The sequence below is a fragment of the Gasterosteus aculeatus genome, chromosome 10 (genome assembly GCF_964276395.1).
Source record: "Gasterosteus aculeatus chromosome 10, fGasAcu3.hap1.1, whole genome shotgun sequence".
In the NCBI taxonomy this organism is placed as follows: Eukaryota; Metazoa; Chordata; class Actinopteri; order Perciformes; family Gasterosteidae; genus Gasterosteus; species Gasterosteus aculeatus.
Window position 1 is genome coordinate 4,569,850 of NC_135697.1, and position 50,697 is coordinate 4,620,546.

Here is a 50,697-nt window from a genome sequence, read left to right on the forward strand (position 1 = left end):
TTTCCGGCAATCACTCCGTGGAAGAAGCGGAATGTACGCAGGTTGTGTTTTTCTCCCTGATCGACATCCTCAGCCTCCTCATTGGACATCCAGTGAACGCCAAACTGCTGTGGATCAGCGTCACATCCAAGAAGACCCTGGATATCCTAAATTTCAATTTAGCACTCTTCAACGACTCGCAGTACTTCATCACTTTGCTGCATCTCATCTACCTGTTATCGGCGGCGCAAAACCACCAACAAATCGCCAACTTTCTCTTGGTGTACGTGCAAATCGGGGGGCCAATGAGTCTGTCTTTTATCTGCATGGAGAGATACGTCGCGGTGATCCACCCCACATCTTACCCCCTGCTGAAGAAGTACAGAATCCGGGAGCTCTGTGCTCTGACGGTGTGGCTCTTTGCGATGCCTTCTGCTCTGCTCGTTGTCTTTGCTCGGGACGTTTTCTCCCAGGCCCACTTGAGTGGGGCGCTTGCAATTCTGCCCGCATCTCTGATGTTGGTCATGGGAGCAGTGATGGCGGCGTGCAGCTCCAGGATCGCGATGGCGCTGAAGACGTCCAGCCCGGGGAGAGACAAGCTGCACCCTGTCAAGAGGAGAGCCTTCAGGGTCGTCTGTGCCACCTCAGCGGTCGCCATATCCTGCTACCTTCCGGTTAATGCGCTGCAAGGCTTGAGGGTTTGGGTTCCTGGCACATTAGAATGTGCGATCACCGCGGCGTGTTTGCTCTTGCTGTGTATTGCCAGTTTTGTGCATTCTGTGCTTTACCTCTCCACCCATTTGAAGCTGTTGATCTACTTGAAGTCTCTATGCAATGTGAAGCGTTCTTAGATTAGCAAAGCAAAAGATCATTTAATTCAATGAGAAAGTGTGTCCAGACCTTTGACTTGTGCTGTAGTTCCTATGTGAGTATGTAATGAACAATTATCAATATAGATAAATCATTATAATTATATGACAGTACTAAAGCTAATGACCGTGACAGCAACAACATGAACGATTAGAATAATAATTAGTACAAGTAACAATAGTATAATAATCATATAATAATGCTAATAATAATGACAACAATAACTATATTATTAAAAATGAATTGTATTCAAGCCTTTAATACAAGAAGTGCAGCACAATATGTTTTAATAAAGGACAATAAAGGAGTATAGAAAGGATGAATATTGTTGGAAAAACCTGATCAATGTTTTCTTTAGTCGACGCTGCTCGCTCTCAGACATATATCGTGTTGTGTGTGAACTGAGAGTCGAGAGGATTTGTTTTCAGTGTCCAACTAATCTCTAGGTTTTATGTTCTTAGTGCAAAACAAAGTGACCCTCACTCACACATGATTAACTCTCTGCTGTTTGAAGATCTTGTCCAGACCTCCCTGTTTCAGTGTGTGTTATCTCCACTGCACATCATTCGGACACTGGGAGGAAGACCTTTGATTTGTGTGCGTGTGTCATTCTGTCACCTGCTTGCAACTATCATTAATAAACGTCCTGTTTAACGATTTTACAGTGTCGGGTAACATTCTTCTCAATATTTTTCTCAGACATATATGAAGAAATATTTCCTTGCATCACCATCATGAGGGCGTTAGAGCTTATAGCAGCAGAAGGGAAGCCCCCCCCCCCCCCCCCCCCCCTCTACGCCCCCTCAGCATCGTTGCTGTTGTCTGCATCTTTAGCTGCTAGCCGTTGCCATGTTGACAACCCTGTGGAGGCAATAGATTTGCACTTTTATATTGAGAAAAGAAAGCCGGGTGACTTTTCTTTTAATCATCTTCTGCTAGTATGAATAACAAATGGGGCAACGCCTAACAACATATCCATCTTTAACTGTGACAGAAGCTACATTGACCTGTATGCAAAGTCTGTCTTCACCATCATTCAGTTCAATCTGTTAAAATGCAAAATGGACATTCAGCCATAACAATCGTATTTTGAATAGTGAATGATGAGGCCTAATGTCAAAATGAAAATCAGAGAATGAATAATGGAGAATGGAAATTTCATCTGAAAATATTATGCAAATTGAGAGGACTGCCGATTTGACTGAATATTTGTATCTTGTGGGCTGTTTTTTATAAAATGTGAAGGTAAAACATTTTTTGAATGTGAGTGGTGTATTTTCACAATGTGCAAATACCAGCATGAAGAGTGTTCATCCTGTCTGAAGCACCACTCCTTATAGATCTAAATAGATCTGCTGTCAACAAATGGCACGCTCAGAGTAAAGGAAAACAAAAACAAATCATGGTGGAAAGAGCTTATCATTCAACCGTCTCTGTCTCGGAGTCGAACGGCGCGTGTCGAGTCCTCACTGACATCTGGTGTTGCACGGGTCCCCGGAGGAGAAGAAGCTGTACACGCTGACCACGGGGAACATGGTCACGGCTCCCAGCAGGGAGCCCAGCTGCACCACCGCGCCGCACCACACGAGGGCGCCGTGGCCCTCGTCGCGCAGGATCAGCCCGATGATCACCTTCACGTAGGACAGAGCGAGAACAAACAGCACCCATGCCAGCACCTGGTGGTGTGGGGGGGGGGGGGGGGGGGGGGGACGAGGGACACGCACGTGAGGCTCACACCTATAAATACAGGTTATTTGGAGGCTGAACGAAGCAGAAGAGGGTCCCACTCACGATGACGGCGGCGCCGGAGGTCTGATGCACGAGCAGCGGACAGGGACTCAGCGCGGCCATGCTCATTATGTAGGCGCCCGCCGCGCTGCCCAGCAGCGTGAGGGCCCCCATCAGCACCAGGGACCTGCGGGGGACACGCACACCGTGAGGCGGTTACCTGTCCTACTCCGTCCCCCGGAGAATCAAAGTCACTGCCGAGATTCTCAAGAACAGAAAGAATTAGTAGATTAGTTAACTGTCATTTATAATATATAATCGAATGTCTTGTCACAAACAAGTGATTTAGATGTGTCCCCTGAAACTCCGTAAAACATTTAAAGGCGTTGCAGCTGTCTGCTCAGGGAATAGTGCAATTTAATTTTGATGAGCACATTTTCATTCTAATAAATGAATTAGTTGTTGAGATTGACACCATGATATACACAATGTATTCACATATATTGGATTGGATTTATTCTCCAAACAGGAGCGGATGCAATGTGGTTTCCAATAGAAATCAACTGTGAACATTTTTCTTGTGTATCTTTAAATAAAATACATTAAAATGAATTATAACCTGTGAATTATACACTTCAACCCAGAAGAAAAAACGCCTAAGAAAAGTAACAATTTAGAAACATAAATGTTTTAAAGCCAAAGTTAATATATTTTATTTTGTTCATTCTGTGTTTTCCGTCCATGTGCGTTCCAATTGTTGTGGACTCAATATCTCAGGAAAACCTTTAGGAGTTTCTTCAAATTTAATACGGATGTCGAACTGGACTCAAAGATGAATCAATTTGATTGTCAAAAGTAGCTTTTATCATCATGACGTTGATTTTGAGGCCTGTCGCAAAGAAGCATTGAGATCAGCGTTCGGTTGTCGCCATCTTGGCATTTTTGCAACCTTTCAATGGAAGTTTCCATATTTTGAATAATAGTAAGTCCGCCCTAAAGAATACTCACCTTTATTTGACTCAAAATTGACTTTTATTTACTAAATGAACATCATGCTGTATTGAAGAAGATATGAAGCTTGGGACCATAAACGTTAACGTTAAATGTTTACTGAGGGAATAAATCAAGGTCATTTACGACCACTATATAATCTGACTTTTGTATCCAGAGGAGAAATGCCAGTTTTAGGAAACTGAACCAGATGTTGCTTCCAATTGTGACAATTTCAAGCAAATGTCATTGATTCAAACTACAACTTCCATGACGGAGGGGGTCACGCAGGTTGAGCAGATTGTGGTTAATCATCTTTAAAAGTTATTCAAGGCGAATTAGTGATTTTAAAGCTGTTAAACCACACACTGACCTTATGGGGAAGAACATGGCGATGAAGCAGGCGAGAGGGTTCGCCACAGCAGCCATGGTGGCTGATAAGTGATAGGCGCTGTTCCCGTACGGCAGGCACGAGTAGGACTGCACCGAGGGAAGCACCACGTTGGTCAGAGCGTTGGTCCAGGCCAGGACCACAAAGATGTAGAACACCTGTGTCCAGCTGTACGAGCCGGTTCCGAAGCTGCTCCTGGGCCTCCGGCTCGCAGGTCTGTACGGATCCATCATGGGCTTCTGCTCCGCCCGTTTCCTCTCCCTCGCGCACTTCTGCTTCACCCCGTTGGCGGAGCGACCGCTGGGCCGCTGCCGGGCCACGGACGGGTGGTAGTTCAGCAACAGAAAGGCCACCAGGCACACCAGCATCATGGCGCTCAGGAAGAAGAAAAACACCTCGACGGAGAAGTTGGCCGGCTGATACTCGGCCCGCAGGTCAAAGGTCGCGGAGCTCTCGGAGGAGTTACGGGTGTGGTTCAAAGAGCCGGTGCTGTTGACGCAGTGGACCACTCCGGCTCCCTGGACCAGAGCCACCAGGGCGGGCAGCAGGCCGCTCAAGCCCTCGCCGATGTAGTACGTGGTCAGGTACTGAGGCTTGAGGCGCATCATGAAGGGGAGGAAGGTGACGGAGGACGTGCAGTCGACGGTGGCCAGGAAGAAAGTCAGGACCAGCAGGGCCACGCTGCGCGGCGCGCCCGCCACCACCGCGGTCTCCCTCCAGAAGAACGCCAGCAGGAAGCTGGCGGCGGTGCCCAGGCCGACGATCGCGTATATGACGGCCGCTTCGTTCAGGGCGCCGGGCCGGAAGCGGTGCATCAGGGTGACGAAGAGGGGCCCGACGTTGGCCATCTGGATGAGGACGGAGAGGTACGAGGGCAGGAACCAGGCCTCGGGGATCTGGGGGACGACGAGGGGCAGCTCCACCCACAGGCCGTTGATGGAGACCCAGGAGCCCATCCCGAAGAGACAGGCCAACAGGTGGGTGAGGAGGGACATGGTGGAGGTGTGTTCCTGGTGCTAGGAAACAGATGGACATCTATTATTCATGGTTGGTTCCATCCCAACTTCAAATCAAATCAAATCAACTCAACCGCTGTGTTGATTGCCATGAACTCATGTGTCGTCCTGCTCCCCAGATGATACATCCTATTGCCTCTGGTGATCACTTGCAGGGAACGTTTGGCGTCTTTAAACGTTCAATCAGCTTGTATAGTAAATTGAAGCAGAAAATTCCCCAGTGTGCTCCATTGGCAGATTAAGCAGAAGTGTGGCCTACATGTACCAGTGCATGCTGGTACATTGGTCGAAATCAATAACACTGATTGGACAAAAGGGGCAACATTTTACTTTTATTTACCAACATAATCGGGTTATAATTTCATTTTAAAACCAATGTGAAAATCACAAGTTGTCCAATAATTTGAATATCAGCAAATTAAGAAGGCGATTTTGAAAAATATTTTACCTGCCATGACACACGCGTGTGCTGTAGAGTAGGGTTATCACTAACAACTATCGTTATTATCGATTATTCCGACCGTTACTATTTGCTTAATCAATCAGGGATTTTTTTTTTCAATGGTTGAGAACTAATTGGTTATTCGATATATTGTAGAGTTTAAGTGTTTAGTACCTGTGGGGGGACAGTTCATCCCAGAACACAAGTAATAGTAATAGTTATCTATCCGTACAAATGGTTTTTCAGTGAAATGTGTTGCGGTCTAGACTGTTAATCCAGCTCAATGGAGCTCAATGTCCTAATTTGTGGACGTTAAATTGACAAAACTGTAACCACACATTCACCTGAATGTCTGCAGATCCATGTTATTTTCTGGAAATTCTGGACAGGGTGAATTGGGGTCTGGATGCTTATACTTGATGCAATGCAATGTGACAATTATCAATGAAAGTCTGTTTGTTTCTGAGCGAAAACAAAGATAAATGAAGAGTGAACATCACAGATTAATGTGTTACCGAGGAAGCATCCCTCTGCCAGCATTGTTAAAGTACGTGAGTCTTTTCCTACGTTTGGTTAATGTTTACTGTCGCCCTGCTTTTCTTGTGCTTCCAGCTGGGAAATGAGCGTGTTAGTTTTCATCAGGTGTATCACAAATTTGTGGATCACAAATATGTGATTTGATCAACGTCTGGTTGTTGCCTGCTGATCGCTGGCAGGACGGGCGGCTCAAACCGCTTAAAAAACCAAGCACACGGCAAAGTAAAACATGACCCCCGCTGCTCCGCGAACTCTTACATAACCTGAGAAAACATTTTTTTATTGGAAAAACAGTCTTTGATCAGTGAAAGGAGTGTTTAACAAAACAACCAATGGAATTATCGAAGCACAGTCGGGATCTCTCGTATTTAGCATAGAGACAATTTTGAATATTATTTTAGCATCAAATCAGACTTTTTATAACAACTTCAGCTTCCCATTGATATTTTAGAAAAATAGTTTCCCTGTTGCACGTTTTTACACCAATCGAATGGATGAAAGGCAGATACTCACATGCTGCTCCGTGGACAGTTTGGAGATTTCTGCAGAGAGAAGGAAGCCAAAGTCCTTTGCTCTAAATTCTGTGTGCGTGTGTGTGTGTGTGTGTGTGTGTGTGTGTGTGTGTGTGTGTGTGTGTGTGTGTGTGTGTATTAAACCCTCCTCAGGGGCGAGTGGGTGTGAGAACATGTAGCCAACCATGACACATGTCTGATTAACCACTCATTGTCTCAACCTCCAGAACCTTCACTGTCGGGACTTTGAGGAACATCAGTAAACATCACATGCTGTGTTTTATAACCACATCATGCAGTTGTTTGCAGGGGGGGGAGGGGGAGGGGGGCTTGCATTGCTTTGGGCCATTTTTTTATGAGTGAGACGCATTCAAGAATTTGTTAATTCTGCTTAAGGGGATCATGGGAGCAAAAGGTTAAAATGGGTGTTCACACAGATCATTCCATTTGTGGGGGCAAGTTGTTTACAAAAAAATGCACAAAATAATATAAGCGTATGTTTGTTTTACTGTGTTCATCATGTGAGGCCTCATTCGTCCAACGTTGGGAAAAGGAAAGCTCTACATTGTAGGAAATTTTGCTTTTATTGCCAACGGTTATTGGGAAATATCATTATTATAAAAAAATAATAAAATAATGCAACAGCCGGTCAGCTTAGCATAGCATAAAGACACAAAACGCGAGGACAGGGTCCACCTTACCAAGAAATAAGTCTGTTAAGTACACATCGTGAAACCTCAACTGGGTTTAGTCTCACGTTTGTTGAATATATACATTTTTGTTCTTCATTCTCCAAATGAATCAACACATAATTGTCCAACATCCTTCCGATCAGCAGCTTTATTGTGTACCAGTCGTTTCAGAGACTTCATAATACACTTCAGCAATATGACAGTCAATAAGAAAAAATTAACTCCACACAAAATGGCTAGTAGACATTGAACGCAGGCAACCGTATAAGGTACAAGTACATGAGATATACTTTATTATTTCAAAGACTGAGATGGCACGATCCCTTTGGATTCCAAAACTGTTAACCATTACCGTGCCAGGTCGGCTGTGCTTCCAGATGAAATAACATTACTGTATTTGGAATAAATATAAATGCAAAATGACTAGAAAATAAACTACTTTTTCAAAGTATGTACAATTCTGAAGTAAACTGAAGCGTCATGTTTTGTAAAGTTCAACATTTTTCAAGCACAGAAATAATTTGGGTCACTTCATCGATGAACTGTATGGTTTAAGTAGCAATTTTACCCTTTTGATACTTGCTGACTGAATTGTATACTTGACTGTAAAACGAAAAAAATAGTGTAATATGCTTTAAGTTGAATCGAGGTAAAGAGGTAGACAACAAAAACTCACTCTAGGAAATCTGTATCACTCATAAGCAGGTTTTCCCTCCCGTTACAAAACGTCGGCTTTGCAGACATTGTACCTTTGTGTAGATCCACTTTATATTTGTCGTCTAAATTTCACTTAAAAAAAAAAAAAAAGGTGTACTATTGTTATGCTTTGACATTAAGTTGACTTAAAATAACATACTTTAATTTCATTAAATCACATTTATTTCTAAGACAGAATTTGTCGTTAATATAAATCAGTTACTGTGAAAGGCCGGTCATGAGTTTGCAACTTATACTGCGAGTAATTATTAATTCAAATGAGCAACAATGATCGAGTCCCTGAGTTTATATGTTCTTGTGGTCTTTTTTTCCAAAATACCGCACAAAGCACTTGTGGTATTACTACGTCATATGCATTTTACATCCCCTCGGCCAATGTGCAGCCAAACAATGCTTCCATTATCCAGGAATGTTTCCACAGGGCTCTGAATGAGGGCAGAACAGACCTGCTTCTTCACTGCGGCGACCCAAAAACTGGGTTGAAGTCTCTTCCCATTTTGACTGAATAGGAACCGTGTCAATATAAAAAAAAAGTTAAAACATAATCCAGAATAACATTACATGTCTAACTCCCGCTGGTGCAGTTATTCACACAATCGTGAGAACGCTGGAACACAGAATAGACGTTGACCAAGGGGAACATGGTGAGGGCCCCGATTAGCGAGCCGGCCTGGATAGAGATGCCGCACCACAGCAGGGCGGCGTGACCCGCCTCGTGCAGCAGAGTCCCAATCACCACCTTCAGATAGGAGTAGAGTCCGGTGAAAGCAATTCCCGAGATGACCTGTAGGGGGCACAAGCAGGTTGCTGAAATCAGTGGTGAACAGGATTTATGGATCTGATACGACGGATTACAATTGTGTGTTCTAATACCTGCACTAGCATACTATGAAGTGTGACAGAAGGAGCGGTGTCCCAATACGTAGTATGATCAAAGGCAGAATGCAAAAAATACATCAGTGTCTAGTGAATCTTGCAGCATGCAAGCCGGTATGCTTTTCTGACCCACAATCCTTTGTGCAGCACATGCGTGCCATGTTTTCAGGGAATTGACAAAATGCACGAGGAAGATTGTGCTTTGCAAGAGCCACAGCAGTTTGTACTGTAAGTCAAAAGAACCAGTACCCGATTTGGAACTGAGCTCAAAGCTCATTTTTTGGGGAGTTTTTCCTGTGCCGATGGTGGGTTTCGGGACAGAGGATGTTGTATGTGTACAGACTGTAAAGCCCTCGGAGGCAAATTTGTAATTTGCGCTCTTGGGCTATACAAAATAAAATGAATTGAATTGAAAGCGTCCCAGCCGTGTTCAACACTTACTGTGTTTCTCAAAACCCATCTGACCTCTCCCACCCAGCAGGAAGAGCGGTGTTCATTTATGATTCCACTCATTGACTGATTAGATTTTCACCTTTTAATACCATTTATTTGCAATGCAGACTAAATGTGTCAAAGAGTAAGAAACAGTATTGATGGTCATATTCTCTTATCATAAAGTTATAGATTAAAATACGTCCTTGAAGCTGCTTTGATTTTATTACCTTGGTATTGAGACTAAAGGTTTACGTAGCTTTAATGGAATACGTGGAACCACTCACCACTAAGGCCATGCCGACAGAGGTTCCCAGAAGTGGAGGGCAGGGGCTGAGTGCAGCCAACGCCAAGAGATATGCAGCAAATACACCTCCTGCTACAGACAAGAGGCCCAGACCAGAAGACGACCTGCAGGACAAGAATCATTTACATAAAAAGTCAACAAACACACAACTGTCATAGACCTCAACTGCTCATATTTTCTCACCTCAGGACAACAAACATAGCTAGGAAGCAGCCCAGAGGATTGGCAATGTTGCCGAGGACCACGGCGAGGTGATAGGTCATGAGTCCGTAGGGCAAGCAGGAGAAACTCTGCACGGACGGCAGGACCCCGTTGGTAAGGGCGTTGGAGACGGCGAGCAGCGACAGCAGGTACACGTTCCGCCGTGTCCAAAAGGTCTGCGGCCGTTCCTCCACCTGCACCTGATCCTCGGACACCGGCGTCCCCCCATTGTGCAGCGGGTGGGTTTCCTCTCCATTTTTTGCCTCCGCCGCTGGATCTGCGACCTCCTGTTGCGGTGCATTTTCCTGCGTCTTTGTCCGTCTCTGCATCAACGCCTGGAAGCTCACGGCCGAGATCGACAGCATGACGCACAAGAACCAGAAGAAGTTTTGAGCCGGAAAGTTTTCCTTCAAACGCTCCGCCTTAACCGTGCCATTCACGGTTTTGCACTCCAGCTTGCCAACGCCTTGCCCTAAAGCCACGATGCAAGGGAACAAGGCGCTGAGGCCCTGACCGATGAAGAAAGTGCGAATATACTGGGGGGGGTAACTGAACATGAAGGGCAGGAAGGTGACGTTGGAGGTGCAGCAGACCAAAGACAACACAAAGGTGAGGAGCAGGAACGGCAGTGACCTATCGCCTCCGGCTACTGTGACAGTGTGTGACCAGAAGACGGCGAGAAGGGCGGACGCCACGACCGCCAGCGCCTGGATGCAGTGGATGACCAGGCGCTCGTTTAAACGTCCCGGAGCACAGTGGTGTGTGATGGTCACGGCGATCGGGCCCACGTTCCCAAACGCTATCAGCAAGGTGATGTAGGCCGGCAGTTTCCACCCTAAAACACGGGGGAAAAACATTAATCCATAACGTTTTTAGATCTTTGATATAATAAACTTTTTAAAAATAATAAATAAAACGTGTAACAAGTAAAGCTACCAAATGAATGTAGTAAGTTTAGTTTTTCCCCATGAAATGAACTGAAACATCACAAAGTAAGGCGATCATAAAAGTGCTCTTTCAAACTGCCCGAATAGAGTAACATTCACAGGTTTGTGTTCCATCACTGGAAGGAGGAAGAATAAATGGTTCTGGTTTGTATTTTTTATTGCTTTTCTATAAATCCGTAGCGGTCTATCTTTGGGGTTAGTAGTGGATATGAGAAATCACCACAGTAGTAACGTCACACCTGCAGGAGTCAAATGTAAATCTACAGCTAACGTCAGCTAGCATTAGCATGACGTTGTCTGGTGGCGTTACAAGCTTAACGTGGACTTCGGCTGACGTTAATGTCCCAATGAGGCGACAACCAAACACTGACCTTTCACCCTAATTCATTAAACGAACGGACTAAGAGTATAACAAAACATTTGAACAGTTGGGGATAAACGACGTCTCGACGCGGACCACTGACCTTCGGGCAGCACATTGACTATCACCGGGAGCTCTACCCACAGGCTGTTGACGGATATCCAGGAGCCCGTCGCGAACAGAGCCACCAGCCCGTGGGTCACCGCCGCGCTGCTCCACCAGCTACCGGCCATCGTGCCGCTTGCTCGGGACAATATAACCAACACGATGCTGATAACAAGTTTGAGTACGTTCCTCCCATCCACGATGCCCCGACGTGAGGAATGGTGGACACTTACGCAAAGTTCCCGCCCCTTCTGGTGCCTTTGTAATTCCTCGTAAACTCCTATGTCATAGTTGAAATGGTCTGACCATTCACGCTTACACACGTAAATTGTGCTCAAATGTTCTTCTCCGTAGATCGACTTGTATTTAATGGATAATTGATTTCTGTGTGATGGTTTTTGTGCACAAAACCAGCCCCTAAATTTAACTGTTAATGGTCTGTGTGCGGCTCTATGAAGCTCGGTCCACTAAATCAATTTTCCGAGGATCATGAAGGCACCATCGTTACAGAAACGCTTCATGGCGACTGTGACAAGAACATGTGGGCGGAGTCTCAGATACAACTCACTAAAAAGATTATTTTAACATAAAAATACTTTTATTTGACAGTTGGTTACTGCATATAATTAGTGCACCGAGTTGCTATAAATGTATTCACATTGTATTTTGCTCGAGGACAACTTTATAAGCAATTCCAATTTTAAATCAAATGACAGTTCATATTAAAGCGTAGAGACTGTGGGGTTAAAGTGATTTTTTCTTTGACAGTTTCTTTAATAAACATTAATCAAGGCCCAAGCATTTGGCACGGAATGAATAAGCCAGTCTTTCTTTAGAGCCTCCCCATATCCTTGAGCTGACGCGTCTATGAGCATGAACTCATTGACATCGCTAACGCATGTGATGCAGAGACAAGAACCCTTTAAATCTGAGAAAAACAAGTTATTGTGTGACTACATGTGAAAACCATGACAGATTCCGGAAAAGAAACATGAGTCACTTTGTAAACCATGAACTAATCTCACTAGCTAAGCATTTTCTTATCATACATTGACAACAAAATATGGACAAAGATGTTTATTATATCATTGGTTTAAACATCTTTTAAGAGGCAGGGGTTATTAATTCACATTGAGTACTTTAAAAAGCATTTTTTTTTTTTTTACCATTCAGGACCAAATTATACAGCATAAAAAAAATCTCATAAATTTCCATTATTGGCATAAACAATGTATTCAACACATATTAGAGCAGCATCAGGTATCTAGATAATATCACATGATAGTTGTGTGGAAAGGGTATTGTCTTTCCTTTTTTTTTTTTGCGTTAAAATGTCATGTGGCGCCGTTTTCACTCCGATCGGCTGCAAGTTGGCGCACAGGCTTTGTTTTCGTCTTTTTGGGCGCCAGGACGAGAGAGTACCCAGGTTTGACCCGTGGAAGAGCCAGCTTCAGCTTGATCACCATTTGAGTGGCGTTGCTGAAGGTCTCGTACAAGTTCCGGTCCGTGTTGTTCAGGACAATCTTCTGGTACATGATCTCACAACGCACCGCTTCCCGTTTTGCAGCTCTGGATTTACCTTCAAAGCGCAGCATCATTTTGTCCACATCTTGCTGCGACTTGCACGGCCCCCCGTTTCTGCCCACCATGGCGATGATGTAGTCCCTATCCATGATCTCCTCGCGCGCTTCACGTACCTTTGGTGTCTTTTCCAGTTTAACATTTTTCTTCATCTGCGGACTCAGCGCTTCCTTATGGACAACTCGGGTAATCCTTTTCCTCGGCCAAAGGGAGGAGTCATCGGAGCTGCTGCCGGAGGAACCGGAGCTGCCGTCGTCTTCCAGGGAGGCTTCCGAGCGCTTGCTCGGGGGGCGCTTGCGGGGTTTTTTCTTTTTTAGAGTCTGGTTGAAGGGATACTCCGCCATCAAGACGGAGAACGTGCAACTCGCCAGTTGCGCGCTCACATCTGGGGATGGAACGTTAGAAAACGGGCCCCCCGGCAGGAAATCCTTGAGGTGTTCCTCGGTGACTGCAGCGATCGCCTTCACCGTCCTCTTCAGGCAAGCCCTGATCAGTTCCCTGTTGGTGCGCCACTGGCTGCAGAAGAGAAACACTCCTTCGAAGGTTTTCTCCTCCAACGGGAACTGCAGAAAAACGTTTGTGGCCTCTTCAGGTCCCAGCAGTGTCGAGGGGTCTTTGGACCAATCGAGAAACCTCTGGTAGAGACAGAGCATGTACTGGCTGAAGAGCGAGTACTCGGCGCCGCTTCTCAGGAGCTGCCAGTACGGGCCGAGTATTTTGCAGTAAACGAGGGCCAGGACGCACACCAGGCTCTGTATCACGGAGTCATTGGCGTCAGCAGCCACACACTCCAGAATTATGTTCTCGTCGTTGTTCATCGACAGCAAATCGGAGAAGAAGAGCGCCATCTCTTTGTGATGGTGGATGAGACCCGCCGCGGCTCTGAAGTAGTTGGTGAGTTGGTTGGACCGATTCACTGAAAGCCTGGAGGGATTCCTCTTCTCCTCACAGAAGGCGACCCAGTGCTTCTTGTAGTTCTGCTTGCCGGGGACGCTGGGGCTCAGGACGTCGCAGGCCATGTGGACGTAGCGCGACGTGGCACTTTCAGGCAAATTCACAAAGCTGGTGAATTTCGGAAGCCTGTCTCGGCCGAGTTTTTCTCCCGTCGACAGGATGATCTCCTTCTCGAAGCCCATGATCTGCTGCTCCACGGCGTTGTGCATTTCAACTAGAAAATTGGCGTTGTGGTTTAAAAAAAACACGGGACAAACGAGCGCCGCGTCCCCGCCCAGCGCGGCGAGCGTTTTCTCAAACTCCGCCATGGCCCGGTGCTCCTTGTACGTCAGAGCGTACTGATTTTTGAGGAGATCCAAGCAAACTTGCTTGCACGCTTCATTCGTCCCCCCGTACATGCTGGACAGCTTCTGGACAGACACCATGGCGATGTCCAGCAGGGTCAGCGGCTCGGGTTCTTCATCGGAGGAGTCTTCTCCACGGTCAGATTCGCTGGAATCCTCGTCGCGCCTGGCGTCAACGTCTCGCCGTGATGCTTTCGTCACGTCTTCTGTGTTCGCCTCGGACTCTTCGTCTTGCATGATTTCACAGCTCTCGTATTCCTCCTTGATTGTAACCTTTTCGTAATGTAGGATTTCTTCTCTTTTGCGTTTCTTCACAAGACACCGTGCCGGCTTTTTCCGCACCAGTTCAAACGGGCTCTGGAGCAGGTTTTCCATCGCCGCGTTCCTCCTGTGACTCCTCGTTTCAGAATTGCGGTAGAGCGTTTTTAACTTTTTAATCTTGGTCTTAAGGACTTTAAACGCTTTTTGAACGTCTCCTCTCTCACAGAACTCCGGGTTGAAGTTTCGAAGCCAAGGGACTAAAATAATTGGCGAGATTTTCTCTCTGGTGACAAAATTGCTCAACTCGAGAATCAATCCATTGGTGACTTCGATTGACTGCGCTTGCTCTGAAAAATCCCTCATTTCCATAAGAAGTTGCCGTTCAACTCCTATGCTGTCACATATCGGGCCGACGAAGTTAAAGTTGACATCGGAGTCCAGGAACGTCAGGCTCGCCTCACTGCCCAGACTCAACGTCGCTGCGATGCCTCTTTCAATCAAACGACGAAAGTCAGCCGTTTGATGACCGGGGAAGATTTTCGCCAGCCAGTGTACAATAGCAATCCATGGGAAGTTATTGTCCTCTCTCATAAGTCCTACTTGAATCAAAAGTCGGTTCTTGCATGGTCCCTTTTCCAGCTCTAGTCCTTCTGCCGTTTGAGGTCCAATGAAGTCTGCAATAAGCTTCCAATAGTACTCGTCTCCTGAATAGGAGCAAAGTTGGAAAATGAGAAGAAAAGTAGTGTTGATTGTTTGATTGTAAATTACAATAGAATCAGTGATAATGCAAATTTTTCTGGCAGTATTGAGGTTGTGCTATGAAATACAATAATGGTATTTATGTATTGTAGTGTATTAAAAGGAGAATTAGGACATAGCATGGTCACTGCATGGCCATTTCACTTACTCAGATTAGCTACAGTCACAGCCTCTTTACCGCAAAGAGAGAAATCTTGTCTCTCCTCCATTGTGCGCTGTTTTAAAAGGAGATAGACGGGGAAAAAAAAAAAGTTGCAATGATCAGCATTCAGAAGAACAACTTAAAGAAGAAAGAAGGTGCTAAAATGTTTGCTTGTTATTGCCATTTGCCGTCAATATCTGTCTGAGTGAAACTTAGTGTGTGAAATTGAGAACTTAAATTGCGATTTGCTTTTTTGTACGTGAACCATCCCCTTTTAAACAGCGCCTGTTTTCCATGGATTACAGTCCTGGAAACCCATAAAGAAACCAAAGACAAACAATAACGCTGTTGAGCACAATTACGTCACGGCCCTACGCCGCTTGTGTTGTCACTGTGTGCTACTGAACACAAACAAGGCTCATACTTTTAGCGTTGTTATGTGAAAGCGCCTCCCTGCAGCATAAGTGTACATGACACCGCACTGGAGGAACTATTCTTCTCTCCTGAAAAAGAAAATAAGTTGCAAACGTCATCATTGTTGCGAAATTAATTGAAAAGATTTAAATTTGTATAGATGTGGCTGTTCAATGGTACGGTGTTGGACTGAATACAAAAGGACGTTCGAAGTACTAACAAACGCCTCTTACAGCAATAGCACCACCGCTTCTAAAACTAGCCGAACGCCACTGCGGCCAAACCAGCCTTCACTTTGAAAAAGTCCATATCATTTTAAAAGACGTTGGCTAATGGATGAGATTTTGGACAGGCTTTGTTTCTGAAATGCTAGGTCAGAATGTCCTGATCATCCCCAAGTGACACCTCGAAGGGCTCTTATATTAAACTGTAGTGACATTGTTATGTATCTATGAACCATTTCCTTTCAAATCTAATCTGAAATTGACCAGAAGTTGGCTCATGAATGAGATTTTGAAGGGCATTAATTTTGAAATGGCACATCAGAATGTCCCTATTATCCGTAAGTGACCCCTTGAGGTGGTGCACTATTAACCTGAAATGACCAAACTCGACCGTTTCCCTTCAAATCTAATCTAAAATGTGAGGTGAATTGGCTGATGAATGAGATTTTGAGAGGCTTTCATTTTGAAACGCTATATCAGAAGTCCTGATATTCTCTGCTCCGTGTAAATGTATTCTTTATTAATATATTTGAACACAGGATCACACAATTGAAATTACACTTCCTTTCCTCCAATACAGTTTGCATGGAGAAATTATTATTGAGTGTAATCATCATTAAGTTATCATTCATAGACTGCGCAGCATATATTGTATCTACTTTACTTCGTTTTTAATTTATTATCACATGTACATGGGATTTACAGACAGAATGAATGTGGCTTGTCCCATCACCTTCATCGGAAGTGCTCTTATTTTGAAGGCAGTGCTCACACGCCATTACCGTAATGCCTAGTATACGAACACCGCAAAATAACGTGCGGGCTTGACTGTGTTTTTCCCAGCGCAGTGCAGCATGTTCCGTCGCCCCCTCTCCAAAAGAGTTTCAACAGAACTCCACCAATGCAACTGAGAGTGGTGAGGGTTCACTGAAGAGCCGTTGTACTAAATTGTATCATTTTTATGAAAAGTACTCTGGGCATCTGTGCATTTGGGATATTTTATGTACATCTGGCTTGTTTATAGCCTCCCGGATATTCATTATTAGCTGCAGTCATGCAAGCATTAACTAGCATTTCTTTCCCATTAAAAGGGTAGATCTAAACAACAGCAACTCAACACAATATAGGGGTTTACTGACGCTAACACTATTCAGCACGTTACAGGATATGAGCATTAAGGCTACATCTGGAAATGACAAGCATTGCTTGTATGCATCTCCATGCTAATGTTAGCTTTTTGTGAGCTAAGTTTATGCTAGTGTTAGTGCCAACTTTGGCTGAACGACATGCAGCATTTAAATCTACACTACCCCATAAATAATACCAGCAAAGAAGCACTGTGCTGCATGCTGTAGTATTAATTATTTCAAACGCAAGACCTGTAAAAGTAGCACTTGAAAGCGTAAAATCTTACCCAGAGACTAGACTGCCGTAAGAGTCATCTTCGTTCTCGAACTGCTCTACACAGCGTGGTAAGTCAAAACAGGAAAGTGGGATGGTTACTGATTGGATAGATTTATAAAGGGCGGGCTATTATTAATATTTTGACCAATCACCGAGGGGACACGAAATGCATTGTGGGTTTACTACTGCGATCGGAGTTATAGGTTGCAAGCTTCCTCGGTGAATTAGCAGCAGGTAATGTAAACGCAGAAAGCAATATCATACTATTTTTTTTCTTCATAAAATTACTTTAATTGTGTTTTGGTTAACGTCGCTGCTTCAACACAGTTGTGCTACGTTTCTTTAAGTTAACTTTACAGGGCGATTTGTTAGCTACCAGTAACGTTAGCTTAGTTAACATTTATACGTTAGCCTGTTTGATAATATTTTTTAACTGGTAGTTAACAACGCAGTTTTGCCAGGCATTAATGGTGTGATGTGTATATTATATTGAGTTGTATTTACGCCCCAGAAAATATTGTATCATCATGTTGTTTTTTATTTCTAACATAAAATATTGAATGGATGTGACTGTTCGGGCTTCCGTTTACAAACAATTGAGGATGCGCACGCAGGTTCGAAACAGAAAACGATCATATTAGTTTGGATGACATAAAATTCATTACCCACGGATTCCTAGATTACGAACCATGTTATAATAAGATGAAATTAGTTTGTATCCTTATGTTTGAATGCACTTATTGTAAGTCGCTTTGGATAAAAGCGTCAGCTAAATGACATATAATGTAAAATAGAAATTCCTTTTTTCTGCCTGCAAAATATGAAAATATACCAGTGGAGACTGATTTTGTTCTTAATCTAGTTACTTCTCTGCCGATGTCTGGTTTCCTTTGATTGACGCCCGGGCTGAAGACCAGTTCCAAGCACACGATGGAGTCCCCTGAAGCAGAGGCTTCGGCACACAGCGAAAGAAAAGACGACACTACAGCAAGCACGTCAAGTGCGTCAGGCCGAGGAGAAGATGGATCAAAAAAGCCAAAGAAAAGGACCAAACCTACAGGCGTAAAAGCCAAGAAGCATAAAAAGGCCAGAGTCTCGAGGCCCGCTGGGCCGGGCTACACTGTCCATCAAGGGGAAGACATGCTTCTTGTCATATCGAGTTCCACTTCTCAGTACGACGGTTCGGCCTGGAACCCCCCAAAGAAGGGCGGCAAAAGGAAGAAACTTAATAAAGTAAAAGTGAAAGCTAATCAGACTAAGAAAAAGAAAAGCGTCCGTGCGATGACTAAACGGGCGAATAAGCCAGTTGCCACGGAAAGAGAGGAGAGTAACTTATTTGTGCCTCAGAAGGCATCAGACCACCGGTGGGGGGAAAGTCTCCCTGAGGAGGTGCTAATCAGTATTTTTCAGATGGTGGTTGTCCAAGATGGTGCTGTACCATTTCTATGCAGGTAATACACATTTAACACATGTGTTACACAGGTAACACATTTATGATCTGACAATTTCTCAATACTTACAAATCTGGGATTTATATTTTCAACTATTAAGTGCGTAAGAACAGTCAATCCTGTTTTTAAGTGATATTGTCTGTAGACTTTTAGTTGAAACATATGTTTAGAATATGATCATAGCATGTTAATGCAAAAAAAGGATATCTAAGCATATCTATGAAGGATATCTATGAACAATAGCAATACATGACAGTTTTAAACAATTTCAGAAAAACTAGCATGGTATTTGTCGAGGACTGAAGATAATGATTAGTTTATGAACGGTTTGAACGGCAGATATTTTTGTAAATTAACATATTTCCGCGAAAGGCCTTTTTGTACACTCATAGATGTAAACTGCAGCGTGGTTGGCAGAGGAATACAACTGCGAAGTGGTAACTGTAGTTTGTTCTGTGTTCTCTGGTGTAGGGTCGGACAAGTTTGCCGCCTGTGGAACGCCGCGGCCTCCAGTGCGGTCCTGTGGCGTAAAGTCACTGTAGGTCACTGCTGGATTGCACCGGGAAAATCTCAGCTCCCAAAAACCGAGAAGAAGATTAAGGACACTTTTAACTGGCTGGCACAGAACAGGTCTGAATTATTAGTTGTTTTGGAGCAGTGATGTACTGTGTGCTCATCTTGTATTCCTTATATCTTGAGAAATAAAGAATAAACTTTTTGTTTTGTTTCCTTTTTGTTCTCTAGATTCTCTCAGCTTCGAGACTTTTCTCTCTGTCACTGGTCAAAGAATGTTCCCTTTGCAGTTGAGGTACGTTGTCAAGGCTTTTCGTCCAGCCTCTTCAATATACTATTTCATAAGCTTGTGAAATGAAAACATATTATGTTATTTAGACAATCATGTGGCACCCCAAATACTTGCTGGATCGAGCCTGTCAAGGGTGAGACTTTGATTGCGTTCCTTGTCATACAGTAAAAAGGAAACTAATATTATACGGAAATCTTGTTTGCCCCAGAGAAATAACAAAAAAGTATATTATGAATCAATAAAATAAGAAATTAACTATTGATAAATCAACCTAAGTATTCCTTATTTGAGTGCTAATAGGATGGATTTAACTTTGTTCTGAATAATAAGATTCGACATTAGGAAAGAAATTAGTTGAAGTTAACGCGTTATTCCGTTAACGCATAAATAAATTAATGCCAACAATCATTTTATTGCGCATTAGCAGTTCAATTTTTTTTATTATTTTGTAAGTCTGTTGCTCACTGACTAAATACACTTCTATACACAAACCATTACAGTACCTATACAGAAAATAAAAAACTCTCCTGTTATGTTAGGATTGTATAGCGTAACTTATTTATCTAGCAATGCGATGTCCAACAATCGCAATTAAACTTGGATGCTCTGGCAGTGGCAAATAACCTTTATAATTTGATTACAAAAGAAAATATGGCACAACAGTGACATTACCAACAACTAGACGTCCGACCAAAATTGATGAAAAGACGAGAAGGAAAACAGGTCAGGGAAGCATCCAAGAGGCCTACAGCAACATTAAAGGAGCTGCAGGAATGTCTGACTGTGTACTACATGTGACAACTATCTTCCGTGTCCTTCGTAGGTTTAGGCTATGGGGTAGGGTGGCAAGACAGAAGCCTATTTTTTACCAAGAAAAAGAATCCAAGCCCGGCTAAAAACATACATCAAGTCTCCAATAAGCATGTGGGTAAATGAGTTATGTTCTGGTGAAACCAAGGCTAAACCTTCTGGCCAGGATTCTAAAAGGTATGTTTGACAGAAAAACAGCACTGCACATCACCCAAAGAACACTAAAGACACACCTCTTCAGACTCGACTAAAAGACTAACAAATTGATGCACTTAAATTGTACTTTTAATGGCTCTTATCTATATCAAATTGTAAATTGGCTTATTTGAGGAAATTGCACTTTCTTGTTCTTCTGAGTTTGTATTTTTTATGGTTGAATGCACTTATTGTAAGTCGCTTTCGCTAAAAGCGTCAGCTAAATGACATATAATAATAATAACACCACAGTGAAGTGGGGGGGGTGGGGGGGGGGGCTGACCTGAATCCAGATGAACATCAGTGTGGTGATGTGAAGAGGCCTGTGACAATCTGACACGTGTGGAGTGCTTTTGCGAGTGGTGGGCCATGCTTATGTGTAGATTGCAGCCCAAAAGGGACTCAGTGGTGTAATAAAATCAAAAGGTGCTTCAACAAAGTATTTAATGGTTATTGTAAGTTTCTAATTTTCCTAATTTAATTCATTTACATTTTTTTTTCTCCCATGTTTAGATTGTGTCGCAGTTCTGCCCTCACCTACGTGCCCTCAAGCTCTCCTACTGTACAGGCCTGACGGCGACAGCCTTCCACACTCTGGCTCTACACGGCCGGTCTCTGGAGAGCATCAATCTCCAATACTCAGAGGTACATCTACAACTCTGTAGAGTGGTTTGCAGCCATAACTCTCAACACTTAAGAACTGTTTACCTCTGTGTTTGTCTACTTACCAGAATGAATGAAGGATCTCTGAATAATGAATAGTTATGGTCCAGTTTGATGCACCCGTCATATCCAGAAAATCCATGCCGGTGTTCATTTAACACTGAATTGGTAGTTTTCAGAAAATGTGTTTTTGTTGTAGTTTCAGGTCGAGGGACTCCTGGAGTACCTCGAAAATCATGGCAGCCAGATCAAACAAATTTGGTTCACTCATGGATCAAAGAATGACCGACTTCTCAACGCCATCACCGTAAGCCCCACATCCCTTTGCTCTCCTCGGTTCCCCTTTGATTTATGCTTCACAGACTCTCATCAAATGGCACTTGTCTCTTCAGAGGGGGAACTGTCCTGATTTGGAGTTGCTGGAGGTCAACACTAAGCTCGACAGTAAAGGTTGTGAACTTCCCATTTGCATTCGGGCACTGCAGATAGCATGCCCTAAACTGAAGGTAAACAGGTAATTTATCATAGATCAGCATAGATAATGCAGCTCTTGTGTACATATGATGTGTAACTGATTAATTCTTAGTCATTTTAAAAGGAAAACATTTGCAGTTACCTTGTTTTCAGGTGTGAAGCGTTAATGCTTTTTATTTGTCCTATATATGTCCTAAACTGAATATCGGTCAGAGAATTTCTAACATTTTATTTGTAAAATTTGGTAATGAAGAAAAAAACGGAAGGAAAATTGATTGGATTAATTGTTAGTTAATTGCAGCTTTAAGTTCTATCTATTGCTACATTCAACAATCATGTGGTCTGTGTGTAATGAATTAGTTTGCTGTATGTGTGGACCATGTTTACCTGTAACTAATTCATATATTCATCTTCTGTTGTACCATCAGACCTTTCGCATGCTGAATGTCAGACCTCTGCATAAGATGATGCGTAACGGTGCAGACTCAACGGCGGGCTTCCCGTTGATGGAGGAGCTGTGTATCGCTACCACGTCTTATTCTTCTATGACAGACAAAGACTTGATGGACATCCTCTTTGGCTCCACCAGGCTGCGGGTGTTGGACCTGCGAGGCTGTTCTCGAATCACACCATCCGGCCTCTCAACACTACCATGTCTTGGTAGGTATAACTCATGCCATCTATATTCAATTTGGAGATGTTAACACTAACACAAAGGCTTAGAGGGTTTTTTTCTTCATTTTTTCTCGTCAATGATTTGAACATTTATTGGGGTCATAGAAATAAGTCATCTTGCGCTGTTCTTCTTTATGCTTAATATAACTCAGCTCTTGTATATTTTTGAATTTACTAATACAATACCCAGCTATGTTCATAATATTAGTGATCTGAAGTTGTATCAAAAACCAATTTATGAATCGATATTCCTTTTTTTGTTTTCTTTGGCAGAGCTTGAGTGTCTGTTCTGGGGACAGTATTTCAGCAGCAACGTTGGATTGCCATCACCTAAGAAGGGGCTTCACATGGTGACCCAGAAATGGAGTCGAACACTGCAACAGCTTGACATCGCAAACCAGCTCTTCACCGAGGAGGACTTGGAGATGGCGATGAGTCACCTTGTTCACTCCACAGAGGCAGACGCCCTGCGTTCACTTAACCTGAGTGGGACCAGGATCACACCACGTGCTCTAAGGTACTCATTGTTTAGTTTTCCATCTTAACTCTCGCAGTCCAATAAAATATGAACCAAAACTTTATAAGAGAGAACAATTTGCAGTATAAGCATTTATAAATCCATAGAAATGCAGGTTTAGCATCGTCATTGACATTAAAAACGGTCTGTGTCATTTTTTTGCAGGCCAGTCATCAGGCAAGTCACTGCTCTAAGCTACCTAAACCTTTCATCCTGCCGGTACTTTGCAAGAGGACTGAAGAGAATATACCGTGGCCAAGAGGACATTCGCCAGCTGCTGGACAAATTTGAGTAGTTGCCATATTCATTTGGTTCCAGAAATGGATCCAGGCTTAGATGAATGCCAAAACACACCTTTTTGTGGATGATGTGGTTCAAGTAAAGATGGACAATGGATTGTTGTTGGAGGAAAGCGTTTTTGTAAATGATATTTTCTATGTATAACATGCTCATGAAACCGTTCATGCAAAAGCCCTCCTTACTGTTCTAGAAAGCAAGTGTGTGGAATCCACTGAGAAAACCTGTTGCTGCTGTAATACTGTCAGATATTACAAGGTAAGAGCACTGCCTGTTCTAAATAGCTTAGGGCTGACATTGACATGTTCTATTTAAATACATTCCTATGAATGACCTCAACTTCCAATCTACATAGACATTCAGTTGTGTGCCCCCCAGATTCCTAGTTTGTTTCCTCTTTTGTTTTAAATACACAGATACATTTTTATAATAATACCATTCAAAGATTTGTCAATAAATATTTGACATTAAAATGAACGTTCACCACATTGTTATGAAGTGTCTTAGAAACCGTCTTTCCACTAGAGTACTCTCAAGGTATATGTACATAATGACATAGTGAGGTCATTATTGTTGCATTCATACTGCTGTTGAGGGAAATTGAATAAAAGGTTTGTAAATGAAAGACTCATTTCATAATCTTACACGCTACAAATTACTATATGGTTATACATATATATATATAATAATTATAAATAAAGAGGAAGTGTTACGGTTACTTTTAGGGCTCTAAAAGTTGTCCAACCCACAAATGGACTCTTCAACAAGGAAATAATTTTGTATTGAACTAACATACACATCAAGTAAAAAATGTCACAATGTTCTAACATAACAAAAGACCCAACACGTGGTCTTATCTCACTTGTTTATTGGGCCACAAAATTGACAGTTGAAGCAAGATAGGTTTTCCAAAAATACATATTTTCTTCCAGGTAAGGTCAACACAGAATCTACTCAACAAACAAAATATTTCAGTGAGAAAAGCTGTTGCCTGAATATTATAAGATCTATAGGCCAGGTAAAAGTATGCTCAGCTAAATCATATCTACGTACATCTGAGAAAAGAATGCATTGTTGCAACAAATTACACGACACAATATTATAGGTACAATGAGTATTCAAAATGTAAAATGGTTGATTCCCTAATTAAAAACTGGGAATGCATCTGTGAAAACACAGTAAAACTATTTTGTAATTAAGAAAAAACAATCCCACAAAAATCCCACTAGAGAAAACTGATGAAGCCAGTAAGAAACAAGAGGAATATTTGTATAAAGCTTCACTTCACTTGTGTAAAGGAAGGTTTGCACATGACGGTTGAAGATGAAGAGGTGGACATGGTCTGCTGCTCAATGATTGTCAGGATGATTTCCATGAAGCGATCGACTGTGATTGATCCAGACTTATATTGCTGGACAAGCTCTCTCCTCTTCTCCTCAGTGATGTACTTGGAGTAGAGAAGATTCCACAGAGACACTGTTGCTCCTCGATATTTCCCTCCTGCTTTGGTTGTTGTGGTGGATTTCAGAATGAGTTTTGTTGCCTCATCAACAAAGAAGTACAACTCGCTTTTCTTTGCAATCACCAGTAAGCTGAGGCCTGTGACGGGATCTGTGATACACCTTTCAATCAGCTGAAGATAGGTGAGATTCTCTTTTGTGTTGGGATCAAAAAAGCCCTTTGTGTCGTCATCAGGGTCAGACAGAATCTGGTTCATCTCTTCATCAAAGTAACCTCTTTGGTATGCCACCTGTACAGGCACTCTGTGACTGTGGACTGGGTCAATTATGCCTCCGGTGGCAATTTGTGCCTCAAGGAGACGAATTCCATGATCTTTGACGATGAGATCCTTCTTCAAGGCCTGGAACAAGGAAATGGTTCCTCCAGTGTAGGGATCTATGTATCCTGTAACTGCCCTTTCAGCTGAAAGCAGTTTGTTTTTCCACTCACCGCCGACCACCTTTTGAGCTACTGCTTCCTCTACAGAAAGTTTCTTGTTGTTGACTGGGTCTATGACGAAGCCAGTGGCAGCTTGGGCCTCTAGCAGGATCAGAGATGTACCAGGAGTTAGCAGACTTTTGCCTTTGGCCTCATAGATACTAAGGGTCTCTTTGGTAGACTGCAGGTACACTCCTGCAATGCTGTTGGTCCCCTCAAGGTACTTACGCACTGAATCCATCTCACTAACCTCCGTCACTGTGACACTCCCAGTAGTAAGACTTTTGAAGAGGTCCTCATTGATGATTTTTGATTCACGTAACTCTGCAGCAGTGACGTCCTTTCTGATTCCATGGAAGGTTTGATTTTCAACTGTCTCCTTGACTACAGTGGTGATGGTAGTTTTAGTTGAGCTGCTGTTTTCATTTGACTCTGGGGGTTTGCACATGACGGTTGAAGATGAGGAGGTGGACATGGTCTGCTGCTCAATGATTGTCAGGATGATTTCCATGAAGCGATCGACTGTGATTGATCCAGACTTATATTGCTGGACAAGCTCTCTCCTCTTCTCCTCAGTGATGTACTTGGAGTAGAGCAGATTCCACAGAGACACTGTTGCTCCTCGATATTTCCCTCCTGCTTTGGTTGTTGTGGTGGATTTCAGAATGAGTTTTGTTGCCTCATCAACAAAGAAGTACATCTCCCCTTTCTTTGCAATCACCAGTAAGCTGAGGCCTGTGACGGGATCTGTGATACACCTTTCAATCAGCTGAAGATAGGTGAGATTCTCTTTTGTGTTGGGATCAAAGAAGCCCTTTGTATCGTCATCAGGGTCAGACAGAATCTGGTTCATCTCTTCATCAAAGTAACCTCTTTGGTATGCCACCTGTACAGGCACTCTGTGACTGTGGACTGGGTCAATTATGCCTCCGGTGGCAATTTGTGCCTCAAGGAGACGAATTCCATGATCTTTGACGATGAGATCCTTCTTCAAGGCCTGGAACAAGGAAATGGTTCCTCCAGTGTAGGGATCTATGTATCCTGTAACTGCCCTTTCAGCTGAAAGCAGTTTGTTTTTCCACTCACCGCCGACCACCTTTTGAGCTACTGCTTCCTCTACAGAAAGTTTCTTGTTGTTGACTGGGTCTATGACGAAGCCAGTGGCAGCTTGGGCCTCTAGCAGGATCAGAGATGTACCAGGAGTTAGCAGACTTTTGCCTTTGGCCTCATAGATACTAAGGGTCTCTTTGGTAGACTGCAGGTACACTCCTGCAATGCTGTTGGTCCCCTCAAGGTACTTACGCACTGAATCCATCTCACTAACCTCCGTCACTGTGACACTCCCAGTAGTAAGACTTTTGAAGAGGTCCTCATTGATGATTTTTGATTCACGTAACTCTGCAGCAGTGACGTCCTTTCTGATTCCATGGAAGGTTTGATTTTCAACTGTCTCCTTGACTACAGTGGTGATGGTAGTCTTAGTTGAGCTGCTGTTTTCATTTGACTCTGGGGGTTTGCACATGACGGTTGAAGATGAGGAGGTGGACATGGTCTGCTGCTCAATGATTGTCAGGATGATTTCCATGAAGCGGTCGACTGTGATTGATCCAGACTTATATTGCTGGACAAGCTCTCTCCTCTTCTCCTCAGTGATGTACTTGGAGTAGAGCAGATTCCACAGAGACACTGTTGCTCCTCGATATTTCCCTCCTGCTTTGGTTGTTGTGGTGGATTTCAGAATGAGTTTTGTTGCCTCATCAACAAAGAAGTACAACTCGCCTTTCTTTGCGATCACCAGTAAGCTGAGGCCTGTGACAGGATCTGTGATACACCTTTCAATCAGCTGAAGATAGGTGAGATTCTCTTTTGTGTTGGGATCAAAGAAGCCCTTTGTGTCGTCATCAGGGTCAGACAGAATCTGGTTCATCTCTTCATCAAAGTAACCTCTTTGGTATGCCACCTGTACAGGCACTCTGTGACTGTAGACTGGGTCAATTATGCCTCCGGTGGCAATTTGTGCCTCAAGGAGACGAATTCCATGATCTTTGACGATGAGATCCTTCTTCAAGGCCTGGAACAAGGAAATGGTTCCTCCAGTGTAGGGATCTATGTATCCTGTAACTGCCCTTTCAGCTGAAAGCAGTTTGTTTTTCCACTCACCGCCGACCACCTTTTGAGCTACTGCTTCCTCTACAGAAAGTTTCTTGTTGTTGACTGGGTCTATGACGAAGCCAGTGGCAGCTTGGGCCTCTAGCAGGATCAGAGATGTACCAGGAGTTAGCAGACTTTTGCCTTTGGCCTCATAGATACTAAGGGTCTCTTTGGTAGACTGCAGGTACACTCCTGCAATGCTGTTGGTCCCCTCAAGGTACTTACGCACTGAATCCATCTCACTAACCTCCGTCACTGTGACACTCCCAGTAGTAAGACTTTTGAAGAGGTCCTCATTGATGATTTTTGATTCACGTAACTCTGCAGCAGTGACGTCCTTTCTGATTCCATGGAAGGTTTGATTTTCAACTGTCTCCTTGACTACAGTGGTGATGGTAGTCTTAGTTGAGCTGCTGTTTTCATTTGACTCTGGGGGTTTGCACATGACGGTTGAAGATGAGGAGGTGGACATGGTCTGCTGCTCAATGATTGTCAGGATGATTTCCATGAAGCGATCGACTGTGATTGATCCAGACTTATATTGCTGGACAAGCTCTCTCCTCTTCTCCTCAGTGATGTACTTGGAGTAGAGCAGATTCCACAGAGACACTGTTGCTCCTCGATATTTCCCTCCTGCTTTGGTTGTTGTGGTGGATTTCAGAATGAGTTTTGTTGCCTCATCAACAAAGAAGTACAACTCGCCTTTCTTTGCGATCACCAGTAAGCTGAGGCCTGTGACAGGATCTGTGATACACCTTTCAATCAGCTGAAGATAGGTGAGATTCTCTTTTGTGTTGGGATCAAAGAAGCCCTTTGTGTCGTCATCAGGGTCAGACAGAATCTGGTTCATCTCTTCATCAAAGTAACCTCTTTGGTATGCCACCTGTACAGGCACTCTGTGACTGTAGACTGGGTCAATTATGCCTCCGGTGGCAATTTGTGCCTCAAGGAGACGAATTCCATGATCTTTGACGATGAGATCCTTCTTCAAGGCCTGGAACAAGGAAATGGTTCCTCCAGTGTAGGGATCTATGTATCCTGTAACTGCCCTTTCAGCTGAAAGCAGTTTGTTTTTCCACTCACCGCCGACCACCTTTTGAGCTACTGCTTCCTCTACAGAAAGTTTCTTGTTGTTGACTGGGTCTATGACGAAGCCAGTGGCAGCTTGGGCCTCTAGCAGGATCAGAGATGTACCAGGAGTTAGCAGACTTTTGCCTTTGGCCTCATAGATACTAAGGGTCTCTTTGGTAGACTGCAGGTACACTCCTGCAATGCTGTTGGTCCCCTCAAGGTACTTACGCACTGAATCCATCTCACTAACCTCCGTCACTGTGACACTCCCAGTAGTAAGACTTTTGAAGAGGTCCTCATTGATGATTTTTGATTCACGTAACTCTGCAGCAGTGACGTCCTTTCTGATTCCATGGAAGGTTTGATTTTCAACTGTCTCCTTGACTACAGTGGTGATGGTAGTCTTAGTTGAGCTGCTGTTTTCATTTGACTCTGGGGGTTTGCACATGACGGTTGAAGATGAGGAGGTGGACATGGTCTGCTGCTCAATGATTGTCAGGATGATTTCCATGAAGCGATCGACTGTGATTGATCCAGACTTATATTGCTGGACAAGCTCTCTCCTCTTCTCCTCAGTGATGTACTTGGAGTAGAGCAGATTCCACAGAGACACTGTTGCTCCTCGATATTTCCCTCCTGCTTTGGTTGTTGTGGTGGATTTCAGAATGAGTTTTGTTGCCTCATCAACAAAGAAGTACAACTCGCCTTTCTTTGCGATCACCAGTAAGCTGAGGCCTGTGACAGGATCTGTGATACACCTTTCAATCAGCTGAAGATAGGTGAGATTCTCTTTTGTGTTGGGATCAAAGAAGCCCTTTGTGTCGTCATCAGGGTCAGACAGAATCTGGTTCATCTCTTCATCAAAGTAACCTCTTTGGTATGCCACCTGTACAGGCACTCTGTGACTGTAGACTGGGTCAATTATGCCTCCGGTGGCAATTTGTGCCTCAAGGAGACGAATTCCATGATCTTTGACGATGAGATCCTTCTTCAAGGCCTGGAACAAGGAAATGGTTCCTCCAGTGTAGGGATCTATGTATCCTGTAACTGCCCTTTCAGCTGAAAGCAGTTTGTTTTTCCACTCACCGCCGACCACCTTTTGAGCTACTGCTTCCTCTACAGAAAGTTTCTTGTTGTTGACTGGGTCTATGACGAAGCCAGTGGCAGCTTGGGCCTCTAGCAGGATCAGAGATGTACCAGGAGTTAGCAGACTTTTGCCTTTGGCCTCATAGATACTAAGGGTCTCTTTGGTAGACTGCAGGTACACTCCTGCAATGCTGTTGGTCCCCTCAAGGTACTTACGCACTGAATCCATCTCACTAACCTCCGTCACTGTGACACTCCCAGTAGTAAGACTTTTGAAGAGGTCCTCATTGATGATTTTTGATTCACGTAACTCTGCAGCAGTGACGTCCTTTCTGATTCCATGGAAGGTTTGATTTTCAACTGTCTCCTTGACTACAGTGGTGATGGTAGTCTTAGTTGAGCTGCTGTTTTCATTTGACTCTGGGGGTTTGCACATGACGGTTGAAGATGAGGAGGTGGACATGGTCTGCTGCTCAATGATTGTCAGGATGATTTCCATGAAGCGATCGACTGTGATTGATCCAGACTTATATTGCTGGACAAGCTCTCTCCTCTTCTCCTCAGTGATGTACTTGGAGTAGAGCAGATTCCACAGAGACACTGTTGCTCCTCGATATTTCCCTCCTGCTTTGGTTGTTGTGGTGGATTTCAGAATGAGTTTTGTTGCCTCATCAACAAAGAAGTACATCTCCCCTTTCTTTGCAATCACCAGTAAGCTGAGGCCTGTGACAGGATCTGTGATACACCTTTCAATCAGCTGAAGATAGGTGAGATTCTCTTTTGTGTTGGGATCAAAGAAGCCCTTTGTGTCGTCATCAGGGTCAGACAGAATCTGGTTCATCTCTTCATCAAAGTAACCTCTTTGGTATGCCACCTGTACAGGCACTCTGTGACTGTGGACTGGGTCAATTATGCCTCCGGTGGCAATTTGTGCCTCAAGGAGACGAATTCCATGATCTTTGACGATGAGATCCTTCTTCAAGGCCTGGAACAAGGAAATGGTTCCTCCAGTGTAGGGATCTATGTATCCTGTAACTGCCCTTTCAGCTGAAAGCAGTTTGTTTTTCCACTCACCGCCGACCACCTTTTGAGCTACTGCTTCCTCTACAGAAAGTTTCTTGTTGTTGACTGGGTCTATGACGAAGCCAGTGGCAGCTTGGGCCTCTAGCAGGATCAGAGATGTACCAGGAGTTAGCAGACTTTTGCCTTTGGCCTCATAGATACTAAGGGTCTCTTTGGTAGACTGCAGGTACACTCCTGCAATGCTGTTGGTCCCCTCAAGGTACTTACGCACTGAATCCATCTCACTAACCTCCGTCACTGTGACACTCCCAGTAGTAAGACTTTTGAAGAGGTCCTCATTGATGATTTTTGATTCACGTAACTCTGCAGCAGTGACGTCCTTTCTGATTCCATGGAAGGTTTGATTTTCAACTGTCTCCTTGACTACAGTGGTGATGGTAGTCTTAGTTGAGCTGCTGTCCTCATTTGACTCTGGGGGTTTGCACATGGCGGTTGAAGATGAGGAGGTGGACATGGTCTGCTGCTCAATGATTGTCAGGATGATTTCCATGAAGCGGTCGACTGTGATTGATCCAGACTTATATTGCTGGACAAGCTCTCTCCTCTTCTCCTCAGTGATGTACTTGGAGTAGAGCAGATTCCACAGAGACACTGTTGCTCCTCGATATTTCCCTCCTGCTTTGGTTGTTGTGGTGGATTTCAGAATGAGTTTTGTTGCCTCATCAACAAAGAAGTACAACTCCCCTTTCTTTGCAATCACCAGTAAGCTGAGGCCTGTGACGGGATCTATGATACACCTTTCAATCAGCTGAAGATAGGTGAGATTCTCTTTTGTGTTGGGATCAAAGAAGCCCTTTGTGTCGTCATCAGGGTCAGACAGAATCTGGTTCATCTCTTCATCAAAGTAACCTCTTTGGTATGCCACCTGTACAGGCACTCTGTGACTGTGGACTGGGTCAATTATGCCTCCGGTGGCAATTTGTGCCTCAAGGAGACGAATTCCATGATCTTTGACAATTAGATCCTTCTTCAAGGCCTGGAACAAGGAAATGGTTCCTCCAGTGTAGGGATCTATGTATCCTGTAACTGCCCTTTCAGCTGAAAGCAGTTTGTTTTTCCACTCACCGCCGACCACCTTTTGAGCTACTGCTTCCTCTACAGAAAGTTTCTTGTTGTTGACTGGGTCTATGACGAAGCCAGTGGCAGCCTGGGCCTCTAGCAGCACAAGAGATGTCCCAGGGGTCAGCAGGTTTTTTCTTCTGGCTTCGTAGATGCTCATAACCTTCTTTGTAGACTCAACTCTGACACCAGCTATGCAGTTTGTAGCTCCAAGATACTTCTGAATCGATTCCATTTGGTTAACGTTTTCGTCAGTGACTTTCCCTTGTACAATCTGTGTGAAAAGCTCCTTTGAGATTATCTTTGACTCATACAACTCACTGGCTGAGACCTTTTTCCTTAGTCCTTTGAACTTTCTTTCCTTCGATGATACCTCTGTAACAATGATGGTAAGTATTTCAATGATCTCCTCCATTTTCATGGTTCCTGACTTGTATTGCTGTATGAGCTGTTCCCTTTTTTGTTTTGATATGTATTCAGAGAGCAACACTTCCCATAAAGTCACCCTTTTGTCTTTAAATGTCCCTACATTCATGGTGATGGTTTTGTTTTTAAATTCCACCTCGATTTGCTCATACGTGTGAAATTCATTAGATTCCTCTCTATGCAGGGGTAGGAGGAGTAGTCCTGTTTGAGGATCTTTTTCACATCGCTTTATCAGCTCGACGTAAGAGAGGTTTTCTTTGGTGTTTGGGTCCAAGAATCCCTTTGCGTCACCACTTGCATTCAGAGTTATTCTTATATCTTCATCCAGAAATCTCTTTTTAAGAGCAACATGAATAGGAAGCCTCAGACTTTGATTTGGGTCAATGATTCCCCCCGTTGCTATCTGTGTATCAAGAAGACGAATACCATCACTTCTCTGAATCAGCTGTTGATCCATGGCTTCAAACACTGATATTGTTGCATCTGTGTATGGATCTTTATAGCCAGTGACGGCACGTTCTGCTGAGAGAAGTTGCTCATGTACATCTGGTCCAATTACTTTCTCTCTTGCTGCCTCATCAACATTATAGAATTTGTTTTTGATAGGATCAATGACCCATCCTGTTGCAGCCTGCGCTTCAAGCAGTAATAGTGCAACGCCAGGTGTCAACAGATTTTCATTTTTTGCTTCGTATATGCTCTTTACTTTCTGGGATGGATGAACCTTAATTCCAGCAATGCTCCCGGTTCCCCGCAAATACCCTTTGACAGGTTCACTTTGGATTAGTACCTCAAGAGAGAGTTTTCCTTCTTTCACCTTTTTTAGTGTATTTGCATCAATGATATCAGAATCCAGTAGTTGTTGCGCAGAGACTGGTTTTCTCAGGCCCATGATCATTTGGGGATTTTCATTTTCCAGTTTTTCAATGGTGGAAATCACTGATGTGATTATGGTTTGTGTAGTTATCTTTCTTGTTCTGTATTTCTCAAAGAATTCAAACTGCTGATCCTCAGTGAAGTACCCAGAGTGAATCAAGTCCCACAAAGAAACTGATTTGCCTGCAAAACGTCCAACTGATATGCTCACAGTTGTCTTTTCAAACTCTTGCTGTATCTCTGCATCAGTGTACATATTAGCCTTTGTTCCCACAGCTGTTGGCTTGTCATTCAGAGGCAGAAGAAACAGTCCTGTTTCCTTATCTTTCACACATCTACCCAACATCTCCATGTACGTCAGATTTTCTTGTGTCTTTGGGTCAAAAAAGCCCTTTGTGTCATCAGTTGGGTCTGATAGGATCTGATTAAGTTCCTTATCAAAATATCCTTTCCTGTATGCAACCTCAAGGGGCAAATGAAGACACTTCAAAGGATCAATGATTCCGCCTGTCGCAATCTGGGCCTCTAGTAAACGGATGCCATGCTGCTTGACAATTAGATCTTTCTGCAGGGCTTGGAAAAGTGAGATCTTTTGACCAGTGTATGGATCTGTGTAACCGGTGACGGCCCTCTCTGCAGACAAAAGCTTTTCTTGCATCTGTGGACCAACTACCTTCTCTCTGAGAGCTTGTTCCACCGTAAGCTTCTTGTTTTTCAGAGGATCAACAATGAATCCTGTGGCAGCTTGCGCTTCAAGAAGGCAGAAGGCTGTGCCAGGTGTGAGGATGCCAATTCTCTGTGCCTCGTAGATGCTTAGCTTCTGATTTGAGGGTTGAAGTATCACACCAGCCACGCAACCTGTCCCCTGCAGGTAGGTTCTCACGCTCCCCATTTTCATCAGATCTGTGCTGGTCATCTTTCCATCAACCATGCTGTTGTATGTTCTTTCATCCACAATGCTAAGCTGCAAAAGATCCTTAACAGAGACTTCTCCTCTGAGACCAGCAAAGCTCAGCTCTGCTTGTTGTTGAATCTCCTTGCTCTCAATGATTTCTAAAATGGCGACGATGAGCTGCTCAATTGTGATTTTCCTTGACTTGAAGAGTTTGAAAAACTCCTGTCTTTTGTCCTCCGTCACATACTCTGAATTAATAAGATCCCACATTGTTGTGTGTTTGCCCTTGAACCTGCCATACTTAACAGTAACTGTGGTTGTTTTCAACGTTTCCTTAATATTATCATCAATGTTAACTCTGCTGCTTTTGCCTTTGAGTGGCAAGAGGCACAGCCCTGTGGCGGGGTCTCTGACACATCTGGCCATGAGCTGCAAGTATGTCAGGTTCTCACGGGTGTTGGGATCAAAGAATCCTTTGGTGTCATCACTTGCATCACTCAGGATCTCATTCATTTCCTCATCAAAGTATCCCTTCTTATAGGCCACGTGTACAGGAATGCGATGGCTGTTTACTGGATCAATAATACCACCAGTGGCAATCTGTGCCTCCAGAAGTCGAATTCCATGGTCTTTTAGGATGAGATCCTTTTGCATGGCTTGGAACAAGGATATGATTTGGCCATCATATGGATTTCTGTACCCGATGACCGCTTTCTCTGCTGAGCGCAACTTTTGACACACATCGGGACCCACTATCTTTGCTTTGACTGCATCATCCACTGAATACTTCTGATTTCCAACAGGGTCGATTATGAAACCTGTTGCTGCCTGTGCCTCTAGTAGAATCAGAGCCGTTCCTGGCATCAGCTTCCCTTTTTGTTTGGCCTGGTAGATGGTCATGATCCGAGAATCAGGAAGCAGAATTCCTGCAATGCTGTCTTTCCCCTGTAGGTACACATTTACATTTTCATCTTCTATCACTTCCTTCACTGATATTTTTCCCTTTTCCAGATTTTCCATAACCTCCTTACTAATGATGTCGGCTTCCACCAGTTGTTTGGCTGTGACTGTTTCTCTGATGCCTTCAAAGACAACATTGGTTGTTTTCACTGACTTTTCTATGACTTCCAGAACCATAGTGATAATTATCTTGATATTGAACTTCCCCTCTCTGTAGTTCTGAATGAACTCTCGCCTCTGGCATTCATCAAAGTATTCTGACATCAGGAGTTCCCACAGGGATACTGTCATTCCCGTGTACTTTCCACATGTCACGTTCACCTTCTCCTTTTTGAAGGTCATTTTAGTTTGCCAGTCAATGAAGTTGAAATTCTGCTCGTTGGATTTCCCAAAGAGTGGGAGGAGACACAGTCCAGTGCTGGGATCAATGACGCACCTTTGCATCAGCTGAAGGTAAGTTAGATTATCTTCTGTGTTTGGGTCAAAGAAACCCTTTGTGTCGTCCCCCGAATCCTCTAGGATGGCGTTCATTTCTTGATCAAAATAACCTTTCTTGAAGGCAACTTCTGTTGGTAGTCTGTGACTGTTGATAGGGTCTATTATTCCACCCGTGGCAATTTGGGCCTCAAGTAGGCGGATCGCATGTTCTTTAACAATGAGGTCTTTCGACAGTGCTTGAAACAGGGATATGGTTTCCCCTGTGTATGGGTCTTTGTAGCCAGTCACTGCTCGCTCAGCAGAACGCAGCTTTGTATGATATTCAGGGCCAACAAGTTTGTTTTTGATTGCCTCATCCACGGTGAACGTCTTATTTTCCACAGGATCAATCATGAATCCAGTTGAAGCTTGCGCCTCCAGTAGAATCAGGGCTGTTCCTGGCATCAGTACACCTTTTCTCATGGCTTCATAAATGCTCATTCTCTGATTGGATGAGAGTAGAGCAATGCCTGCAATACTTCCTTTGCCTTGCAGGTAGTCTTTTACTGTTTCCATCAACATCACATCCTGTGTAGTGGTATTTCCCTTCTGTAGGTCATCAAATGTTTTCATGTCAATGATCTTTGATTCAAGGAGCTGATTGGAGGAAATCCCTTTTCGCAAGCCTTTGAACGTGACGGAAACAGGAAGGAGCCGCAGGCCTGTGTCAGACTCCAAAGTGCATTTCTCAAGGAGGTTTCGGTAGTTGAGATGTTTTTGTAGGCTTGGACTGTAGTACACTTTGAGCTCCGGCATCTTGTCATTGAGCAAACCCTTTTCATAGAAGCCTTTTTCAATCGCAGATTCAACTGAAATATTTGATTTCTCAATGGGATCAAACAGGCCTTTTGTGGTGATCTGTGCTTCCAGAAGCCTCAATCCATACTCTCTGGGGACTAAATCTTTTTGCACAGCTTGGTACAAGGATATCATTTGGTCGGTGTATGGGTCTACATAGCCATTAACAGCTTTCTCGGCTGTGAGGAGTTTCTCTTTCATCTCCGGTCCAACTATTCCCTCCGTAACAGCATCAGCAACACGAAGGGTTCGATTGTTTATTGGGTCGACGATGCCCACTGTGGCAGCTTGTGCCTCCAGCAGGGCCACTGCCGTTCCTGGCTGAAGAAGACGTTTCTTCATTGCTTGATATATGGTAATCTTCTCCTTTGTTTTCTCCAGAAACACACCAGCCACAGGTCCGTGGACCTCCGTGTGGCCATTTTTCTGTGAATCCATGTTGTCCTGTAGAGCTGTATGACAAAAAACTGTTGCTTGAATTGGTTTTAGATAATGCATGCATTGTCTATACATAACATTAATAATATGTCGTGGCCTCTATAACGTTTCATAGACAGATGTGGACAGATGATAGCTCTGTACAGTGTTGGAAAAATATAGTTATATCATGGTGTTATTTATGTTGCTATTGAATACATTTGCACTGAGAGGTGCTGCCATTTTCTCAAATGAAAAGATTCCAAGCTTGTATTGTTTGTCTAAGAATTTGCATTTTGTACTGTTTGTTATATAAAGTATGGAAGCCCATTTCCGCCACAAAAAACAACAACAAAAAAACAAATGAGATAAAAAGTCAACTTAAGACTTAAGAAAGTCGAAATTATGAGATAAAAAGTCGAAATTATGACTTGGTTGGTGACTACGGTCTACGGTCAATTTAACAACCTCTCGCTGACCAGTTATTATTTTTATTTTTTTTGTGGCGGAAATGGGCTTCCATATTAAAGTTATCATTTAAGACCAAAGTGTGTAAATGTGTAAATGCCTAAATGTCAGCCTAAAAAGTCAGAGAAGAGAACTTGAATTGCAGCTACAAGAAATTCTTTTGGCTGTCATTCAAGTTCTCTGTGTTTAAATAGGTGTTTTCCAAACCTTTCGGTTTCTTTTTGGCTGTGTGGGCAGCCTCGGGTCCTCGGGGGCTCTGCGTATGAAACTCCCTTCCTGTAGAGATAAGACAAGTAAATACCCTTTAATTCATCAAATCTTTTCCCCACCAGCATGTTTATCGATTCACGTTGTCATGTTTATATTCCTTATCGTGCATGAATGCATGTAGGATATGAATAAAAGTATTTAACTAATTTAAAACCATTTAAAACAGCTCTTCTTTGTTACCACATCACAGTAAGTGTTTTAAATTCCTACATACAGATATTCATTGCTCACATTTCTTCCTATACATGGTGCACACGGATACAAAAATGTATTGTAATCCAGGTCAAATTTAAATTAGCGTCCATGCACAGGTTAAAATACAGCTCTGCCAGTTCATGAACTTGCTTCTTGAGCAACTAGTATTTGCTTTGGCATTATTATGAGGCTATTGCTTCAGAACTGTAACAGCCAGATGTTCGGTGTTGTAACAACAGACACGGAAAAGAAACAGTTTGGAAATCCTATGCCTTTAAAGTTCATCATTACAATTCTCAATGTTCCGCCTTCAGGGGAAAAATCTGGCTCCTTAGATCCAAATGCTCCACAATGTTCACCAGTAGGTGCTAACTCTGTCTGAACGCTGTTCAATGCCTGCTGCTGTTGCAACAACACAGATAAGTGCAGAGCAAGATGCTAAAATGCAACTTAAAGCTTCCAGTTTTCTGTGAGAATACTACTAGCAAGTAGTCATGCGATTATTAAAATGAAAATATTGGTCATAGCAACTCAAAGCTCAAGGGTCGAAGGGGGGCTGTAACATCTGGGTCAGCTGTGATGGCAGAACTCCCCTTCGGTCCGTGGACTTTTGATAAAATGGAACCATGGTCTTCTCGTTTTTTCGCTTTAGACCAAAAAAAAACGAGGAATCGGCCGCCGTTTTCTGTTCAAACGGTAAAAGGAACCATCAAAAGCTACGCGGACGCCCTTTGATCAAGTCAGTTAATACATCTGTGAGAAAATCGGAATCCAACTCTTCAACATGACCTCATAAATGTTAAGACTACTGATGTGTTCAGGTGTTCCACGCCTCCTGATGAAAGGTTGATAGCTGTGATTCATGTGATGTCATTGTAGGAGTGAATATTTCTCACTCTCACAAAACCGGGTGTGAGCGCGTCCGTGATGACGCTCACACACTGTCTCACTGTTTCAACGCACAACTGTATCGGTAAAGCCAGACAAGGCTCTGTTTTTTACATATTAGTCACTTGCTGGGAGAATTCTGAGAAGCGAGCGAGTCCGACCAAGCTTCTGGAGTAGAGAGAAGCTTTAATACACAGCAGAGAGGTTTGTGTCGTCCAATCAGAAGTAACGTGAGCAGGAAAACAGAGGTTGGAGGAATACACACTTTGACCCCTCAATGTGACCTCAAACTGTGGGGCGCGACCCTCTGGTGGGGCGCGGAGGTATTACAGGTGGGGCGTGAGGGGCCAGGGGAAATGCAGATGTATTTATTTTTTAAATTTTTAAAAAGTACAAAATTTACAATTTTTTTTACGTTTAAATAAAAGAAATCCTTTATTAATCCCACATGGGGAAATGATTCTCTGCATTTTATCCATCCTCAGGAATTAAGCAGCAGAGTGCTGCTGTGAAGCACTGTGGCTTCAGTGTCTTGCTCAAGGACACTGAAACTATGGAGACAACACGGATCGAACATCACAGCCCTGTTTCGTTACGTCCACTTACTTCTTCTCTGTAACTCAGAGAGCTCGGACAAGTTTTAGATTTGAACTTAACTGTTCAAGTTAAACTTACAGTAATGATTTGTCTTAAATGGTAAATGGACTGTACTTCTATGGGGCTTTTCTAGTCTTCTGACCACTCAAAGCGCTTTAACACTACATGACATTATTCACCCATTCACACCCATTCATACACGGATGACAGGAGAACCACACAGAGTGACACCTGCCATCAGTCACTAACATCCGCACACTGTAGTCGCAGCTACAGGAGCAATGTTGGGTTAAGTGTCTTGCACAATGACACATTGACATGCGGGTTATCAGAGCCTGGGATCGAACCGACAACCCTGTGTTTGTGTTAATTGAACTTGGCTCTTAAGTTATCGGTTAAAAAAAGAAAAAGAGTTTGTTTTTATATACATATATAATATATATATATATATATATATATATATATATATATATATATATATATATATATATATATATATATAAAATGGATGAATAAAAGAACCCATGTGTTCCAGCAGTAAAAACTCACTGTGGACTACTTTAGGTCACAGAGTTCCTGACAGACTCACAGAGTGCATGAGATAAATTCTTCTTTAAACACCTTTAAGCAAAAATCGAATCTAATCTCAGTGGACTAAAGGTGGGCTTTTTTTACTGCATGTGATGCAAGAGCTGCAAGATCACAATGCTGCACGTACGACATCACCGGTGTTTGACAGCGGCCGCGTATTTGTAGCAGACAACCGCTGTCATGCATCTCTGCCTGGTGTGCTGTTTCGGACCGTCACCCACTTTGTAAATGTTTGAATGTTTCTAAAGACGTTGAACGGTAACTTTGCATTTATTGCGGCGGGTGAGCTTGCTCGTTGTATGGTAGATGCAAATGCTTTGCCAGCATGAAGCTTAAGGGTTGTTGGGTAAATACCACGGCTTCACTGGTTACTGTTTGCTTTAAGCGCCTCGTTTCCTTCCTGAAGAAGTGATCATGAAGAGGACTCATTTGTACACTTATTTGTCACCTTCATACGATTTAATGCAGCATTATACAGCCATAATATTGGACTGCTAATGTCACACTGTGTTGTCATTGTCAGAAATGTGTCCATTCGGTTACATGTTTACTGAGCTTCTGGTTGAGGTTTCGGTTGAACTGTGTTGACGGCACTATATTCTTTATTTGTCACTCCCATGTACTTACATGGAAGGAGGAAGAATAATCAGTCAACAGACAACACCCAGGTACTGAAATATGTAATCTAATTATCACTTCTCTGACAGTGCCAACAAAAATAGACATGATAGCAGTTAAAGGCACCTCATTATCTGTTTGAATTTTTAATACAAAGGAAATAATTACTAATAATGTGCCGATTAATTGGGGACTTAGAGGGGGGAAAAGGGCCACCACAGTTGTTTTAGAGCCCGAGGACACTTCGGGTGTTTCATCTTGTCAGACTCACATTCCAAAATATCTGACATTTTTGCATGTACACCTCCGCCATCATTACTTTTAACTAAATCATGTTTGCATTCATACTTTCAGCCAGCAAAGCAAATAAATGGTAAACCAGTAGTTAGATACTGTATGTTGCCCATTAAAAATACATTTAAAATGCTTTACAATCTGCTTATTAGTTATACAGCTATAAGTTACAGGGCCCACAAACATTTATGATGCTCCATAATTATAAACCCATAAACATAACATACAACTGGATCATCGTAATACGTTGTATCTTTGAATAATGCATTGTAATCACCATTTTAATGCAGTATAATGGGATTATAAATGGCTCGCAGTGTTCATTGTTTGCTTTATAAGAACAATACACAACGCATTCATTTGTTTAATGGGTCATATCAGAAATGAAGTACTGAAATATGACTCAACCTTTTTATGATGAATAACTGAACGATGGTTATTTACATTTCCCTTAAAAATCTTTAACTAAGCACTCAGTTAATGTATCAATCACAGTCAAAACTATTTCCACCTGTAGCTGGACAAAGTGTCCCATGGAACAGAATAACTTCAAGCCTCCTTTTCCCGACTATGCGGTTTCCAACTGCAGCACCGTTTGCCAACCAATCTTTCAGAATGACAATAAGATTTTCTTGTTGACACGCCAGCGTATCTGCGACCTTGTGGGTCTTAAAGGAAAATAGATCTCGACCCCTTTCAAGATTTGTTTTCATGCTTTAGATCAGCTACAGGATGCGCGGCCTGTTGCATCGTGTCTACGACTCTCAAGTCTCTGCCGTTGCATTCTGCACACCATCTCAGCAGCAGAGGAAACCACAACGAAGGAGGCAGTGGAGTATCATTTGTTGCGTAAATAGTTTCTGTTGCTGGAAAATGTTGGATGCCATTTAGTGCACAAGCCAGGAGTTGTGACACATGTCCAGTCTTGTCGAAAGCCTCCACAGTTGCACACAGGCCGTGTAAAACAATATTTTTGACAAGTGTGGTGAAAGTAACCCTGGAGGAATGTTTGCTTTCCCTTTTTATCAGAAGGGAGTTGGCTCACAGTGCAGGATAACATCATTATTTCCCTTTTATCTATATCCACACTATGTCGGTCCCACTCAAAAGGAAACCTAACTCTTCCTTTTATTCTGGATTGAACAACACTTTAACGAAAAGAATGATCTTTTCCATGAGAAGCTTTTTTCAGAATTTAGAAACAAACCATATGAATGAAACCAGTCTTTAAATAACATTTACTCCTACCTGACGTTTGCAGACAGTCTCTCTCTGGTCAGCAGCTGCTGTGAGGGGTATCGGGACCTTGAGCAGCTCCCAATGTCTCAGGGGAATCCGGTGCTCCCTGGTCACATATACAGCTGTTAAGTCCCGCCCCCTCAGCCTCCTGGTGACATATACAGCCGGTAAGTCCCGCCCCTCCCCTACTCAGACAGTGAGCGAGTACTTTTAACACTGAGCTCAGACTACCGGAAATTCCTGCAGACTTCCTGAGGACATGTCCATTGTGCCGTTGGACAAAAACAAGCAACCAAATTGATCCTTTCTTTCTGAGCCAAGGGTGAGATGTATTAAACTGACAGTCATGTAGCCTGAAGTCATGTAGCGCTGGTTGTGTAAATGAAGATTGTTCTGGATCAAACACGGGTCTTAAACCATCTTAACATTTAATGGATGCGCAGTAAATGATTGTTGTTCTACTTATTTAAAGTGAGGTACTTTTGGTTCTTATCTCAGCAGCCAGTTCGTGACAAGCAGAGCCGGACGGGTTACTGACTCCAGAGAACCTTTCCTTTGTTTGACATTCCTCCTTCAGGTTTGGCAGGTTTTCAACTGTGAACATCAGTCGTCACGGGGGATGTGGGGGGAGAGGCGGCGTGGGGGGGGAGGTGTGCGGGAGGGTTATGGTGTGGTGCAACAAAACACACACCCAGTACAGAAAACAATTCTACACCCTGGCATGAAGTGTGAACCGAGGTGTGTGATGAAGACAATTTGTTTAACTCATGGATGACATATTCCTTTGTTGGGCCCAAAACGGGGAAATTCACAGAATGGTGACAGCAAAGTGGACAGTGAACACAAGATACAAAAACCAGCAGTGCAAGAGCAGCCGTAATAAGTAACATAATAATAATATGATATATTATATATGATATAATGACTGACAACAGCCACCCTCAACATAGAACTGTAAAATGACTAAAGTAACCCGCCAGGTCGTAAAACCTAATAAAAGAGGTGAACCTCTACTTAAAAAGACCAGTTCAACAAAAGGACGGAAACAAGGCGACAGGTGAAGGCGGCATTACTGCCACGAGGACAAGGCGCCTACCAGGTTAGAAGATAAACGGCCGCGCTGCGGGGGCTTCTCTCCGGTCCGGCCTCCTCTGGTGGCTTTACAGCCGTCGCTGGGATTCCACCTGCAGGGAGAAAGACGCCCCACTGCCCGCCTGCGCTCTGGGGCTCTTTGTCAGGGGGCGTCGTGGTCAGTGGGCGTCGTGGTCAGTGGGCGTCGTGGTCAGTGGGCGTCGTGGTCAGTGGGCCTCGTGGTCAGCGGGCCTCGTGGTCAGTGGGCGTTGTGGTCAGTGGGCCTCGTGGTCAGTGGGCGTACACCAGGTTCTCAGGTCTAGGTCGGCTAATCACTGAAACCTGTCCATGCATTTATCTTCAGTACTTCGACTACTGTAACGTTGCGTTTAAATGTCTCCGTAAAAAGTCAATCTGAAAGCTGCCGCTGATCCAGAACGCTGCAGCTCGAGTCCACACAGGACCAGGGAAGTGGATCACATCACTCCAGTTCTCAGGTCTTTACACTGGTTTCCTGTCAAACAAAGAATTTACTTCAAAATCCTGCTGCTAGTTTATAAAGCACTGAAGGGTTTAGGGCCAAAGTACATTTCTGATCTGCTGATGAACCAGCACGAACCCTCGGGTCGTCTGGGACGACGGCTCTACGTTCTGTTCCCAGAGTCAGAACTAAACACGGAGAAGCAGCGTTCTTCTGCTCCACATATCTGGAACAAAGTCCCAGAAAGCTGCAGGTCTGCTGGGTCCCTCAGCTCCTTTAAATCCAGATTAAAGACCTTTCTGTTCTGCAAATTGTATTGTATTTGAAATCTTTTAACGTCTTTTTTATTCTTTTAATAACTGTTTTTCTTTTATGTTTCAATGCATCCATTGCTTTATGTTTGGATGTTTTTAATGGTTTTATGTGAAGCACTTTGAATTGCCTTGTAGTAGAAATGTGCTATACAAATAAAATTGCCTTGCCTTACACGAGGGGACGCTTCCCACCTGTCTGCTATCTTACCGCGGCCCCCCTCTCTGATCTGGGACCCCCATCGGTTCACTTTATTTATTTTGGTTCACAACTGCTCGTCCTCTTGTTCCCAGTCTTTCCTGTAGGCGTTGGCCCCCCGGACCCCCGCATCAACACTCACTGGTTTAAATACAAGCTCATCTGCAATAACACCACAACAACAACAACAACAACGCCACAGCTCACACAATCAAAATGAATAACATAATGGAATTAAAACGACTCAGATACAAATCAATCAACAAGTTGTAGTTGCAAACAAGGTTGCGTCTAATGGTTGCAGATGTCGCTACGACATCACGCGGCAGTGAAGACTCGGACTCATGTGCAGTCGGTTGGATCACGTCGCCCGGCCCTTTTTCAGCGAAAATAAGTGACCCGGCACATCACGTGTGAGAACACTTCACGAGAATTTCCCCCGAATGTTCTCTGATCGTGCTCCTTCTTTGTTCTTTAACATGGAAATGGATTCAATCAGACTTTGAAGAGTAGCTTCTTGATTCTTCAGGGGAGTGAAAACACTTCTGTGTGGCAGTATTACAAACGTAAAATGTGAAGCGCTTTGCTAGTCTTTCCTTTAAAACATCTCTTTTTTTAAACACATCATGCCAAGATAAATAACAGTCAATGTCAAACCTTTCGGTTTTAACGCAGATGCCTACGGCGATTTTGACATGATGAAACTCTTTGCTGCAGTAATTAGTCACAGTGAGATCGGCTCATAACCGTTTTCTCCTTAACAGGTTGTCTGTTTTACAGACTCATCAGACTCCGGTTCCTAGGAGACTGGGCGGAGGAGGAGTAGGAGGAAACATCTTTGGATTACAGGTAGGAACACGTCTCCATCACGACGGACATTTGTGATTTTTTGCTCTGAGGGAGACAAATACTTTTCTCTTTTATAGACCTAAAGCAGTGAAGGTCACCAAATGCTGGTAGAGGTGAGAGCACACATGCAGTAATGAGTTGAGATGGTTTAAATCATAACTATATTCCCACAGAGAGGGAATCGGCAGGATTCGAGCATCAAAGTGGGCAGTGCAGCTTGAGACCTCAGTAGAATGGAGTCGTAAAAGGTGACAAACATACATGTTGCAGTAGATGAATTTGTCTTATTGATTGAAGACATTTGATAATATTCACAAAATGAACCGTAGTCGTACAGCAAAGTAAAACTAGCTGTGAAAAGCTGTGAAACATCACACACTAACAAGTGAAATCGAGAAGCACTCGCAAAATACACACGATACCTTTCCGATATTTAGTCATATTTAGTGATATTTGGACCTTTATTGATCAGGGGATCAGAAACACAAATGAATGCTAACGTTGCTTTGAGTGATTATCGAAAATACAGCAAATATGTACTTGTAAGACTAGAGGGAAAAACAATGTTTGAAATATGGAAAAATATATGTACTATGCAAAGAATTTAAAGACAAATATTAGACAAACAAGACATATTTTTGCGTTCTTACTGTTAATCCCAGTGAACCGATGTACTTCAGCACAGTGTTAGGATGCTGTTTAAACAATCTTCTACAGGCGTCTACAGGTTTTACCCGTTTACACAAGAGAAACAAGAGCTGTTTTTGAAGCCACACAGATTGAACTTGTGCCGACCCACATTCTGCATGCTTCATCTAAATGAATGTATGGATCATTTTCGGCCTCACCTTTACAGCTCTCTTCATCCGACATGTAAAGACGTGTTCTGATTGACGTTGCCGGGGAACCGTTTCATTCTTTCACTTTTAATATTAACTTTTAACCAAACATCTCTTGTGCAATGTCAGCTGAACATTGTACCTCTATTATCAGCTCCAGTTGTCATTTTTGTTGTAAAAAATTACATTTCTGGAAACTTGGATAGATGAACACGACTTGGACAACAGGTGTTTTTGCTCAAAAGAGATTCCGAGAGACGCCACATTACCTTACATGATTTTTCAATTAATACAAATTTTAAAAGTATGTTGCCAGTCTGAGAGCTTCGGGATCAAAATGTTAATATAAACAGTATATATAGCAGATTCGAAAATGCACATTAAGGCGGTTAAATATGAATATCCAATCGTTTTACAAAATGCAAAATATGCACAAAATATGCAATTAAAAAACATGCAGAAGTTAACTATTATTATATTTGTGGTTAGAAAAAAAGATACAATGTTAGTTGTAACTTCATTAGATCATCAAAATTATGAATAAATATCTCTAGTTTTTATTTTCCATTGACAAATTGAATAGTTTGTTACACCCTCTTATAAATACAGTTTCTAACATCTGCGATTCATACGAGTTAACCAATTATAATGTGCAGCGCTTATAGTTATATAACCAAGTACTTTGAGGTTCATCACTAGCGCATTTAGTGTGATTTAGTGTGTTTGGTGTCATTTTTAATTCAATTTGAACTGTCACTTTGATGAAGACATGAACACGTCAAAAGGAAAGTAGGGTGCTGGTGTTGATTTATTTGACACGGGTTCTTCCTCTGCTGTCGACTAACATGCAAAGTGAAACTGGGCGTGCCGGAGAAATGAAGGAGGGGAGCGACGGTGTGAGTCGTTATGATTTGAAATAATCTGAGCAAAAGCAGATAGGCAACATGCACGTAGCTCCTTCTAAACCAAAGTGGCCAGATGTTTATGAGGGGGAGGGCAGTCAGGGGCTCTCGGGGGCCGAGGAAGCTGGGTGCGCTGACCGCACGACCGGACAATGGTTCAACATTCCTGTGCGCTGCATTAGTTTCAGAAGCTACGGTGATATCCTGCAGGAGACCCAACAATGTGGAGAGCTCAGGGGAGAAATCTTCTGCCCACAAGTAGGCAACGAAACCACAGGAGAGACCTTCAAAATAACTCAGCGATCCTTGTTGCAATTGTGCCATGTGGAGTTTTTTTCCTCTTCATTGTCATCAGTCGTACAGTCCAAAGTCAAAGTGGGTGAAGCTTCCAGTTTAAGCTCCAAACTTCTGGCCTCTGGCCGCCAAAGTCACTGAGGTGACCTCTTGCATGCAAAGCTCCAATCGCTGTTTAGTAGCAGTGGATCAGCTGAATATGTGTAGTGTGAAAGTGGGTCTCAGTGATGAACCCTGCAGCTCGCTTCATCCTTTAGAGTGTCGTCAGACACTTTTGGCTCAGTCTGTTGTTTTTCAGCCTGCACATGCAAATGTTGAGCCAATCCTTTCACAGTCATGCACCAACACGCTATTTGGTATCAACTAATTGTAATGTGCAGCGCGGTTATGTCCCCGAATCTGGGATGTTTGAAATACGTTTGAGGTTCATCACTGGCGCTTTTAGTGTGTCAGCATTCTACGTTTACTCAGCTAGTAAACGAATGAGCGTATTTGCCCCTTATAGGATCATGTTTGTATCATCGTTACAAAGAGCAGGTTGTCACCAGACACAAGTTCATGTGTACAAACAACCTCAGGCAGTAAGTGGAACACGTCCCTTGGTTTTTAATTACATTTTAACTGTTGGATGGTGTCACTTTGATGAAGACATGAACACGTCAAAGTCACGAAACAAATTAAATCTGAATAGTTTGTTACACCCTCTTATCAGTTTCTAACATCTGCGATTCATACGAGTTAACCAATTATAATGTGCAGCGCTTATAGTTATATAACCAAGTACTTTGAGGTTCATCACTAGCGCATTTTGTGTGATTTAGTGTGTTGAATGTCGCTGATGAATGTTTTTTACGCTGGTTACAGAAGAATACTCTCTCTGATCCAAAGCATTGTGATATGTGCGTTTGTCACGCTACTGCACTTCACTTTTGATTCAATTTGAACTCAGGATGGTGTCACATTGAACAAGATCAAAGTGAAGAAAAGGAAAGTAGATGGTGTTGATTTATCTGGCACGGGTTCTTCCCCTGCTGTCAGCATGCAATGCAAGGCTAAAGATAAGACAAATAGGACAGATACACACATGTATAGAGCATAAACCTGTCCTACCAGCTTTCTCTCTGCATACATACATATATATATATATATATATATATATATATATATATATATATATATGTATATATGCACCTGATGGGTGTTTTACTTCTTGTCATCAATGCATGCGTTTGAGAAATGATGGATTTGCCCACTCGTTGTACGATAGCAGACATTCAGCAGCCTGTTAACCCTCATTGTTCTTATCTCAGATGCTTCATTGTGTAGGAACACCGATCAAGCCCTAAATCTGTTTGGCAGAAGGTAAATCTTTTGTTTTGAAAGGATTATGGGCGGCGGGCTGCTGCCACTGTTGCGTCCCTCCCAATTGTCGGATGTCCTGAAATCACAGTCTCACTTGAGCCAAAGACACTGGAAATAAGGGCGGGTTTTATCATAGTTACACAGTTGTTGGACAGATTAAGACAGCGGACTTCAACTAAAATAAGATAAGATATTCCTTTATTAGTCCAATAATGGGGACTTTCACAGGATTGAGTCAGCAAAGTACAGTGCACACAAGATACTTGGTAAAAAACAAGTATAGTAATAATAGACAAAAATAAAAAAGGAGTGCAGAAACCACAGTAACTAAATATACTAGGAACTAAATAAATATGTTTATATGTACACAGAGTGCATGACAGTGGTTATTGCACATATGTTTTAGTGTTCTTTGGGTGTGTTTTCATGGCTTTAAAGGTTCACTGGGCGCAGCAGAGCTTCCAGGGCGTCCACGTCTTCATCAAAGTGACACCGTCCCAACAGTTCAAATTTAATTAAAAATGAAGTGACATGTTCCACTTACATGTCACTTCATTCGAGGTTGTTTGGTCACTTTCTTTCACACTGCACACGTCACTTTTCACTTTCATTTGTCACTTTATGTTTGCTGGTGCACTTTATTTTTTATTTTTAAACATTTTTTACTTTTTAACTTGTATTCCTTTATTTTTAAACTAACACATAGCATTATATTGTATTTTATTCCTCTTGCACTATGTTGTCGTACTGTTACGCACCAACCACCAAGTCACATTACTTGCATGTCTGACATATTATGGCAATAAATGTTTCCTGATCCCTGAGGTGTCGCTCTGCATCACATTACAGGGAGAGGAGAGATTATAAGTTCTTCTCGTTGATGCGTGTATCTGTATTCAGGTGTTGTCCGGGTTTTGTTTATTCTGCACATTCCAATTACTTACTAGCTGCAAACTGCATTGCATTTATATCAGGGCATCAGCAGTGTGCATTTTTATTCCAACATTTAAAAGGTAGTTTTGCTGACAATACAAAAGGAAAAAAGTCCAAGTACTAATTGCTACTTTACGGGTAAGAAGGAGCTTGTGAGGACCAGCACATTGGACAAGCAGGTCAGCTCTGTGGTTAAAGCTAGTTTCTTTCATCTAAAAAGGGCTGATCTTGAAAAAGTCACGCATGCTTTTATATCTTCGTGTTTAGACTATTACAACTCCCTGTATGTCGGTATATCGGCCAATCAGAACTCAACTGTCTACAGCAGAATGCAGCAGCCCGTCTCCTGACCGGGACAAAGAAGCATGGCCACATAACGCCAGTGCTTTCTTCTCCACTGGCTTCCAGGTAGGTTCAGAATTGATTTTAATAATCTTTCATTGGTTTTTAAGTCTCTGCATGGACTGGTCCCAGAATATTTATCCAGCCTTATCAATGTGCATCAACCCTCCAGAGCCCTGAGGTCAGCTGTCCAGTTGCTTCTGAACGTTCCTCCTTAAAACGAAAGGAGATCGAGCCTTCGCAGTAGCGGCTCCCACGCGGTGGAATGCTTAGCCGTTTTCTGTGCGGTCTGCGACGAGCCTTTCTACTTATATAACATATAATAAAACACGCCTTAAGACCCACTTGTTTGCCTTGGCCTTTGGCTGAGTTAAGTCACCTGTATTGGATCTTTTACCCGTTTGCCTTTCACTGTTTTACTGTTTTTGCTTGTTTGTTGTTCTACTTTTGCTCGCGTTGTTTATTGCTGCTGATTATTTTATCCTGTAAAGCACTTTGGCCTTTAAAAGTGCTACATAAATAAGGTTGACATTGACATTGACCAAAGCTTTGGGAGTATTACAATAGCCTAATAATAGTAATAATAGCCTCAGGAGGACGTAAAATGAAAAGCAGCTTTTGTGTTTGTGATTACAAAGTTACATAAACAGGTTTGATTTCACCGTCGCCACCTTGGATTACAGCAGTCGCCGTGATGTTGTTTACCTGTAACAGCACGTATGACCTGCATGAGCAGAAGAGGAGACGGCACCCTGCTGTGCATGTTGATCACATGCACAGCAGGGTGCCGTCTCCTCTTCTGCTCAACCGCTCAGACCTTCAGAACAAAGAGTTCCTGTCATATGTCGAAACTTTCTCTGCAGTCGACGGGTGAATAGAAGGTGGTGAAGAATCTGCAGCAGAGGGAAGCAGCTGACGCAGCACAACAGGCCGCATACAGGAAAGGACAGAGGAGACTCTGCTTCCCCGGGAAGCCCCGCACCGTCCCTGCGCTCAACAAAGTGACATTTAAGCAGCTTTGTTGTTGCAAGCAGTGTTACGGTGACACGCGTGGTTCAGTGATGAAAACGAAGCGTCTCCTCTGCAGCTGAAAGCCCAGCGGGAGTGTAGACGGCGTGAGACAAGCAGAGGGGCGGTGGGGCTGCAGGTTTCCAGGAATTTAGAAGCCGCCCCACACACACGCACACACACGCACACACACAAACCAGTATAACCCTCCTGGCAACTCCACCTTAGTGACCCGCTGACACTAATCACCCAGGGGCCCGAGGGGCCTCCTGGAATCCTTCACACAGCTCCAACATTTCAGAAATAACGCAGCGCGGTGCGACATCGGCAGCGGCGAATCACCTGGTCTACTTTTGGTTTTAATGTTATTACAGAGGGTGTAAAAATATTCTTATTTATGCATGTTATTTATTTGAATTTAAATATATATACTTATTGCATATGAGCGTATGTAGGGACCTTTCTTTAAACTTGGCTCTGTGTGAATTCTTTAAGAGTTTTATTCTTTATTATTCATTTTTATTTAACTCAAGCCATTTGATTAGTTCGGATGGGAAATGCTAACAACTCGTGGTCATAAGCCACACAGGTTGGGAAGCTGCAAATGCAAAATGTATTCTCTTATGAAATTTTACA

General features: G+C 43.1%; 5 protein-coding genes and 1 long non-coding RNA gene across 13 annotated transcripts; 2 read left to right on the forward strand and 4 right to left on the reverse strand.

The window, feature by feature from the left end:
- Positions 1 to 1,078: 1,078 nt before the first annotated feature.
- On the reverse strand, positions 1,079 to 6,702 carry slc52a3-2a (solute carrier family 52 member 3-2a). The gene is made up of 4 exons (XM_040189425.2): positions 6,467 to 6,702; positions 3,941 to 4,974; positions 2,641 to 2,764; positions 1,079 to 2,525 (listed from the first exon to the last, which is right to left on the reverse strand). Exons 1-4 carry the CDS (start codon positions 6,650 to 6,652, stop codon positions 2,316 to 2,318), a joined length of 1,554 nt encoding a protein of 517 aa, XP_040045359.2. The 5' UTR covers positions 6,653 to 6,702; the 3' UTR covers positions 1,079 to 2,315.
- Positions 6,703 to 7,287: 585 nt separating this feature from the next.
- slc52a2 (solute carrier family 52 member 2) lies at positions 7,288 to 11,484 on the reverse strand. Its single transcript, XM_040188253.2, has 4 exons — positions 11,102 to 11,484; positions 9,673 to 10,525; positions 9,470 to 9,593; positions 7,288 to 8,658 (listed from the first exon to the last, which is right to left on the reverse strand). The coding sequence occupies exons 1-4, from the start codon at positions 11,229 to 11,231 to the stop codon at positions 8,440 to 8,442; spliced, it is 1,326 nt and encodes a 441-aa protein (XP_040044187.2). The 5' UTR covers positions 11,232 to 11,484; the 3' UTR covers positions 7,288 to 8,439.
- A 372-nt stretch (positions 11,485 to 11,856) lies between these two features.
- On the reverse strand, positions 11,857 to 17,311 carry LOC120826176 (uncharacterized). 2 transcript variants are annotated; one of them, XM_040188248.2, is made up of 4 exons: positions 17,197 to 17,311; positions 15,569 to 15,647; positions 15,151 to 15,217; positions 11,857 to 14,947 (listed from the first exon to the last, which is right to left on the reverse strand). In XM_040188248.2, the coding sequence occupies exons 2-4, from the start codon at positions 15,614 to 15,616 to the stop codon at positions 12,438 to 12,440; spliced, it is 2,625 nt and encodes an 874-aa protein (XP_040044182.2). In that variant the 5' UTR covers positions 15,617 to 15,647; positions 17,197 to 17,311; the 3' UTR covers positions 11,857 to 12,437. The 2 variants fall into 2 exon arrangements, with proteins under 2 accessions (XP_040044182.2, XP_040044181.2); XM_040188247.2 differs by lacking the exon at positions 15,569 to 15,647 and having other exon boundaries at positions 17,197 to 17,270.
- On the forward strand, positions 16,582 to 23,698 carry fbxl6 (F-box and leucine-rich repeat protein 6). 6 transcript variants are annotated; one of them, XM_078080833.1, is made up of 10 exons: positions 16,582 to 16,698; positions 18,049 to 18,637; positions 19,109 to 19,267; positions 19,382 to 19,445; positions 20,961 to 21,092; positions 21,310 to 21,417; positions 21,503 to 21,616; positions 22,013 to 22,244; positions 22,533 to 22,776; positions 22,942 to 23,698. In XM_078080833.1, exons 2-10 carry the CDS (start codon positions 18,117 to 18,119, stop codon positions 23,069 to 23,071), a joined length of 1,704 nt encoding a protein of 567 aa, XP_077936959.1. In that variant the 5' UTR covers positions 16,582 to 16,698; positions 18,049 to 18,116; the 3' UTR covers positions 23,072 to 23,698. The 6 variants fall into 6 exon arrangements, with proteins under 6 accessions (XP_077936959.1, XP_040044183.2, XP_077936960.1 ...); XM_040188249.2 differs by having other exon boundaries at positions 16,600 to 16,698; positions 18,099 to 18,637; XM_078080834.1 differs by having other exon boundaries at positions 16,603 to 17,254.
- A 226-nt stretch (positions 23,699 to 23,924) lies between these two features.
- Positions 23,925 to 43,055, reverse strand: eppk1 (epiplakin 1). 2 transcript variants are annotated; one of them, XM_078080832.1, is made up of 4 exons: positions 42,567 to 43,055; positions 41,480 to 41,576; positions 36,986 to 37,054; positions 23,925 to 36,345 (listed from the first exon to the last, which is right to left on the reverse strand). In XM_078080832.1, the coding sequence occupies exon 4, from the start codon at positions 36,329 to 36,331 to the stop codon at positions 24,353 to 24,355; it is 11,979 nt and encodes a 3,992-aa protein (XP_077936958.1). In that variant the 5' UTR covers positions 36,332 to 36,345; positions 36,986 to 37,054; positions 41,480 to 41,576; positions 42,567 to 43,055; the 3' UTR covers positions 23,925 to 24,352. The 2 variants fall into 2 exon arrangements, with proteins under 2 accessions (XP_077936958.1, XP_040044180.2); XM_040188246.2 differs by lacking the exon at positions 42,567 to 43,055 and having other exon boundaries at positions 41,480 to 41,579.
- Positions 43,056 to 44,250: 1,195 nt separating this feature from the next.
- On the forward strand, positions 44,251 to 49,311 carry LOC144383457 (uncharacterized). The gene is made up of 4 exons (XR_013450865.1): positions 44,251 to 44,381; positions 44,459 to 44,494; positions 49,037 to 49,119; positions 49,226 to 49,311. It is a non-coding gene; the product is annotated as an uncharacterized LOC144383457 (long non-coding RNA).
- The last annotated feature ends 1,386 nt before the right edge of the window (positions 49,312 to 50,697 follow it).

What these genes read in the sequence shown, in the direction of transcription:
- slc52a3-2a (XM_040189425.2), bottom strand. Translation starts at nt 6,652, where the DNA reads ATGGTTGGCTACATGTTCTCACACCCACTCGCCCCTGAGGAGGGTTTA. An exon ending in GCCATGTTCTTCCCCATAAG is followed by an intron (nt 2,765 to 3,940) that starts GTCAGTGTGTGG and finishes TGTCCCCCGCAG; the next exon opens with GTCCCTGGTGCTGATGGGGG. An exon ending in CCTCCGGCGCCGCCGTCATC is followed by an intron (nt 2,526 to 2,640) that starts GTGAGTGGGACC and finishes CCACACCACCAG; the next exon opens with GTGCTGGCATGGGTGCTGTT.
- slc52a2 (XM_040188253.2), bottom strand. Translation starts at nt 11,231, where the DNA reads ATGGCCGGTAGCTGGTGGAGCAGCGCGGCGGTGACCCACGGGCTGGTG. An exon ending in GCTATGTTTGTTGTCCTGAG is followed by an intron (nt 9,594 to 9,672) that starts GTGAGAAAATAT and finishes CTTGTCCTGCAG; the next exon opens with GTCGTCTTCTGGTCTGGGCC. An exon ending in CTGTCGGCATGGCCTTAGTG is followed by an intron (nt 8,659 to 9,469) that starts GTGAGTGGTTCC and finishes TGCCCCCTACAG; the next exon opens with GTCATCTCGGGAATTGCTTT.
- LOC120826176 (XM_040188248.2), bottom strand. Translation starts at nt 15,616, where the DNA reads ATGTACACTTATGCTGCAGGGAGGCGCTTTCACATAACAACGCTAAAA. An exon ending in TTCACATAACAACGCTAAAA is followed by an intron (nt 15,218 to 15,568) that starts GTATGAGCCTTG and finishes CTTTTAAAACAG; the next exon opens with CGCACAATGGAGGAGAGACA. An exon ending in TGTGACTGTAGCTAATCTGA is followed by an intron (nt 14,948 to 15,150) that starts GTAAGTGAAATG and finishes GCTCCTATTCAG; the next exon opens with GAGACGAGTACTATTGGAAG.
- fbxl6 (XM_040188249.2), top strand. An exon ending in TCAATCTCCAATACTCAGAG is followed by an intron (nt 21,093 to 21,309) that starts GTACATCTACAA and finishes TTTTTGTTGTAG; the next exon opens with TTTCAGGTCGAGGGACTCCT. An exon ending in GACTTCTCAACGCCATCACC is followed by an intron (nt 21,418 to 21,502) that starts GTAAGCCCCACA and finishes TTGTCTCTTCAG; the next exon opens with AGGGGGAACTGTCCTGATTT.
- eppk1 (XM_078080832.1), bottom strand. Translation starts at nt 36,331, where the DNA reads ATGGATTCACAGAAAAATGGCCACACGGAGGTCCACGGACCTGTGGCT.